Consider the following 72,089-nt stretch of genomic DNA (forward strand, 5'->3'; position numbering starts at 1 on the left):
AAGCCCAAAGGCATAATCTGCAACAGCGCAATTTAAGTTTTGCGAGTTTTTATTTGTTTAAATTCGAAAGTTGGAAGAAACTTAGACATGTTTTGTCATTTGCCGTTGCTGTCTTTTTCGTTGTATCAGTTGAATTATAATTGTCAGCATTCTGGAGATCATCTTCGCGTGAACCAACAACCCAACCTATGAAGTTGGGGCTGTTATCAACATGGTGATCGTTAAAGTTATTAGGTTGTTGAATGAGTCAGGGGGGAGTAACAATTGACTTTCAAATAACCCTTTCTATCATATTCATCTTTCGTCATTCATCAGGAATTAATGCGAAGAAAGTTGTTGTTGACATTTTGTTGCTTTATATATATTAGCGTAACATATGCTAACAATAGAATGCGTTTGAAATTTGCATTTTAATTAAGAACAGTTGGATGATAAAATAAATTTATTAAACGTTGCGGTTTTGTAAATTTGTTGAACGTGTACGAGACACAATATTTGACGTAGAAAGTTGTTTAAGATACAATCTCCTGCAATTTTTTCAATTAAAAGCATTGAAATGAACAATTTTAAATTCTAAAAAAGTTTTTATGCTATTTTCAAAAATATAAATTGTTTTGCACGGTATGATTTTAAAGGCAGACAATGGAGATGTTTGTAACAACAAAAGCAACAACGGCGGCGTGTATATAAGATATATTAAGACAATAGTAAACAACATAAACATTGTTCAGAATGTTCGAACGGCCAAATAATTGCTACATGCTTTTTGGGAGGATCAGAGAAATTTGCAATGCAATTTCGTAAAACTTACATTGAGGTACTCGACCTAATTTCAAAGGATGAAAGACAACAATCAACCTAGGTGAATGGAATTGGGTCACTGTACTTGCAGTTTGAGATCGCTAATTGTGTTTGCTCTTTCGAGCGATGGTTGTTGTTGTGTGATGGGTTGATTTACATAAACGTGTTTGTTTCAAGACTATAGGATGAAATATTTTTTCTGTCCGCCACAACAAGTATTCAGATCTGTATGAACGTTTAAAAGAATAAATCATTTCATAAATGTTTTCGGGCCAGTTTTTAGACAATTTTTGTATAGGCTAAATGCAAAATTACTCCTACATAAAACTACAACAAATGAACCAACCGAATGATAATGTAAAAATACTGTTCAAATCTACTGTACGTTAATTTTGTTTTGAAATAAAACAATTTGGAAATGAATGGTTGATTAGCGTATTTAACTGTGGCACCGACTTCAGTAGCTGGTGCGTCTAAAAAAATTAGCTTCTGTTTAATGGTCGCTATGAATGCTGCTGTTAGCATTGAATTCGGGCTAAAATATTTTCAAGTGAAATTTTAGAAAAAAAAATTATGATTTAGTTGCTGAAAAACGTTAAATTTTGAATTTTATAAATTTTTACAAAGTTTTCAGATGAAAGAAGCAAAATAATACCAATTTCCAATAAAAAATTCAATTAACTATATGGTGCTTAAACAATAAGAGGATGAAATCATGGTAGTAATTAAATTAAATTTCACAAAATTCAGCAAATGACAATTAACTATTGAATGATTTCAGATAATAATTAGTGCCTTGAAAATTTTGTCAAATCAATGAAATTCAAGAAAATATTTATTTATAGATAACGATGATTGTAAACAAAATGAAAATAATAAAATTGCACTCATGATTAGTTATTTAAAACGTGCCATATTTGAAGGCATATGAAGAATTTGAAGGTTAATGAAGAAACTGGATCGTTGACTAATGTTTAACAGGATTGATCAAAATTGTCTGACACCTTGCGAATCATTCCTCAATTTTAAATGAGTTTTCAATAGCTAACCATATTTGCAAGCAGTTGCAATCTAAGGGGTAAGAAATCTCGACCGAAACCTCGATAAAATACCGCCACAATTCTTTTCATAATAGTTGGGCGGGTTAGCCACACACAAGCTGGTGAAATTTATTTGTTTATTTGACTAGTTCCCAACTTACCTCAAATCTTTTATTCTAATTAAACGATGTCACAAAAGCCATGAATAAGAGTGCACTTAGACAAGAATGTACAAACCAAATGATAAAATTTAAATCAAAAATAATTTCAACAACTAACCTACAAGCAAATAGCCATTGAAATATATCATTTAATTATTTATTCGAACACGCGCCGACAAGTACACGTCAATCATAGACAGTATTGAACACGCCTCCATAACAGATGCTGCTGTCAATGGATGGCTGGATGGATGTGTGTGTGTGTGTGTGTTGTGTGTGTGTGTGGTGGGTACGATACGAGAAGATGGATCGTCACTAACACCGCTTCATCATTCTCCTCATCACTATCAACATATATCATCATATATATCATTATCATCAAATGACCATTGCTTTAATCTTAGTTATCTTTCCTTTGTATCATCACCATCATCCCCGTGTGTCCATCGTACTTTTAATCATGGTCATCATTTCAACCCACGCACTCAACGTTGTCTCAATCGTTTGGTCTACCTTTTATGGGTTGTTGAACATTTCTCTCTTCTTCATCATTTGTCTGCTGGTCAGCAGAAATGTGAATGCGTTTGTGTGTTTGTAGTTGCGTACAGACGATTACATTTTAAATTTCATTTGTCTGACACAGCAAACGCTTAAAAGCACTAAAGCATTCATCATCATTACCTCAAACTTGAACCAAAATTTCTACAAATATTAAAAACACCCTAGACACTAACTTCCTTGTTATCAATTAAATTTAAATTATTTTTTTTATAATATTTATTTATCTTGCTCATTTATTAAATAAAATTATTTTTTTCAAGTTTTAATATTTTTCATAAAAACGTAGTACATTTTTTAATGACTATTTTAAAATTTATTTTCATCGTGAAATTTGAAACGATAAATTTTGACATACACAAAAAACTATTTTAATAGGTAAGAAGAAATCGGAAATTTCAGCTTCAAAATACAGTAGAGTGATAAGAATCTCAACTTAGCAACAACACTCTAGCACTTCTACCCGAAAAAACGTATGTAACATGAGGCACAATTCAACGGTGGCGGACAAAATATAACAATTAAATACGAAAATTACAATATAATACAGAACAAATTGCACGAAGTCACCGCAGAGAACGACAAAAACAACACAACAAATCGTCTATCACAATATCATCACATCACAACATCATTACATCACAACATCATCACATCACAACATCACATCAGACAAGATACACCGCATTAGATGACATAAACACTCCAGTTCATAAACACACCTCGGAGATTACTATCTGTTGAAATGTCAACCTCCTGTACACAAATAAATAACTCATTACTAAAGATCTTTGCAAACAACGCGCTAACTAGCTTTTACCTTCATACATCTTTTTGGATGTTTTTGCAAAATCCTGTATTTCATATTTTTAGTTTTATAATGTATATACAAATATAATCGTTAAGATTTCTGCCATGTTTGTCATGCTAGATTCAACTTGGTTGATGTGACTTTTCAATGATTTTGATATTTTTTTTATAATATTATAATTTCACGCTTGAACGTGAGAATTTTTTATATAATATGCTGTCCAAAATAAATTTCTGAATTGTTCTTTGTCTTGCCCGATTCCATAGTTTATTGAAAATTTTTTTGCTTTCCTGAACCAGTAAGCAAGAAAGCTGGCAAGTTTGGTGATGGTAGTGGCCGATTTAGACAATGTTGACGAGGGGATTGAAATTTAAACTTTTTGGTCAAATTGGTACAAATTTAATATAAATACTGCTCACAATAGCCCATTAATTTGTTTCGCATTTTATCTTTACTTCTGGACTATGCACTTACATCAATATTGTTTTAATTTATAAAATATTGTAAAATTGTATAGCATTTAATATTTCAAATGAAAATTTTTTAATATTTATTTTTAAAAGAAGTGATTGAGTTACGATTGCAACAATGATATTTTGGAAAACTATTTTAAAGTCAGCACTTTTACTGAAAATTTTTAGCATGCAATTGAAATTTTTATTGATTTTTCGTCAATTTATTTATTTTATAAACGCATTGTTCAACCGAATAATGTTAGCAATTTGGTTTAACAGCAATTTTTCAAAATTTTGTTTTTTGAAACCATTCTAGAATATAAAAAATCAATAAATTAATTTATGCAGTCAGTAGGAAACATATTGTGAGTTAGATGTTACATTGTTTTTGACATTTTTATTGGCATGCTTTGTTAAGATGAAGCCAATGACGCATTTAATGATACAAGGATGTTAGTTGAAACATACATTGAAACGTATTTGTTTGATATTACATAAAATGATACAAAAAAGCTTAATGATAAAGTTATTGAGACATGGATTTCAGATGATACATGAAATAATACATAGATGTTTGATGATACATTCAATTACACATTAGTTTTTGCATAAATTTTTTTTTTACAAATTTATTCATTGATTATTAAGTCCCATAGTATAATGATTTGAACCGCATTACATAATTTAATATCCTATCAATCACATCAATATACTGTTCCAAAACTTATGAATCTTATTATCATTTGTGTATCAGCCATTCAGTATCATCTTATTACTTAAAAAAAATGTTTAAACTTTTTCAAAACTCGTATCGATGTGATATAAAATGAGGTTTCCCAAATTGCTAACGTTTTCTTTCAATATGTTCTCGGTGGGAGGTACTGGAGCGAGGCATTTTTAGGACAGGCTCGTACAATCATCTCACTCGTTCCTTCCCCGTCTGACCATCCGGCAGGTCTCACTGAAACTTTCCTCAAATTATTTTACAACACGCGCCATTCCTCTAATTGTTTTACAACGAATTTCTGGAGATGCCATATTGAGCCGATGATTAAGAAAGTTTAACGGAAGATGTGACTCATAAATGTATTAAGCCTTTGAGTTTTAAGGTGGCTCTCGTTACTCATCATCACCTGTCACCCCAAGCAAATTGTTTTATAGCCATGTGATAATTAAATTAAATGTGATGACGTTGTAACTTTTAATGATGTCAGTATCACGTGATAAAAATGAATTCATCTCCATTTTTGTTTTTGAAAATTTCGTTTTCATAACCACATTCCAGACAAAAAATAAATTTTTTGAAAATTTTTTTAGCTACGGTTATCAAAAGAAAAATTGTTATTAAAAACATTATCACAAAATAACATCCACGCAGCCATCATCCAACAACTGGTCCTATGATCAAATCTCACAAAGTTTGACAGAGTTGACGAGTTCACCATCACAACCGACCGAAGACTTGCTGATCGATAGTCTGGAGAAAATTACGAAGGAGAAAAAGACATGAACTTTATGTTTATCAGATTGAACTGAAGTCATCTCGTCCGCAGCAGGGTGAAGGTGTTGCTATAATGAGCAACTGATCAGTTCCTCCATTATTACTTTATTAATATAACAAAGGGCTTGCACAACCAATTAACATAATCAGATCTTAACAAAGTGAACTTATGAAATGGTTTTATTCACAAATGCTTTCTATGAAACAATTATTTTATTTTTTTTTAAATAATATAAATTTGTAATTTTTATGAAAAAATGTTCAAAACAATATCCAAAAAATTAACTATTGGTTGACGTTGAGATTTAATTTAAACAAAGACCGCCCATTTATTGATCGATAACACAATGATCGCTTCTGATTGGCTGACGAGTGTTCTAACAAAAGTGGACTGTCACTTCTATTGTTTGTGGAGGTGATGATGATGATGATGATGATGATGATGATGTCATCGATAACGATGCGAAATATGGTAATTAAAGTGATCGTAAACTTGGTATATATAAACTGAGGACGTGATTTCAGAAAATAAATCTTCCGAGCATATGAAAACATAAGTCAGCAACATTGAATCAATCTTATATATAATCGTATAACTGGTTTGATAACTGGTATAAAATAATAATCTATTTGAGCTAATAAAAGTTTGTAAACTATAAATAATATATAAGGAAAAATAAATTCATAGATTGAAATCATTTACACGTTGATACTCCGGTGGTATTTATGAATTACTGTTGAGCAGTTTTGCTAATTTACCAAGCAGTATGAAGCAAGCAAATCTGGCTGATGAATCAGAGAATAAAAATAATTTTGATTTTTTACAGAAACAATATTATAGAGTTAACAACAACAGTTACAATGCCAACGAAATAAACAACAATTACAACAACTACGATAACATTAACAACAATTTTAACCATAATAGGATTAACAACAACAGAGTCAATAATACCAAGCACAACAGTATATCAAACAACAGTGAAAACTTCGATAGCAATAACTTCAAAAACAAAACCAATAATAACACAATGTTTAACAACACCTTTAACAACAACAACTATACGCGAAACAATCTTCCTCCAGTATCAATAGCAACAAAGGGAACGACATCACCTCAGACCATGTACCCATCATCATCTCCCTCTCAGATGCAAATGATGGAACCTCAACAATCCAACTCCTATGAATTTTTGGGCAACAACTACAACGCCAATCCTTACAAAGCCACACTTCGACAGACTGATCCGAATCTGCGTTACCATCCTTACAGAAAACAGAAGCAAAACGACCGCAGTCTTCAACCATTCACATGTTTTGAGCAAAAGTTCCTCAACAACAATAACAATAACAACAGCTACAACATCATGATCAACAACAATAACAACAACATGACCAACAACCTCATGATTGACAACAACAACAACCTCTCTCCAATAAGTGACACACAGCAACAACAAAATTTGTACACAACTCCGATAAGGTCGATGCAGCAGAATGGAACATTTCAACCAACTCCATTGCAATACGACAACGACAAAACAACAACACCACCGTTCCAACAGATGCTCCAAACACATCAACACTTATCATTACAACAACAGCAACAAAACATGAATAACATCAACAACTACCCTCCTTCACTCGACATGTACAACAACGCACACAACCCGGCAGCTAATTTTACACAAGCAACTGCAATGAACAACTTTGACTTCAACTGCTTGCACTCCACGCCAAAATATGATCAACACAAAACCGTCAACAACTACTACGCTTACAACAACTTTGTTTTTTGTCTACCGCAACAGTTCCAGCAACCGTTCACGAACAACCAGCAACAACTGCAACATCAGATGAGTTGCGATCATCTGAATGCATCCTGCAACAAACTCGCAAGCAGAGGTAGGTTCATTTTGTACAACATTTTCTATAATTCAATAATTAATATTTTATTTACCAAATTATGCTTATTACTGCAACATAATTTGAATAACAACGACATTCGCCTAGGCTGGATGTGAAATGCTGGCGAATGTTAGGGCGATATAAAAGTGACTGGCTCTCATTGGAACATTGTAAACGCATCAACATCTGTTCCTTCATTCTTTCATTTTATTCTTTTTCTTCTTTTCATTCATAAAATCTTCAGCAATTTTTTTTCTCTCGCTATCTAGTCACTGACGTTTCCAAAAATTTATATTGCAAATCGATTCATTAGGAACTTTTAACAAATTAATCTTCAAGTAACCATGAATTATTTGCGCTAAAGAACCAAAACTCACAAGAGCGCATTTTAAAGGGACTACACTGCGTAGGCCGGGTACTGCGAACGAGCAGTTTAATGTTAAATGATGTCAGAGAACTAATTTAGTCTAATTAACAGCTATCAATTGCTTCTTCCTAAGCCTAATTGATAGACTATTTCAGGCTATGTCGCACGTATAAAATTCATGTGTCTGTGTATATGTGCGTCTGGGTGTATGTGTGTCTGTGTGTTTGTCTGTTTACGTGTGTTTGTTGAACTGGGCTGAATATTCTGTACAACAAATGTTTTTTTGTGGTTTATTAAAACCGCAGAATCTAAAATCATTTAAAATATGTTGTTTAAGAAATTCGACCGGGTACCAGATTTGAAAATGATGCATATAAACGCTCGTCATGTTTGCAAATCAAGAAATTGACAACAAACTTCACACCAACACACACACACACACACACATACAGATTTATAATATATTATAATATGTACACAAATATATATATATATATGGGCGCGTTGAACATAATGTCCATTAATACTTGCTAAACTGCGACTGAAGATGACACATTTACAACATAATTGTAACTCGCCAAACTATGAGACAGCCCACAAATTGATTGCAGTAATAGTATTAGATTTTTTTTTTCATATAAATTTTATAATATTTGTTTTTTACAATGACATAATTTTTAACAATAATACTAATATGAACATTTGTGAATTTTCAGATTTGCTTGCCATCAATCAAAGTGAACTGGACAACAAATATTCATCAACCAACGGCAACTACAACTTCCACAACAACTTCAACACAGACGGCAACAACAATCAGCTTCTGGCCATTACATACAACAAAACAACAAACAACAACGCAGACAACAGCAACACAAACAGCAGCCATAAAACGAGTCCTGTCAAAAGTACATCCACCCTCCCCAACAATGTCTCTGAACTCATCTACCCAGAACTCGAAGATTTTGCTCGTCACTTCAAACAAAGTCGCATTCGTTTGGGCTACACGCAAGCAGACGTCGGTCAGACGCTTGGCGATCTCTACGGCAGCCTCTTCTCCCAGACAACCATCTGCCGGTTCGAAGCCTTGCAACTGAGCGTTAGAAACATGACCAAGTTAAAACCTCTCATGGAAAAGTGGCTCGAAGATGTAGACAAAAATAATTTGGACGCCAAATCACCGAGTAGTGGCAGCAGCAGCAACAACAACAACATGCCACCTTTCGACATGTATCCCGGATGCAGCAACAACAACAACAGCAGTGTTAGCCACGGTTATAACAGCGGAGGTAGCAGCCTTCTGAACAATTCACTGGAAAGTAACAATTTCAGCAACGGAAGCAACTTAATGGCTTCTTCGTCCTTCTTGCAAAGTTCATCGGCATCGCATCAAGAGTCATCTTCAACAAACGACAACAGTGGCAACAACAGCAGCGGCTTGGTGTCGTCGCCGCCAAATGAACTGTCGTCGTCAGCGTCAGCTTTCCAGTTTTGTACGAAACAAAGAAAAAAACGGACGAGCATTGACAGCTTGACGCGAAAGATTCTCGAGAACGAGTTTCGGATGAAAAACAAACCGACAGCCCGTGAAATCGCAAAAATAGCAAACAACCTGCAAAAAGAACGTGAAACCATTCGAATTTGGTTCTGCAACAGACGACAGAAAGAAAAACGAATTGTACTCGGTCTCCCGGAAACTACGTCACAAAACACAGTGGCCTACGTCATCCAAAAGAACAACGCCTTGCAAAACGCCACGCTGAAAGAGACGAACGATTATAACTGGCAACAAATCGTTAACATCTGAAACTCGAGAACTTATATTTTCTGTCCTATCTTTGATTGAAGTTTTCTTTATTCCTATAAAATTTTGTTCATAATTATTCAAAATACTTTTACATACAAATTGTTGAAAATTACTTTGTTGGTAACAATTTCAGTTGAATTTAATATTTGTAATTATGATATAGAAAACATGAACTGGGTGTCAAATCAAATTTGTTAAGGATTTTTTATTAAAAATTAATTTTCTTTGTTTACAATCCGTATCTTTCAAAACTAATTTGATCGAATATTAGAAATTTTGTATCATAATCAGTTTTATTTTTTTCATAACTTTCTTTTGTTTTTTGAGATGAATCAAGAATTTTTTAATGTTTCTCATTATTCAACTATGGACAAAAATATCATTGTTCAGTTGGAAAAGAGTTCATCGTAAGTGCAGACTTATGTAAAATATGCTGTGCCTTTTATTAAAAAATAAAATATTGTTACTGCGGAGAATAAAATAAATATTATATTATATTTTGGATGCATTCAGTTTTGTTTCACTGCTCATCCTCCTGAAGAAATTAAATTCTTTTGAAAAATACGCTGGCATGTTCCGTTTTTATAATAATTTCATTAAAATTTGTTAAAATAAATGTTCAAATAGATTATATTTTAGAATGAACAAAATTTTGAAAATAAAACACCTTCAAAAAATAAAAACACTTGAAATCAAAAAAAGGAAAACCATGTAAACGCATTAAAGGCATGTTGCTTTTTATTTTCCCAGCAGATGCAACCCATCATCTGTTTATGTTTTCCTAGCATCTAAAAAAAAGCTTGCGCAAATCTATTCAGCAGTCAAAAAACCATCTCGAAAGAAAAAAAATACTTGAGTACTTCAATCAACCAATAAAACAATAAACACAAATTTTTTTATTGCATGATAAAAGATTTTCATTTTTTTTTTTTGCGAAAGTTAGAAAAAAATCCTGGATGTATCAATCGATCTGGAAAGATGTTCGTATTATTGCTGAATGTACCAGGCTCTTCTCCCTGGTATGGTTGATTATATTAGTCAACATACAACCGGTTAGCAAGGCATTGATTAACATGTTCTTTCTATCTATCCTTTTTTTAATAGTAAATATATAATTCAATGGATGAATGAGTGAACGTAGTATCTCACCAACATTCGCATGTAATACAAATACAAACAAACGTTCATGAAGGCGCATGCATATAAAGACACGTATCTATATAAACACACATCTACGCAAAAGTACAGACAGATCAAAATATACACACACAAACATAGAGGCGATATTATATCTGGACCACAATGATCAAACATTATTCATTCATTGACCGGTATTCAATCAACTGCCCAGTTCACTTCTACATTAATATCTGCTCTCATTGTACGTTCTCATGTATGTTTGTGTGCGTTTGTATGTTAGTGTGAGTTAGTGAGGATCTGTTTGTTTGTGTATACTTAGGTGTTGGTGTGTGATTGAGCAGTGTACCGCCACCCAGATTGCAATATATATATATATATATATATATATATATATATATATTGCAATCTACTTAAACTCTTATAAATATATAAGATCCGCTTTGAACTTCGCAAGTGATGGGGAAGTAGTCAGAGAAGTAGGTAGAGAGTTCCTGAGATAAGGCCAGAAAAAGCAAATGCAGATTTAGCAAAAGAGTGTTTAACACGAGTTAAAAAGAAATGAGAACAAGAAGACGATCGTAAATCGGAACATTTATTGGAGTTGCCTGCGTTGGTTGTAAGTGAGATGCATGTGGTGATTGCAATTGGTCCAAAAGAACAACTATCAAGACGTCTCACACAACATACACAAAAGGAATCATCAAATCTCACTGTGGTGGGGCTATCGAGGCTATCTCTGGAAATTAATTTTGATATCTTGATCTTGATACTATCTGTGAGTTGAGAAGGTTTATGAAGATAATTTACCATTGAATAATATTTCATTCAAAATAAAGCGATAGAGTGACACAAAAAGATAGAGAGAGAAAGAGAGAGAGAGAGGGAGAGAAAGAGAAAAAGAGAAAGTAAATTATTTATTTTTAATCGGCGGTGACGTAAGATGAGAGGTATATAGCACTTGCTAACAAATAAATGTTTACCCCTAGGGCATAAATAACAAACCTCAGTGGGGGTGCCATGGTGGTTCGTTGCTAACAAGTCTGTGTTTGATTGTTTGCTTTTTGTTGTTCGTTGTTTGTGTTGTTGTCTTACTTTCTGTTTTATGTTTACATTGCGTGTTGTTAATGTTTTTTTAATTTCAATTTTTTAATTCTAACACGTTGCCTTTTGTCGTTGAAGAGTTCATAATAATAATAGTAATAATGCCTTTATTGAGTAATAAAAGAAAAAAGGCATATTCAATCAATCAATCGGTCGGTCGGTCGGTCGGTCAGCCAAACATTTGTGAAGCGCTATTTTCGCAATGTTCAACAGCGCTTCTCAGTGAATTTTGTAAACAAATGGATCTTGAGACTCGCTCTGAACTTCGTAAGTAATGGAAAAATAGTCAGAGAAAGGAGGTAGAAAGTTCCAGAGAAAAGGACCAGAAAAAGCAAACGCAGATTTAGCAAAAGAGTGTTTAACACAAGTTAAGAAGAAGTGGTAACAAGAAAACGATCGTAAACCGTGGCGTTCAGATTCAATAAATTTACTTGCGAAGTACTTGGGAAATAGTTTAGGATGAGACTTGTACATTAATGTGAAAATTTTAAAAATTAATTTATATTTTAAAGACAGCCAGAGAAAGAGAAGAAGATATGATATCAATGTCGGAGATACGATGTCCTATCTGAATTATTTTTATTAATCTCTTGTCTTAATTGTGCTCCATTATGCAGTGAAACAGTTATATGAAATTTTTTTAGTTGCATTACTTTTCCAGAATATTTGTGTATTAAAATTTTTTCGAGTCAATGTTAACAAAGCAATCATTGGTTGTATAAAAATCAGGCAGTGCATTATTCATCAACGCAGATATCATATCATATCAAATATCACGCTAATACAGCTATAACACATAAACATTGCACATAAACATTGCACACAAACATTACACACCAGCACAAGATACAAGCCTCAAACACAGAGTTGATACAATCTTCTTTTGTACAATTCTGCCTTTCTCGAGTCTAACTAAACGTGATTGATTGAATCATTAGCACCAATTAACCGATGCCTCCCCGGCGATCAAAGTGACAGCTTATTTGCATTTCATCGTGCGGGGTTCGCGACAGCCTTCATGCGAAATCTCGCTTAGCGTCGCGTTCAGTGGCGCATTTAAGGTGGGTGGCATGGCTCTCGTTGTGAGCAGTATTTTCATTGAAAGTCAGTAAAATTCAGTTTTTAGTAAAAAATTTACAAATTGACTTAAATCGACCGAACAGTTATCTCTATTTACTACACAATAAATTTCAATTTTTTCTTGCAGTGAATTAATCAGGCTGGTTGTTTTTTAACAGAATCATTTAATATCGTCGTTTTTGACATAAAGTGTCTTGAATCGACGGAATAGTTATCATGTATCACTGAACACGCACTATAGTTTGAGTTTTGGAATATTGTGCTGATATATTGATTTTAACTATTAGCTTTTTAATAAATTCATTCAGGGAGGCCGTTGCTTCCAGTATTTTTTATTAAAAGTTGCTAAAACTCAGTTTTTAGTCGAAAATCTACTAAAAACTGACATGGTTGGCAAAAAAAGATCAACAGCCTAATTTTAGCCATACTAATAAAATTTTGGCAAGATTCTTGCACCCCATCTATCCTATCTCACGGACAATTTTGGGCTGATTTTCGTAAATACTAATTTAGACTAGCTAGCATCCAGGAAATCAGTAGCTCAATTTACTAACATTGGAAAGGCTAATTTATGTGAAGTTTGAAAAATAGTTTTTTTTAAATCCAAAGTTAGAGTAATAGAGAAAACATTTAAAAATTGGTTAAAAAAATATCAAAATACAGTGGAAGCCGATTAAGCAGCTGGTAACCGAAGTTGACTTTTTTGGAAATAAAATGTTCTTCTAAAGTAAAAATATAATTTAATAAGGTCTTTTGCATGGTAAGTAAAGTAGCAGACAGGTAGGTCAAATATTTGTTTTGTAAAGCACCATATTAATCTATCTCAGTTATCAAAAAATGTATCTAAGTAAAAAAGTAAAATAAACCGTTGCAACGCAGCACAAACAATGCGGAATGCTCCAAAGAGCAATGAACACTTAACAAAATAAGTTTCAATCTTAATACACATCTAATAGTCATACTAAACGACTCCTGACACACGAAGCATGTGATAGGCGGGGATCTTTTTGTCGTATTCGAACCCGGTGACTGCACAAACTTCGAAATAGCGCAAAGCCACCTTAAACACTAAGTCACCACACCGCAATTTCAATAACGATGACAATTATTATTCAAATCCACAACTTGTTTCCATTCATTTAAGCTCGTCATCTCTCCGAAAATAAGTTTTAATGCCGCATCAGATTTTTTATTGCAAAATGCAGACATGCACGCACGGCATTCAATCATTGAACATTTGACGTTGCAACTTTCTCTTCTTATGACAAAGTGACCTTAGGGTCGGCTATACTTCAATTCCTGTTATAAATATACATGATTGACAAACAAAATTAAAAAATTGCTACAAAAAGCATTGTGCAAAGTTACGACAATTTAAATATTTAATTTAATGTTGTTGAAAATGTTTTTTCTTTGTATTTGTTAAAAATTTTGTAGTTCTTGGCCAGGCAGCGATAATAGCTTTCGAGGCTTTTATTTTTTGTATCGTTGATTTCTGTGCGACTTGGGTTTTTTTCGCGAAATATTTTGCAAAAGTTGTCGGTGTGGCTGTACAATATAAAGTGCGAATGTTATATTGTTGATTAATTAATGATTATATCCTTAAATGTTGTCTGGTTAATTTATTTTATTTTATAGTTCTTTGTTTTATTTTATTTAATATAAATAATTAATTTAATAATTATTGTTTTTCGTTTTTTTTTCTGTCTGTTCTGTACCTACCGGCTAGTGGGGGCTAGTCTCTACTCTGATCTATTACATTACGCATAAATCGTGAAAAAGTTGTTGTGAAGTAAAGTTAAATTAATCTTCTTAACAGTCCAATCAATTACTACATCCTATCTACCAGCATGTTTGAATAATAATGAATAAGAATTCAGTTGGTCATATGAAGTGTCAACCACCCTCAGTCACTGCTACTGCTGCTGCTGTTGAAGTTGTCCTCAATTCATCAAACACATCAGAAGAGGATGTGCAAGAGGTACCCACTCCTCTTGTTGAGGATCATTTGAAGAGGAGGGTAAACGACGCTACCGAACTCAAAAATGAAAATGCTCCTGAGAAATTAAAAGAAAAACACTTAGTGGAAGTGAGAAAAGAAAGACATTATCATGATGACGGAGAAGGAAACTTATTGTTTCAAAAAAGTTCATCTTTAAAAGTGGAAACTTCAATCTGTGTTGGCAATTACTCTCAAAATCAAAACGACTTAAAAATAATTGAGAATGATAAGAGGATACATTCTGACAGTAATTCTTTGCTTGACATTGAATTGAAAACTATAACAACTTCATCCAGTAATAAGAAAAGAAAATTGAATGAGGATAAACATAAAGTATGCCTTGTTGAAAGTTGTTCATACTTTGGTAAACCCAATCCTTTGATTAGCTTGGATAAAGTTGATTCCACAAATGACAATTCTGAGAAAGTTATTGCATCTATTGGTAAGAACATGAGATTAATAATCATTAATGATGGATGTTGGTTTGCTGATTAATGTAGTGTTAGAAGTGTAGTGGTAACAATAATTATTTTAGAATGTGATTTGTTTTATTTTTTGGTTTTTTTTACTTGCTTATAACATTTACAAAATTTTGAACCATTTTTCTAAAAAAAATAAAACTTAAAGTCACAATTCTGTTTCATAGATGATGACAATGCAGTGATGTCTCCTTTATCTTACATCGTAAGCACAGTGAGTTCAATTCAACTATATTTTTTATTTTATTATCTCAAAGACTCATTTAACTTTTATAATGAATATCTTAAATAAAAATTTTTTTAATTTATTATTTTTTTTGTTTAGAATGATAAAATAAACGATGAAATAAATGACAAAAATGGAAAAGGCAGTGGGATGGAAGAGGATGAGGATGCTTTTTCTAAACCATCTGCTTCAAAAAGAATAAAATTAGATGGAGATGATGACTTACTCTCAATACAGAGGATAAATGACTTCAATAAAATTGATGAAAAACAGGTTGATGACGTTAATATTAATAATTTAACTGTCACTGATGATAATGCAAGCAGCTCAAAGCATAATGTGAAAGGAGACATTCAGCATCCGATTCTCAACAGTGCATCTTTGTGTGAACTCATCACCGATGGTGAAGTTGGAGTGATAAGTGTCACCGGCAACAAGAAATGCAACAAAAAATATGGTGGGTTCTACTGAATTCATTTCATTCTTATACAAATAATCAATTTAAAAGAATTTGGTTTACTGTTATATTTGTGATGCATATACTTTTCTGCAGTACGTTGCTATTTAAATTAGATTCATGTCCATGGTTTAGGAACTTGAATGAATTTTTAAAGTTGAAGCATAAGTTTTTTGGGGGTAATGGTGTGTGTTGAGGCTACTAACAGAGCTTGTAGTGAAATGCTGTTATTAAGATATTAATGTATACGGCATTCAATTTTCTTTTCTTATTACCAGATGAAGTTGTTATAGTTTTCAATTCAACGTCAAGCAAAGAATTACTGTCAGAATGTATCCTCTTATCATTCTCAATGATTTTTGAGTCGTTTTGATTTTGAGAGTAATTGCCAACACAGATTGAAGTTTCCACTTTTGAAGATGAACTTTTTTGAAACAATAAGTCTCCTCCTCCGTCATCATTTTAATGTCTTTCTTTTCTCACTTCCACTAAGTGTTTTTCTTTTAATTTCTCAGGAGCATTTTCACCTTTGAGTTCGGTAGAGTCGTTTACTCGGCTGTTCCAAGATACCAAGATATTAATGTATAAATATTATTTGCTGGTAGGGGATGAACTGATTTAGCATTTCTTAAAGTTGTGTTAGTTTTTGTTAGCCAGCAGGATATATTAATTAATTAATTAAATTTTATTAATTAGTTAATTAAATTTTAATCCGTTAATTAATATTTTTTCATACTATCTATTTCACCATTACTACTGAAGACAATTGAAATAAATTATATGAATACTGTTTAAATCACTCGATAACATAGAATCCAACAGTGATATTGTTCAAATATCATCTTCCGATGATGAGGACGATGAAGAAGAAGATGATGATGAGGATGATGATGGTGAAGATGAAGAAGAAGATGATGATGATGAGGGGGATGATGATGAAGAAATAGTAGCAAATGATGAGGAAGATGTCTTATGCTCATACTCACCAGTGTGTACATTTTTTTTAATGTTTTCAGAATATTTCAATACTTGTTCAGTCAAATGATGTTATGGACTTTTTCAAGATTTTGCTATATATATTATTTAATATATTTTACGATGTATAAATGTTTTTACATCAAAACGAATAGATATATGAATTTTAGACTTTAAAGAATGAGGTTTGTTCTATGTTTAGCAAAGGCAAAGATGCAAAAGTTGTAAGAAACACCAAAAAAAATATCATTGGTCTATTCAGAAAGCCTAAAATGAATAAAATTGAATGATCTTTGTTGAATTTAATGATGTCGTTCAAAATGAGTTCTGGAGGAATATTTTGCGGTGATGTTATTTCAACAACATGATAAATGATATTAACATAAAAAAATTGAAATAAATAAACGATAATAATCAAATCAAGCATAACCTATATTGAATGCACCATAAATATTCATTGTGGGAATTCTATGTAAGAGATTATATTTTACATCGACTCTAAAGATGCACAAATATTTATGCAATTTGGCCAAGGGTTGGTATAGATATTCCATTGTTTGTCATGGTATGATTTTACATCATAGACAAAGAGAATTAGTATTTTGTAATTATCATAGTAATCCAGAATGTCCTTATTCCATGTGAATTGCCAGTGTAAGTAAATATTTGGATGTGTGTTACTCACGATTTTAATTTTTCTTTCGTCATTTGTTACAGTTATCTCAAGGTACGAGTACCACGACCACTGTCAGTGGAAACAACGCTGCCAACAAAATAGGCACTACACTATCATCAACGTCAGTATCTTCCACTACAAAGAAAACATCATTGTTACCTGCCCTTGCACTGCCCATCACATCGACAACCTCAACGTTGATGACCACAAAGCACGTGCACGTCAGTGGCTCCTGTCATGAATGCTATATGATCGAGATGAAGATCGTGGACCTGAAGATTAATGCCATCAAAACGGGCACAACGCAATGCATCTTCAGTGAAAGTTGTCTGCTCTTGAAAAACTCACTGAGAAATCTTCTTGGTGATGCAGGTTAGATTTAGTATCCATTGCATTCTAAACTACAAAACTGTTTGGCTGATATTAACAAATTTCTTCTATTAGAGCTGTGCCAATTTTTTATGAACAGATTTAACTTCCATTATAACAATTAACATTAAAAATAATTAATCTTGAGTCATCTATTTAAAATTTTTTATAATTAGTTATACATCAGCTAATATTATATAGTAATTATTTTCTGTTGTTATTATTTTATTGGAATTATTTTCTGTAGAAATATGTTTCATTGTAATTATTTTCTGTTGAAAAATATTTTGGTTTTATGCATTTTTACTTGAAAGTCATCATTTCAAAAGTTTTTGTGAAAATAGCTTGAGGTTGATTGGCGAAGTTATTCATATCCTATAGAAGCTGTTAAATTTATTGTTTATTGAGCAACCAAATAATCGCATGCAGCTCCCACAGTGACACCAATCCACGCCTCATGTTTGGAGTCGAGCAACTGGACGCCTCTGTACGGTGGCAGCCTCATTCACATGACTCTCAATTTGACTGGCTGTCATGGAAACATGGTGGAATTCTTTGGAATTTCAAGACAGCTATTTGATAGATGTATGCGTATGTTTTTTTAAATTTTTTTACCCATGCTTTCACCCTCCATTTTATTTTATTTCTTCAAGTTTTTCTGTATTTTAATATTCTTTCTCAGACTAACTTCTGGTTTGACTGCTATCAAATTTTATTTGTATATAGGTATTGTAATTTATTTAATCGTGGTTTAATCATTATCAACATGTCTTTCATCTATTTCAACAATGTTATCAACATTTGTAAGAAATCTTTACAATTTGAAATCCTTTTATCTGCAATATTTATGTTGCACATACATATTCTAATTAAAGTTCACACTTGAGAAAATATAAAAGATTTGTTTCAATTAAGTATGTTGAAAATATTCAGACATAGCTGGCAAGTTTCCCGCGACAACCCTGCAGTTGTACTTTGAGGAGCATTCCATGAGGCCAACCTTGCAACAGGATTTTGAAAAATTTTTTCGGTCCTCGTACTACGTGTACAACAACTTTGGTAACAATGCTTACGATGTGCTCTACCCTCCTGCTGAGTACAACAACATGAACAACTCTGTCAGTCATGTCAATACCATGTATCAGCAGCAACAAATGAGCCAGTATAATAGTCTTATCAACGATGCATTCGTTTCAAGGCAAGATGTCAGTCAGCAGTCAAAAGAGACATTAAAGCATGACGATCCTTATGATAAGAATGTGACTAAGCCTCAAAAAGCTCAGAGATTGAAAGCGAAATCATTGAGTTTGTTCCACTTTGAAATTCACAGATCAGACAAGACGGCTGGAAACAAGTTCACATTTTACAGACCACCCAAATGGCCATACTTGAAGAAAGTCAAAAACTTTACTCCAATCAGTTCTAGTTCTAATGACAAAGAGAAAATCAAACAAGTTTGCTGTGATGATTTGAATGCAAGAATGTCATTTAGTGAGAGACAAATTCATGACAATGGTAGTGTTAAGAATAGCAAAGAGATTTGGAACAGTCATTATCAGCATAGCCAAAACAGCAACCAAAATAGTAACAATGAAAATTCTTATTTCAGTCAGCAACAATTACAACAGTATCAGCATGATAACCACTTTTCATTGAACAACTACTCTTCAAGTTTCAACAACTACCCAACTAACCTGTTGAACCAAGCTAATTACAATTTTCAACAAATGCATCTCAACAACAGCAACAATAACAATCTCATGTACCCGCATCTAAATCTTGCAGCCCAGAACTTCTTCCAACAACAACAGCTGTTTGGTCAATGGCAAAACAATGTTGATTTCAAGTTGCAACAACAACACCATCAGCAGCAACAACAACATTTCTACCACAGCAAGTCACCGACCTATGTACAGAGTGGATTCACGGGAAATATTGTCAAGTGAGTTCTATTTCTATGCTTGAATTCTTTCAAATGCATACCCAGAAATTTGCCAACATTTCCAATGAACATCTCCAAATGCATGGCCGCATCGCAGGCTGTTCACGTACCGACCGGCCAATTCGAAAGGAGGCATCAACATAACGAACGAGGACCTGTACTGCCTCAATGATGGAGAGTACCTGAATGACGTCATCATTGATTTCTACCTCAAGTTTGTTCCAGCTCTCCTGTTCAATGACTCATTTCATTTCATAACTACTAAAATACTTTTAAAATAGTTCGTTCAATTTGCGTTAAAGAAAAATCAATTTATTGAAAAAATCACCCATTTTGCATAGAGGCATTCATATTTTCAGTTGTAAAACTTTGTAAATTTATGCTGACTGCATCTGCTTCATTCACTCTCTTAATTTCACTTATAGAATAAATAAATGAAAGTCAGCATCTACTAATAACATGAGCTGATTCATTAATCAGTTAATTAACTGTTTAATTTTTTTTTAATGATTTACTCAATAGAGTCGGCAACACAACCACGCACGTAAACAATAACAACAAATAAAACGAAGCAACAACATACATGAGACAACAACACACACGAAACAACAACACACACTAAACAACAACGCACATACAAAGCAAAAACACATATAAAACAACACATTCAGATACATAATGGAAGAGTTGTGCACAGCATCTGACAGGGATCGTACGCACATATTCAGTTCATTCTTCTATGGGCATCTTATGTCTGGAGCCAACAATGTCGAACCCAACAATAACAATCTCACGTTCGTTATTTTTTGGTTTCACATGCTGTTCGTTTCTGTTAATTTGTTCGTCTGTTCATTTGCTGTTCATTTGTTTTGTTCATTTAATTGTTTGTTACTGGTTAGGCCTAGTTTATTCCTGCTGATGTAACTGCAATCGTTGATCTGTATAACAGTTACTGGTACTATTTTTGTCACAACCTGCTTCTTACTGCTATTTATTGCTACTAGCGCGTTAGCATTACTTACATCTTTTTGATATTGTAATTTGAGAAATAGTTTATTTTTGGTGACTGCTAGGGTTACAATATTTTTTCGATCACTTTAATGAAAAAGTAAATTACAGGGTTCTCAATAAATGAAGGATTTTATTGATTTTAAGGAAGGAAGAATGACGTTTTATGACGATTAACGGTGATGATGATGATGTTTTATGATGATTGACGGTGCCGATGATGACGATATGATGATTGGTTTATTTATTTTTTACTCACTTGCAGACCCGAAGAACGCCGCCATAGCAAGGTTAAGAGGTGGACACGGAATGTGGACATCTTCTCAAAAGATTTCATCATCGTCCCAATCAACGAGAGGTAGGTGGTCATGGTCATTACCAACCACTATCATTGTCATCATCTTCATATCATTGCCATCATCACGTATCATTTATTATGATCATCGGGTATCTTTATCGTCGTTAGCGTGTATCATCGTCGTACCATTTTATCATCATGATGTATCATATCATATCATCATCTTCCCCATTATCAGCATTCTGCAGTTTTATCCATTCAACAAGTTGCCTCTTGTGCTATCAGTAATTTAATTTAAATAATAGATTAGATTATTTTATTTAATCAAAAAAATTTTCACAAAAATTATTAGTTACACAAAATTTTTACGATGATATAGAATTTGCAGGTTGTAATATTTGTTATTTAATGTTACGTTTTTTGGTGAAGTTATCATTGGTTCCTGGCGATCATATGTTTTCCAAACGTCGATGGGATAACAAAATGTAAATCCTCCGTGGATCCGGCACATCCATCATCATCTTTACACTCATCATCGACTCTTCATCCCACCTCCCAGAAATCTCACCAGCCTGTAACATCTCCTAATTATGACCACAAACAAGATGGACAACAACAACAGCCATCATCATCCTTATCATCATCCTCATCCCCACAACAGCAGCCGGCAGTCCATCCATCACCTCCAGCTTCCACTGATGATGGGATTCTAACTTCCCTGTTGTCGCAACCTGTCTCATCCTCTCCACCATCTCAACATATGACGTCATCTCAGCCACTGTCACAAGCACAGCCAATATCATCATCATCATCACAGCTGATATCATCATCATTACAGCTGATATCATCATCATCACAGCTGATATCATCATCATCACAGCTGATATCATCATCACTATCGCAGCCAGTATCATCATCACGACCGTTATTGTCGTCATCATTGGTATCGTTATCACAACAACCTCCCTCACCACCATCGTCATCCCTCCCGCTGTCACCCACTGCAACCAATGATAGAGAGATTGACGAAAGTTTTGAGTTGCAGATTGAAGATAATATTCCCCAGGACGACGAAGAAGACGATGATGGGGGTGATGATGACGATGATGGGGGTGATGATGATGTTGCAAATAAAGCAACAATAAAGAATGATGATGAACGTGAAAAGAGTATTAACAATGTCACAGTCGGCTGTAGTTTGGATGCAGACGAACACATCCACGCTGATGCTGCTGCTGATGATGAGAATGATGCTAATATTAATGTTAATGATGTTAACGAGGATGATGATGATAATGATGACAGCACGGATGTCAACACAACGATTGATTACATTGCTGATAACAATAATGATATGGACAGCAGCAAGGTGCAAGAAAGAGAGGTTGATGAAGTGAGTGGCAGACTCGATGGAGACTCTGTTGTTGTTGTCGGCTCCAGTGACTCTCTACTGATAGATGCATCATCGAACATTTGTGCTGAAAATATCGCCAACAAAAACAACAGTAACATCAAGACAGCAACAACATCAACAACACAACCAACGTCAGGAGCCATTACAACTGTCCATCAAAAAGTACCATTGAAGGATAATGAGCTTTCAATGGATGTTTTTGATGGTTGCAATAATGACATTAACTTCAATGACATTAAGAACATCAGTAATAACAACAAAAACATCAACAACATGGATTGTTCAACAGTTGAGAAGGATGATCAGAGCAGAGAATTGATAAACGACAACAATGGAAACACTTATTCTGATGTTGTGAGTGTTCAAGTTGTCAGAACTGCCCGGAAGAGCATGAAGGATGGCAGTGCCAACACTACCACACAACCACTTACTCCAGTTGTTGTCCCTGGTAATCATGAATCTACTGCAACATTAACATCTTCATTGATAGCGTTATCGTCATCATCAACAATGACAACAGTATTAAGACCAACATTATCAACATCGATTGCATCACCATCATCTGATTTGATAACTTCATCTGGTCTTCCTGCTCCTCCGACACACACACCACCATCGGTTGTGATTAGTACGGCAGCAGACCTGTTGCCAGCATCTGAATCACCAACACCTGTAAGCGAAGTCATCATGGATAATGGTAGTACTGTTAGTAAGGACATTGATGACCTCATCAGTACAGCTGAAAACGTTGAAGTGGAGGCTTCAAATAATTATGCAACAAACACAACTAACAGTGATGACGTCGTGTCTGCATTATTCACATCATCAGAGACACCGAGACCATCATTACCGTCATCGTCAATCACCTCAACAACACTGTTACAATTAGCGGCTCCAACTACGGCGTCATCTCCAACAACTGCACTGACTACAACAACAACAGTGTACCCATCTACTCAACCACAAACATCGGCAACGTCAACTAGTCCTTATCCACCTGAACTCATCATCAATCCTGCTACGACGACCATTGAAGCTACAGCTGCAACTACACCAACTACATCGCCAGAGACGACGAATGCAGCTGCAAGTGCTACGGCAAGCAGTTGTAATGATAACATCTACAAGAAGAACAGCAACGTTGACAACAAAACTTCTCCAGAAAACATTGCATTGTCAGATGAATGCAACCCCAGGAAGTTTGTTTTCATGTTTTTTTTTGTTCTTTTTAATTTTGACGCTCTTCACATTTTACAATCTGAATTTGATAAATTTAATATGGGTTTGAGATTTAAACATTCAAATTTGTAACTCTTTCGCAGTCCATGCATCCTGATATTTGATTCGCTGAAGGGCGACAACAGATACGACGTGGTCAACATACTCAGGCAGTTAGTTCCTTTCTTAGTTTCTATTTTTTGTTAATTTATTTTATTGATTTTTCCTCGTTGTGCTATGCAATAGATGATAGGATGGAAGTATTCATGATTTAGTGAAACATTCAAGTTTCATTGCAGCTATTTGCAAAGCATGCAGCTCATTCTTGATTTTATGGATAGGATAACCGAAACATTTAATCTATGGCTTCCAACTTTTCTGTCGTGGATCCGGCACATCCATCATCATCTTTACACTCATCATCGACTCTTCATCCCACCTCCCAGAAATCTCACCAGCCTGTAACATCTCCTAATTATGACCACAAACAAGATGGACAACAACATCAACAACAACAGCCATCATCATCCTTATCATCATCCTCATCCCCACAACAGCAGCCGGCAGTCCATCCATCACCTCCAGCTTGTTCTGATTGTTCTGATCTGCTGTTGAATAGAGCTAGCTATGTACAGTTTACAGCTCTTTTCCCATCCATTTCCTCCCGTTAATAATTAGAATCATCTTGACAAAACATTCTCACTTCACAGGTACTTGCAAGTGGAGTGGAACCTCAAAAAGAGAGATGTTGAAGGAGAGAGAGTATTTGATAGGATCTCAATGAAGGGTTTGTCAAACAGCATTTTTTTAATGTTTGTCATTTGGATATGTTTTCTAACATTTTTGGCTGTGATGTTTTTTGCTATATTTTCATTTGAAAGTTTGTTGTTGTTCATGTTGTTGTTAGTACTTGTTGTTGTTACTGCATGGTGATGTTGTCGTTGAAGTTATCATTATTGATAACGTCGTTGTTGAGGCTATAAACGAATACTGCAGGTTCCATGGTTAACTGTCCCCAGCAGCCAAACTCCTCCGATTGTGGAATTTACGTCCTTCAATATGTTGAATCATTCTTTCTGGTTAGTGGCCTTTGCTTCATTGTATTAATACTCTTAAATATCATTTATTTTTCAATATCTTAGTTCGACTTTTTTCTTTTCATTTATTCCATTGAAAATACTATTATATCAAGCTGTGCTAATGGATGATGTCCACCTGCATAGTAAGACTTTCCTCAGATCATTATTCAGCCTCGGTGTTGCACTCACACATTCTCCACATCTCTCTCAATATATATTGGCATGTTTCTTATAATGTACACTCACACATTTCACCATCTCTCCAACCCACACACAGAATCCCATATCGGACTTCACACTTCCTCTGGTTCTTCCAAACTGGTTCACCAGCAAGCAGGCCATGTCGAAGAGATTGAGTCTGAGCAAGTTGGTCATGAAGCTCCAACGAGATCTCAATCCGACACTCAAGTATAATCCTGCTATGAACGGCTGCATGAACATTAAGCCCATTCTGTCGGATGAAGACGATGACGACGATGATGAGGAAGATGATGAAGTCGTTGATGCCGTTGACGGCAGCAATGATGAAGACGATCCTGAGGTTTATGACGACGACGATGACGATGAGAACAGTGATTCTTTTGACAAAAATTCCTGCGAAATTAAAATAAATAGTAGCAGAGACGACGACGATGAGGATGATAGAAAGGAAAAAGAGAACTACGTTGTCAGCAGTCCTGAGAAACAAGATATTATCGATGATGACGCTAACGATGACGATGTTGCATCTACTGGTGCAAAAGTCATTTCCAGCATGAGTGATGTCGGCAGTGCTTGTGGTGACGAGGAAAATATGATGATGGATTGTGGCGATGATGATGATGATGATGAAGCTCCAGCGAACGATGATGATGATGACGGGGATGGCCGTCTTAGTGATGATGACTTGAAACTGGACATAACAAAATCGGATGATGTTGGTGCTGATGATGTTGAGCAAACCGATAATAAGGTACGGATTGACGGAGATGGTGAAGATGACGATGACGATGATGGTGACGATGACCATAAACGTTCAAATGTTCTTGAAAATAACGATGACGACTCAGCAAGTATGTCAAATGATGCCAACAAGGATGACGGTGGTGTTAAAGAAGATGCCGTACCTCAGATGACCGTTGTTTCAAATTCTAAGATTGTATATGATGAGGACGACGACGACGACGAAATGGATACTGGTGTTAATAATGATGAAGATGTTTTAATTCGCTAGGTGTGTGTGTGTGTGCGTGTGACGTGCTGTTATCACAAAACTGTCCTAATTAATTTTTGATTAAATTAAAATTAATTATTGACTTCTTAACTGTTTTCAAATTTTACGTCTTCTTCATCTTCTTTAGGAATAATTATGACGTCTTCGATTATTTATACCACCTCACATTTTGCATCTATCGTTTTTACATCCATTCATCTGTTTTGCATTGGTGGATTGACTGACTGATTGGTTAACTGATTGACTGATTGGTTGACTGATTGGTTTACTGATTGACTGACTGCTTCTTTTATTCATCTGTTGGTTTGTTTTCTCATAAAGGTAAGAGCGATGTTTTTATGGGATGATTTTCATGGCAGTTGCATGCTTGTTTGCTGAATTTTTTGTAGTAACCATCTGTTTATTCTTTTAAAGCTTAGAACTTCGTAATGTTAATATGAAATAATTTTGCTTGGTGTGGTTGCTAACCTGCTAATCTTGTCGATGTTAATGTACGCTGTTAGGCCTGTTAGTATTCTGGCATGCCGCAATTATATTGATTAGTAAACAAACGTAAGCCGATATGAGTTAATGATAGTAGATTAAGTAATTAATTTGCTGTTATTAGTTAGTAGTAATAATTATTAATTGGAATGATGCATAATCCTTATATTCGCATTCAACTCATCACACGTTTTGTTGGATACTCAAATAAGAAGCTATTACTTCATGTAAGGAAGGTATGATCTTTGTATCTTTACGTTTAAAATGCTTCGAAATTACAAATTCATTTCATCATTATAGTTGATTTTATTATTATTATTATTATTATTGCACTATTATTGTAAGTCAGATATTTTATTGCCATTGTATTTCGGTGAATTTAAATGTCTAAGAGTCATGTTACTGAGTTTTAATATGATAGCCATAAATTTGTTCCTGGAAGAAATGTGATGCAGACAACGGCCTCCACATATTCCAATTGGTGTGTTTTAACTTTATGCCATCTTGTGAAGATAAAAATTCATCAAACATACATCATCATCATTATTTGACGTGCTATCAACATAAACATCATGATTCTGGTTATCGTTTTTTCTATGACTTTATAGGTAGGTATATTGTGATTACATTGTTTTTTAATTTTATTTTAAGAATTGTAACTAAATTGGTTTTCCTGTAAATTAAAATATTACATAGTTTGATGATAAGGCAACGGTTTTTTTTTATTCTAAACTTCATATCTTGTATTTGAAACCGTATGTGATTAATAAACCTAAGTCACAGTCTGACTTTGAAATTTGTTTCAAATAACAGGATAATTTAACAAATGTCCTAGTGTGTAAGATTAATTTGGTGCCTTATAGTAAATATAGCACCCGAAATAAGAAATACGAAGTGGAATAAATGAGAGTTTTATGCTTACGAAACTAACTTGTTTTAAGTAATAAATCATTAGAATGAGATTTGTGTGTTCTGCATGTTCTTCCAGTTTGAGCAAAGTTTGTTACAAATGATTCTAAATGTATGCTAGTCGTTCTGGTTTAGTACACTATTTGAACCCTCATCCATTTGGAAGGGAACTGCACGTACGGATTAAAACTACGTAGAATGAAAAATTAACAGGAAGGCAAAGATCATCGAATCTTTTAAATTGTAAACTTATAAATTCAGCGCTCTTTGGTTAATGAAATCGACTTCTTGGATAAGGAAACAATTTTGTTTGTAACTAGAAGCTGCCAAATAGTTTCAGGATGTTTGAGGTGAAGCCATTATATCAAGCCCGGACACTATTCCACTAATTTTAAAAATTAAATTTCAAGATCTTAAAATTTTAATTATTTCAAAGAAAAATGTTTTTTGCCAAAATTTATGACGAAAAACAAAGTGATCAAAATGTTGAACTATGGTTATGTAATAAATTATATTATATATAAATTTAATAAATATATATAATAAATATTTAATAAACTTGACTAAAGTTCAATAATTTCCTAAATTTCACGCCGTCCTTTACAGTTTGTTCATAGCTTAGCATTATTGGGATTGTTGCTAATACTCCATTTTCGATTCCTGACGGACACAAACTCCAGCCAAGTAGCTTCAGCGACCATTCAAATCAAGTATTACTTACGGTAAATACAGAATGAGCACAGTTTTTAAAACAGAATAGGCGAATTTTTGAACTGGATTATTTATGAGGGTTAATCAATCATTAAGTCAGCCAATCAACTTATGTGAAATGTAGTAAGATTTGATTCGTATATATTTATATTATATATTTGTTAACTAATGTCATAGAAAGACCGCGAAATATCGAGAAATTTGAATGTTTTGTTTGTTGGAAGTGAAAAGTCCACTCTTCGTTGCTTCAACAACAAAATAAATGCAATATGACGGAGTTCGTTCTCAAATTAATCCAAATATATAGCTAAGAATTGTTACAGAATATATAATATTTAAAAATAGAAAATCTAGGCAAATATATTTTACTAGATCATTGTTATCCAACACGTGATATTCTCACTTAACGTTATCGCATTTCGAATTGTATCTAAATTTCTGCGAATTGCTAATATTAGAAAGATAGCAATTAAAACCAAAATTTGGTGACAGTAATGGAACAGCTTTATAAAAAAATTTCGAGTTACGGCTTGACGCGACGTTTGAATGAAATTTAACTAGCAAACTATTGAAACCCCCGCACGATGAAATGCAAATAAGCTGTCACTTTGATCGCAAGGGAGGCATCGGTTAATTGGCGCTAATGATTCAATCAATCACGTTTAGTTAGACTCGAGAAAGGCAGACTTGAACAAAAGAAGATTGTTTGTATCAACTCTGTGTTTGAGGCTTGTATCTTGTGCTGGTGTGTAATGTTTGTGTGAGATGTGAATGGCCTGGTGATGCATAGTTTTTTTCAAATGACATTTTATCATCTCATCAGTTTGCGTTTGATAAAGGTATAAACGAAATGCTGTCTATAAAACATTGAACAGACTCCAACAACCTTGAAAAGATTTCACAGATGTCGGCTTGGTGCCAATATATTTAAAAATGGTAATTTATCAGAAAAATAAAGAAACAAGTATGTGAAATTCAAATTAAGTCTATCAACTAAAAACTATTCCACCTATTTCTAAACTTGTCAAAAAAAAACCCTACTTATTTGGAAACAAAAGTTGTTGAAGTGTTTTTTTGCTAAGATGCTGTAATATTTAAAACGTTTATCAAACAAAATATGAATTGCAAATAATAACACATTTTTTGAGAAATCTTTGCCTCCAATATTTAGGAAAAACGCACAAATGATTTGACCGTGAAACTGCGGCATTTGTCTGCAGTAGAGCCAGATTTCTTTGAGGAAGGACAAGCAGATTAATATTGAAAGACTACAAATTGTTTGAAATTGACGTGGTCAAAGTTTTTTAATGAGTCAAAACTCAATATTCTAATAACATAACAGAAAAAACTTAATGAGCGCAGGTGTACAACCCACAAGCCCAAATCCCCAAAAATTAGTTAATTAAATGAAAGCATAAATTGTTCAAGTAATAATTAAAATAAATATTTACAAAATGTAAAAAATATTTTTAACTTTTTGTCTTTGATTTAATTCGCAGCTCTTGCTTACATTAAAAAAATTTTCTACTTTTTAATATACGAAAACAATTTGAAATGGACAGGCAAAAAATGGTGAATGGTCGATCATAATTTTACGCAACCACCAAACGAGATAACGCAAACAACTCTCATAGGCTATCGATGGAACGGATCATTGTGAGCTATCGATCAAATATTCTTAGGCAAAACTCTTACGCAACGATGACTCACGCATAACTGTGGCTTCAAATTCATCGATCCGAACAAGCAAAACTTCAAATTTAAATTAAATAATTAAATTATTAATTTCAAATTATTACTATCCAATTCTTGATTCTTGATTTTTGAATTCTTGGCCTTTTCTGATTCCATTACGTCTTTTAACTCAATTTTGTTTGTAATTTACGTAGAATGAAAACCCGTACATTTCTACTGTTTTTTTTCTGGCTAATAAGTTTTATCTAAATATCTAACCATCTGTCCTCTCCATTTTTCACTTGCCCTTGTATATAAAAATTAATGTTTTCAATTTAATTCTCTTGGTCAGAAACAGGCAACATTACTAACACAATTAAAAAGTAAGCAACACGACAAAGCAACATGTGAACGCGCAAACGTTTGTTTACAAAGATTGAAATGAAAACAAATTAACAAAACGTGAAACAGCAACAAATACACTGAAGCATTAAACATAGCTAGTAACAAAACAACTCAAACAACAGACACGAACAACAAACAACCAGCACGAACAACAAACACGAACAACAGCAAACAAATACAGACTTGTTAGCAACCACCACCATCACACCCCCACTGAGGTTTGTTATTTATGCCCTGGGGGTAAACTTTTTATTTGTTAGCAAGTGCTATATACTTCTCATCATATGTTACCGCCGATATAAATAAACATATATATATATATATATATATATAAATAAATAAACATATATATGTATATATATATATATATATAAACATATATATATATATATATATATACATATGTGTGTGTGTGTGCGTGTTTGTGTGAAACAATGAAATGTGTGGTGTGTGTTCTTTGTTTTTTTTTATTAGTAGTCATTTTTATAAAGATAATTATCGACTAATAATTAACAAAATATTTATGTATGTCTGTGTAATATGCCTATCTAGTAAAAGTATTTATATAATTGATTTTCAATATAAGCCTCTTCATTTTTATGTTAAATCGGACTTTTATCGTAACAAAAACTTTAATTGGGTAAATGAATTGTTTGAATTTATGGTCTAACAAAATCCCAATCTTTTCATTTCTATCAAAATTGTTGAATGAATGATTTTGTTAAACTCTTACGTTTCGCTTACACAGAAAATATGACAACGTAATATTCAGCAGGTTGGAAACTTCGTTAGGCATAAAAATTACGATTAATATAATGCTTAAAACAAGAATAATATTTAGCCTAATGCTTGCAATGCAAGCATAAACCTTCATACAAAACAACACACACGTGTAAAAAATCATGCAATATGCACATGATTATAATTTGCTGTTTATGCAAAATTATTATTATTGCATAATTCTTCTTCTCTAATTTATCAGATTTCAATGGAGACCGAATGGAATGTATTTTTAAATGAAACCCGCATGTTATATATCAAGAGATCACATTTAGCTAAATACGTACATTTTAATTGAAATATGTATAAACACAAAAAAATACATAAAAACAAACAAATATACTCAGACAAGCACACAAAATGCACACAAACACACGCACACAAACTCACACAAACATGAGAACACACAGTGAAAGTAGATATAGACGTAGAAGTGAACTGGACAGTTAATTGAATATGGGTCAATGAATGATGTTTGATCATAGGAACATCACCACTTTGTTTGTGTGTATTTAAGTTTCTGTATGTCTGTATCTTCACGTATGTGTGTTCATTTGGTAGTTTGTATGTGTTCGTGTTTGTGTGTGCATCTGTTTGCATGTAGGTATATCTTTGGGTTTTTTGCGCATCCTCTTGTATGTTTGCATTTGTTTGTATGTCTGTCTGTATGTGTATCTGTATGCTAACAAGTTAGTAAGAAGTTTTGAAAAAATTCATACTATTAACGTTTGCAAAACAGAAAAACAAGAGTTAAATCAGACAACATCACAAACAACAATAATATCAACTACAACAACATCAACAAAAACAATGAAGTCAACAACATTAACAACAACATTAACACCAACAACATCTACAACATAAACATCAACAATAACGAGGTTGTATCGAGAATGGGGGCATGCTAAATGGCTAAACCTATCAATCATTCCTATCCTCTGCTCGTCAAATATCACACACACACACACACACACACACACACACACACAAACCACACACACACACATACACACAAACACACACACATACATCATATACATACTAACCATACACACACATACACACACACACACACACAACAACAACAACAACAACAAACACACATACACACACACACACATATATACATCAAATACATACTAACCATACACACACACACATACACACACACACAGTTAGTTAATCACATTCACCATTTATTCATTCATTCGTTTATCAATCTTTTATACGTTCACTCTCTCAAACCCCCATTAAATCATTAATTCAATCATTTTTTTGGTTTATTTGAAATTTTTTTTTTCATTTAAACGAATGATATTTTAATTATTTTATTCTTAATTTATTTTTAATTTCGTTTTTTTTAACAGCCAATCAAGACACACACACACACACACAATCACAGCAAATATTGATTATTGTCTCCACCATACGTTTGTTAAATATGTACCATTTTTAAATAGAAACATTTATCAATTCAAAATCTTTTATTGAATTAAAGCATGCATCCAACATAAAATTAACTTTACTGAGAAAACTAATTAATTATTAAATTTAATACCTGAAATAAATAACCACACAAAACAATTACATCAACGAAAATTTAATAATAATATATAATAATAAGAATAAAAAAAATAATAATAAAAATAATATGTAGTGATATATCAGCGATATTTAACAGTTTATAATACAAATAAGATTGAAACGACGAATTAAGATAGATGTTGTTGAAGTACAAAAACATAAAAATAATGTCAATTAAAGATTAATATTGCAACGGTAGGTTAGTGATGCTGTTTTCTTTGTTGATGTTTTTGCTTGCGCTGCTACATAAATTGTTGTCATTATGAATTTCATTTAAACTGTTTACATTGTTGTTGTTGATGTTATTGACGACGCTGTTAACATTGTTGCTGTTGTTGTTGATGTTTTTGTTTGTGATGACGTTGCTGTTGATGATGTTGTTGTTGATCACGTTGACATCCATGCTCGAAGCTTTGTGTGGTTGGGTATGCTGGATGAGGCCAGGGTATCCGCTGTACAGGTACATGTCATTCATTCCGTTCATATCGTACGCGTTCATATATTTCGATCCGTTATTTTCAGTGTCTTCATCTTCGTCATCTTCTTCATCATTTCTGTTATTTATCATGAAGTTGTTGTTGAAGCTGTTGTTGTGGTGGTTGCGGTAGAGATCGTAGCTACTAGAAGCGGATGTATTGTTTCTGTTCATATCCTGCCAGTAATAATCGTTCGCCTGTTTCAGCGTGGCGTTTTGCAAGGCGTTGTTCTTTTGGATGACGTAGGCCACTGTGTTTTGTGACGTAGTTTCCGGGAGACCGAGTACAATTCGTTTTTCTTTCTGTCGTCTGTTGCAGAACCAAATTCGAATGGTTTCACGTTCTTTTTGCAGGTTGTTTGCTATTTTTGCGATTTCACGGGCTGTCGGTTTGTTTTTCATCCGAAACTCGTTCTCGAGAATCTTTCGCGTCAAGCTGTCAATGCTCGTCCGTTTTTTTCTTTGTTTCGTACAAAACTGGAAAGCTGACGCTGACGACGACAGTTCATTTGGCGGCGACAACACCAAGCCGCTGCTGTTGTTGCCACTGTTGTCGTTTGTTGAAGATGACTCTTGATGCGATGCCGATGAACTTTGCAAGAAGGACGAAGAAGCCATTAAGTTGCTTCCGTTGCTGAAATTGTTACTTTCCAGTGAATTGTTCAGAAGGTTGCTACCTCCGCTGTTATAACCGTGGCTAACACTGCTGTTGTTGTTGTTGCTGCATCCGGGATACATGTCGAAAGGTGGCATGTTATTGTTGTTGCTGCTGCTGCCACTACTCGGTGATTTGGCGTCCAAATTATTTTTGTCTACATCTTCGAGCCACTTTTCCATGAGAGGTTTTAACTTGGTCATGTTTCTAACGCTCAGTTGCAAGGCTTCGAACCGGCAAATGGTTGTCTGGGAGAAGAGGCTGCCGTAGAGATCGCCAAGCGTCTGACCGACGTCTGCTTGCGTGTAGCCCAAACGAATGCGACTTTGTTTGAAGTGACGAGCAAAATCTTCGAGTTCTGGGTAGATGAGTTCAGAGACACTGTTGGGGAGGGTGGATGTACTTTTGACAGGACTCGTTTTATGGCTGCTGTTTGTGTTGCTGTTGTCTGCGTTGTTGTTTGTTGTTTTGTTGTATGTAATGGCCAGAAGCTGATTGTTGTTGCCGTCTGTGTTGAAGTTGTTGTGGAAGTTGTAGTTGCCGTTGGTTGATTTGTTGTCCAGTTCACTTTGATTGATGGCAAGCAAATCTGAAATTTCACAAATGTTCATATTAGTATTATTGTTAAAAATTATGTCATTGTAAAAAACAAATATTATAAAATTTATATGAAAAAAAAAAATCTAATACTATTACTGCAATCAATTTGTGGGCTGTCTCATAGTTTGGCGAGTTACAATTATGTTGTAAATGTGTCATCTTCAGTCGCAGTTTAGCAAGTATTAATGGACATTATGTTCAACGCGCCCATATATATATATATATTTGTGTACATATTATAATATATTATAAATCTGTATGTGTGTGTGTGTGTGTGTGTGTTGGTGTGAAGTTTGTTGTCAATTTCTTGATTTGCAAACATGACGAGCGTTTATATGCATCATTTTCAAATCTGGTACCCGGTCGAATTTCTTAAACAACATATTTTAAATGATTTTAGATTCTGCGGTTTTAATAAACCACAAAAAAACATTTGTTGTACAGAATATTCAGCCCAGTTCAACAAACACACGTAAACAGACAAACACACAGACACACATACACCCAGACGCACATATACACAGACACATGAATTTTATACGTGCGACATAGCCTGAAATAGTCTATCAATTAGGCTTAGGAAGAAGCAATTGATAGCTGTTAATTAGACTAAATTAGTTCTCTGACATCATTTAACATTAAACTGCTCGTTCGCAGTACCCGGCCTACGCAGTGTAGTCCCTTTAAAATGCGCTCTTGTGAGTTTTGGTTCTTTAGCGCAAATAATTCATGGTTACTTGAAGATTAATTTGTTAAAAGTTCCTAATGAATCGATTTGCAATATAAATTTTTGGAAACGTCAGTGACTAGATAGCGAGAGAAAAAAAATTGCTGAAGATTTTATGAATGAAAAGAAGAAAAAGAATAAAATGAAAGAATGAAGGAACAGATGTTGATGCGTTTACAATGTTCCAATGAGAGCCAGTCACTTTTATATCGCCCTAACATTCGCCAGCATTTCACATCCAGCCTAGGCGAATGTCGTTGTTATTCAAATTATGTTGCAGTAATAAGCATAATTTGGTAAATAAAATATTAATTATTGAATTATAGAAAATGTTGTACAAAATGAACCTACCTCTGCTTGCGAGTTTGTTGCAGGATGCATTCAGATGATCGCAACTCATCTGATGTTGCAGTTGTTGCTGGTTGTTCGTGAACGGTTGCTGGAACTGTTGCGGTAGACAAAAAACAAAGTTGTTGTAAGCGTAGTAGTTGTTGACGGTTTTGTGTTGATCATATTTGGGCGTGGAGTGCAAGCAGTTGAAGTCAAAGTTGTTCATTGCAGTTGCTTGTGTAAAATTAGCTGCCGGGTTGTGTGCGTTGTTGTACATGTCGAGTGAAGGAGGGTAGTTGTTGATGTTATTCATGTTTTGTTGCTGTTGTTGTAATGATAAGTGTTGATGTGTTTGGAGCATCTGTTGGAACGGTGGTGTTGTTGTTTTGTCGTTGTCGTATTGCAATGGAGTTGGTTGAAATGTTCCATTCTGCTGCATCGACCTTATCGGAGTTGTGTACAAATTTTGTTGTTGCTGTGTGTCACTTATTGGAGAGAGGTTGTTGTTGTTGTCAATCATGAGGTTGTTGGTCATGTTGTTGTTATTGTTGTTGATCATGCTGTTGTTGTTGAGGAACATTTGTTCAAAACTTGTGAAAGGTTGAAGACTGCCGTCGTTTTGTTTCTGCTTGATGTAAGGATGGTAACGCAGATTCGCATCAGTCTGTCGAAGCGTGGCTTTGTAAGGATTGGCGTTGTAGTTGCTGCCTAATAGTTGATAGGCGTTGGATTGTTGACGCAACATTTGTTGCCACGTTTCGTCATCAGTTGTTAGCTGCTGAGGTTTCAACATTTGCATCTGAGGAGGAGATGATGGTGGGTACATGGTCTGAGGTGATGCCGTTCCGATTGTTGACATTGGAGGAAGATTGTTTAGCATGCAGTTGTTATTGTTGTTTGTTTTGGTGTTGCTTTCAACGTTGTCAATTAATTTTAGTATATAGTTGTTTGCGCTATCCATGTTTTTGCTGGTCTTGCTGTGGTTGTTGTTGTTGACGTTGTCGTTTGCGTAGTTGTTGTAAGCGTTGTAGCTTTCGCTAACGTTGCACTTGCCATAATCGTCTGCATACTTATTGTTGTTGAAGTTGTTTATGTTTTTTGCTATACTGTTGTAATTAGTATTTTTGCTGTTGTTGTTAGTCCTGTTGTGTTTGATATTGTTGTTGGTGCTTGCGTAGCTGTTGTTAGTGTTGTTGATTTCGTTGGCAATGAAGTTGTCATTGTTGATATTGCTGCTACAATTTTGTTTCTCTGAGCAACCCAAAAAATGTTTATTTGTTGATTCAGTTGTGGTGTTCTCTTGCTTCATACTGTTTGATGAATCAAAAAAACTGCCCAACAATAATTTTTAAAAAAATCCGAATTATCAATTTATGAATATTTCCAATATTTCCAAGTAGTCTGTGAAAAAATCTCTTTTATTAACGTTTATAAACTTTCTTAAAGTTTAGTTTACCAAAAATTATTGTTTTATTTAGAGAAAAAATTTACATCTTTTAGCTTCGCCAGTTATCAAACCAGTTATACGATTATATGTAAGATTGATTCAATGTTGCTGACTTATGTTTTCATATGCTCGGAAGATTTATTTTCTGAAATCACGTCCTCAGTTTATATATACCAAGTTTACGATCACTTTAATTACCATATTTCGCATCGTTATCGATGACATCATCATCATCATCATCATCATCATCATCACCTCCACAAACAATAGAAGTGACAGTCCACTTTTGTTAGAACACTCGTCAGCCAATCAGAAGCGATCATTGTGTTATCGATCAATAAATGGGCGGTCTTTGTTTAAATTAAATCTCAACGTCAACCAATAGTTAATTTTTTGGATATTGTTTTGAACATTTTTTCATAAAAATTACAAATTTATATTATTTAAAAAAAAATAAAATAATTGTTTCATAGAAAGCATTTGTGAATAAAACCATTTCATAAGTTCACTTTGTTAAGATCTGATTATGTTAATTGGTTGTGCAAGCCCTTTGTTATATTAATAAAGTAATAATGGAGGAACTGATCAGTTGCTCATTATAGCAACACCTTCACCCTGCTGCGGACGAGATGACTTCAGTTCAATCTGATAAACATAAAGTTCATGTCTTTTTCTCCTTCGTAATTTTCTCCAGACTATCGATCAGCAAGTCTTCGGTCGGTTGTGATGGTGAACTCGTCAACTCTGTCAAACTTTGTGAGATTTGATCATAGGACCAGTTGTTGGATGATGGCTGCGTGGATGTTATTTTGTGATAATGTTTTTAATAACAATTTTTCTTTTGATAACCGTAGCTAAAAAAATTTTCAAAAAATTTATTTTTTGTCTGGAATGTGGTTATGAAAACGAAATAATCAAAAACAAAAATGGAGATGAATTCATTTTTATCACGTGATACTGACATCATTAAAAGTTACAACGTCATCACATTTAATTTAATTATCACATGGCTATAAAACAATTTGCTTGGGGTGACAGGTGATGATGAGTAACGAGAGCCACCTTAAAACTCAAAGGCTTAATACATTTATGAGTCACATCTTCCGTTAAACTTTCTTAATCATCGGCTCAATATGGCATCTCCAGAAATTCGTTGTAAAACAATTAGAGGAATGGCGCGTGTTGTAAAATAATTTGAGGAAAGTTTCAGTGAGACCTGCCGGATGGTCAGACGGGGAAGGAACGAGTGAGATGATTGTACGAGCCTGTCCTAAAAATGCCTCGCTCCAGTACCTCCCACCGAGAACATATTGAAAGAAAACGTTAGCTTGTTAACCAAGAAAATATCAGTTTATTTATTTATTTTAAAACTATTTTTTAAACATTCACAGATAATAATTTTAACGGTCATTTAATTCTCTTCGGATTGGATTAAAATAAATTTAAGATAATCTTGATGAGGTTTATGTTAGGATGTTGTGGAATACTTGATGTGACATGGAAAATTTCATATTTTTGGATGAATTTTAGCCAGAAAATTTTATTATTGTTATTATTGCATTTTAATAATTATAATTTTTTATCAATTTTTTAAAATTTCAAAATGTTGTATTGATACTACCAATCGCTGACAATTTTCAACAATGTAATTGCACAAGTATTATATCTCACACTCATCAGAGAACAATTCAGCCTTTCGTCTGGAACCATAAACTTTAATTATAATTGGTGGTGCGGTAGGGTTAAATCAAACTGATGCAAAAACAATCCTTGCCTATTCATCTATTATACAATGATACATTGCCTGAAATAAATAATACAGCAGAAGAAAATAATACCCCTTTTATATCAAGTATAATAGTAAAATACGGTACAGTTCTTAATTCTACTTAATTTTTTCAATCGTTTTTCATATAGTAGTTTATGTCCAAATCATTATTTTCTAGCCAGTCACATATATTTCATGGTATAAAAAATTATTTTCAAATTATTTCATTATTTACAGACAATTTTTTCTTAAAGGTAAGTTATAGACATATTGAAATATCGTTTGATTTAAAGTTGTCTAGTAAAAAAATAAATTAGACTCAAACTTCTTTAAACTGAAAACGTGAAACAACTTCAAAGTATTATTAAATGTATCATCAAAAATCTTAGTATCCTTAAATGTATCATTAAACATCTATGTATCATTGTTTGTATCATCAAACATCAATGTACAGTGTATGTATCATCAAACATCAATGTATCACTGATCATCAATGTATCGTGTATGTTACGCTTTCTCCTAAGAAAGCCGTGCCAAAATATGTTAGAACCAAGCAATAAAAATGTCACGAGCAATAAAATATTTAACCAACAATATGTTTCCAATTGTTAGGGCTACATTGATTTATTGACTTTTCTGATTGCAAATTATTTTCAAATTAAAAAAATATTCAGTGAAAACCTCAAAATTTTTTGTTGTTGGAACTATCATTTTCTCTTTTAAATAAACCATACACCAGAAATATATAATAGCAATTATATTGAATGATTTGTGATAATTCACACATTTTTTGGCGGAACTATACATTTTTAAATCTTTACAATAAAATGATTTGAAAGCGCCATGCAAAATTCAAAATGACAGAATCCTCATTGGTTTCATTCGCCATTGAAATCTTAAAACAATGCTGGCATGAATAGAATGATGAATGACGATGATAAAATCTTCAACCCACCACCGACCATCCAATCTATCATTACATCTACTTCATAATTTCAAATTCAAATAGGTAGTGTCTCTATTCCTTTTCATGTAGCTGTTACTATGTTAACCCATTTTCCGCTGGCGTCCTTTATAAAGTTATGGCTTGATCTAAGGTTGTCAGTTCAGCCACAATACCACAAATCTTGGCCCCCGTGAAAATTTAAATATTTTCTAAATTTTGGCATCTTCCCATCAAAGTTGTCGAAATCCGCCAAAATTTTCGCTACCTGCATAATACTAGCAACAAATTATAAGCAGCAGGACAAGTTTTGCTATCAATATCTAAAATGTTTTACATTATATCTACTATAGATATCACATATATCCATTATTTATATCTACAATCTCTACTACATCTACCTATTATATTTTATATCTGTAATTATATATATTAACGTGTGCAACAATTGCCTATTGCTCACTAATTCACTGACTTGAACTTTTGAAGAACAAAGTTAACTTGAAAGAATTGGATGGCTGTGTAATTAATGAGAGGTTTTGCATCATATCTGCTCTGCCATCGTGCTTGCTATCTTGTTTGTGGGTTGTGTAACAGATGGGGGAAGGTGTCTTTGAAGTGGTCGGATTCATTTGAATATCGTGGACCATAACTTAATACATAACTTTAATTTTTTTGTTTTTTATTTAATTTTTATTATTATATATTATTATTTATAATTATCTGTAATTATTCGTTATTGTTGTTCTTTTTTTTTTGTTTAACGTACAAAGGTGTTAACATACGAACGTGTAGGTATACAAAAGTAGTACAAGCAAACAAACTGATGAAAATGAAAACATGCAAACATCCAGCGAACATACAATAGTAGAAATATATAAAAGAAAGAACAAACATACGAACGTGCGAACATACGATCGTGCAAACATATCAGTTAATCAACATATATGCAAACATGCGAACGCACATACACACAGAGGTAGCCGCATAGAGGTAGTTAGCGCGTTGTTTGCAAAGATCTTTAGTAATGAGTTATTTATTTGTGTACATATGGTTGACATTTCAACAGATAGTAATCTGCGAGGTGGGTTTATAAACTGTTCACGAGTGCCAATGTCGTCTAGTGCGTTGTGTGGCATGGTTCATAGTTTTGTTGGTTTTGTTGTGTGGTTGGTTGTTAGTTCAATGTTCTGATTGCTAATCTTGCTACGTTGAATATGCGCATTTAGTTGTGTTGTATTTATTGTTGCAGAATTTGTTCAGGTCAGGTTTATTTCTAGGTTAATTTTTGGTAGAGTGTGTATTGTTGTGGAGTGTGATTGATGATTGTAGGGCTGATGTTTTTGTGTTGGGTCGGCCACCACTTTATTTTAGTTGTTCTGATGACACGTTGTTAAACAGTAATGATATTTCTGTGATAAACTTAAAAATATTTTGATTGTTTGATCATTTTTGTTGATAAGCATCGTTTGTCTTGTTACTTTTGTAAAAATTTCCCAGTAAGATAGTTTGTAGCAAAATAAACAATATTAAACAATATAGGACTTGTGTCTTAACAAAATTTTTATTCTCATATGAATAATTTTTAAAAATATAACTGAATAAAAACAAACGAACCGCTGTTTTTTGTTGTTGTTTGAGAAGATGCAACAATACTCCAGGATCAACTCACCAAATGTTGCTTTTCATTTTCAATAAATAATTCCCAAATATCATTGCACACAAATACAAAATATGGCGCTAGAATGTAATTTACGTTTCTGTAACTGATCAAACATTTTGTTTCAAAAAAATTAATCTTAAAAATTATTTTAAAATCGTTATCGTAATTTTACGTTAAAAGATTTAAGGATTTTGTAAAAAATGCAATTCAATAAGCATCATAACCGTCAAAATTATCAGCAATTAAACTAAACAGAACTTTTGCACCAGACTCATGTACTATTATTGATGTTTTGTTTGGTGGTTGTTGGTCGTGTTGTTGTGTTAAAGGACCGCTTACAATGATGACGGTGATGGTGATGATGATGGTGACGATGATGGTGCTAATGATGGTGGTGCTGATGATGGTGATGATAAGGAATATGATGATGGCGATGATTATGATGATGATGACGACGATAGGGATGACGACGATGCTCATGATGATTATGATTATAATGATGCGATGTTTTAATGTTTTCATGTAATGAAGCAATGTTTCAAGGTTTTGTTGTGATAATATGATTATGTGATGATGCGATAATATAATGATGTGCTGATGTAGTGATATAATAATGTAGTAATATGATAATGTAATGATGTGATGATGTAGTGATGATGTCGTTTTACTAGGGACCGTATCGAAAAGCCACGAACAATCACGACTGCTAGTTGTTCGTTCATTGATTATGCAAAATTGAATTTGAATTCATGAATAAATAGATGCAGCGCTTATTGAATATTCAAAATTTTCTCTGCTCTGAAGAAACATGTGTGTTGTAGACAACCACATCAACAACAATAACATCAACAACTGTACTGTATGCAAGCACATCAACAACAATCACATCAACAACTGCACTGTACACAACCACATCAACAACTACAATAACTTCAACAACTTCAGCACCAACATTAACAATAACATCAACAATTATAACAGTAACAACACTGCTAACAAAAGATCTCAACTCAGTTTTAGTAATTAAATAAAAAAACATTAAAAGGTTTAAAAAACTGCTTCTCAACTATCAATGCCAAATATATGTCATAAGTTTTTAGAATACTCCTGGGCATATTAAATGCACAGCGGCGAACGTACACACTGCACACAGGTACACGTTATCTTGATTTGACTTGTACACGCCTGCGTAGAGACAAACAATGATGCAATTGATACAATTGATACTCAGGCACAAGAACAATACATAGACAGAGACACACGTGAACAAAAAATAAAAGACACGCACATATACAAACACACATAAAAACACACGAACGCAAAGACGCACGTAGACACACAAAGGCACATGGACACACAGACCAGCAGACAAACGAAGAAAAGGAGAGAGATGTGCAACGACCCATAAGAAGCAGACCAAACGATTGAGACAATGTGGAGTGCGTGGGATGAAATGATGACCATGATTAAAAGTACGATGGACACACGGAGATGGTGGTGATGATGATCGTTTTTAGAAAATAAAGGATAGTTTTGATTGTGCTGATAGAGAAGATGGGGATGATGACGACAACGACGATGATGATTGATGGAGGAAGTACACGAGGTAGCTACAACGTAAATTGTCGCTATTTTGGTGATCGCTTATTTTGGAGCAACAAACTACGGATACTAAACTCTAGACACAATTGCACACATAGATACAAACTTTCACACACACACACACAGACACACACACAGGCACACAAAGGCAAAATGATGAAAATGCCGTCTGACCTCACTCGATTGATCAAAACTTTAATGTGTGTTTCATCCGAGGACAGCTCTTATAACTGTCTACATAATAACCACCATCATCAACAGCGTCATCATTTAACCACCACTATCATCATTATCATAATTATCATCATCGTCGTCATCGTTATCTTCATCATCGTCAGGTCATCTTCAGCATTGTAACCTTGTAATCGTTCTATTAAAGATAAATATTTGTGTTTTACATGTTTTTTAATGTCTTTGAATTGGGCATGTTGAAATAGTGAGTACACCATTAAAAACCTTTAACTTAATTTTATGTTTACATTTCTTGCATTTTAAATCATTTTAATTCATTTTTACTTTTAGTTCTGTAATTTATTTTACTTTTAATTTTAATTACTTTTGGTGAAACTCTTCCTACTCTTACTTCCATCATAATTTTACTTTTCATCTTGACATAAATACCAAAGTCGACAAAACAGTTCAGTTCAAGTAATTGTTAGCAGTTTATTTCAAAAAATAATTTGCTTTAATTGAATCAAAAAATGTCAAATGCTACCATCACGGGCATATATAGTTTTAAACAGACACATGTGGTTAATGCTTTTCCGTTTCATTTTTCCTTCCAGCTGTCAACATTTTGCACACAAGATAGGTTTGTTCAACATAAGCTTGCAAAGCTCGTGCAGCTAACGGATCCAACGCAACTGGGGCAAGCAGATTAAATTGACTTTCTCTTGGTGTCCAGTGCATGAAAACATCAGAGAGGCTGTCAAATGTTAAATGCTGGACGTCGTTTAAGTTGATTATCAATTGAAATATTTTCTTTTCTCAACACATTATTTTGGTTTAAAATTTTGTCGGCAATGAGTATGAACCGTTTTGCTGGAGGACCATGGTCGTTTGCGTTGGTAGATGGAGGGGAAACAATTTTGATGCCATTCTCCTCAGGACGGCTATGAAGGGACATCTGAAAGCATGCAAGTTGCAGAAACTAGACAAAATTCTTAAATTTTGGCAGCGGAAAATTATTTAAGAGTAAAACTAAGTCATTTTTACCTCAGCATTACTTAACTGTAACCTTTACTTTTCAAAATTAATTTCTTTATACTTCTACTTTTACTCATGTAAATTAAATCCTTTTATTCTTAATTTTATTTTTATTTAAATAAATCATCACTGGTTGATGTGCTTGCTCCTGCCCGTTCATTACTAAATTAGTAAGTTTTTTATTTACGTAATAAATTCATTTTTTTAAATTTTGTTAGAAGGAGTATTATTCCGATTTCATGTAATCAGTGCCCCGTTTCATATGAGTGCAAAATAATAAATTAATTTGTGTGTTGTTTTTCTGTTCATTTACTCATTTTTTCAAAAGTCTCACTTTTTGCTTCCATACGTCGATCAGTTTTTTTATCCCATTCATCCATCCTTGCATGCATCTATTCGTCTATTCATTCATACTACTCATCCATCAATCTCTCTATCCATTTATATATTTAATAACTAATTAATTACTCCATCCATCCATCCATCCATCCATCCATCCATCCATCCATCCATCCATCCATCCATCCATCCATCCATCCATCCATCCATCCATCCATCCATCCATCCATCCATCCATCCATTGATAGCAGCATCTGTTATGGGGGCGTGTTATACTGTCCATGATTGACATGTACTTGTTAGGCGCGAGTTTGAATAACTAATGAATTAAATAATATTTTTCAGCTGCTTGTTTGTTGTTCGTTTCGTAGTCAAACTTTCTGTGATGTTTTTACACGTTTCAGACACAATTTATTTTGGGAAATGTCATACTTTTACAAAACTATAACATTTTTTTCAAATTTTCTGCCTTATTATTTCTACCTAACATTTAAATTTCAATTGATCAGACGAATTCTTAGCCTTATCTGATCGCTAAGCTGACATTATTCATTACTCTGAATATAACTTACCGCTAAGTTTAGCTCAGTTTCATCGTATATGAGACGACAATTCATCATTATTTTGTATGGATTTGTAACACTCACGATTCAAATTTCATGATTGATGCACTGAGAGCTGTAGATGGCAACTGATTGACGTGGGACAGGACTTAAAATGTGTGCAGGCTCTGGAGCAACAAAAAGTGGAGTTGGATTCTAAAACAGTTGGCAGCTCATTTTTGTGATTTTGACATTTTTAATCATTCTAGTCAGTATTTTAACGACAAAAATATGAAAATATCATAAAAATACAAAATAATTGGATTTTTTATCTATAGAAGGTGGTTTTTGAAAACGGCTTTTGATTAATCATTGATGCGTTGTAAGCAATAACTAACAACAAAAGTTACTTGCTCAAACTTTTTTCAAAATCTTCTTCATTTATTATAAACCAATTGTTGTTTTTGATGATTTATTACTTTGTCTTGTTTGTTAAAAACCTGTTAAATAGCACTATATCGAATAAATAAAAAGAAGAAGAAATTATTTGAATATACATATAGAGTTATACATTTTTCTAATTCGACACATTTTATTCCAAGTAACAAATTATCTATTATGTTATTAATATAGTGTTGAAACAAAAACGCAACTCATTAACTCAAAGTGCATTTAAATCCTTTGAAATAAAAAAATAACTCAAAGTCTTGGGAACCATGACGTTGTAAAACTCCAAAGTGTGAAATATTAAGTGATGGTGTTTTTCCCCTTCAGCACCTCCATACTTTTTTGATTTGATTAACCAGATTCATTTTTGGATCTGAATAAAAAATGAGAAAAATTATTCATTGAAACGAGATAAAATACTACGTTTGAATTTGTTAAATATTCCAAGCAATTTTCTTTTAAACATAATTATCAACAATTTAAAATCTTAATAACAACAGTTTATAATGTCATAATTAATATAATCCATTTTTTTATTTTTAACATAAATTTAGTTGAAGTTTGAAAATATTCTCCCAAATTTATTTGCCAATCTTTTGACTTGACATGCAAGATTATTTTTATAAATTTTATTGAAAATTATTATTTTTGGTTATTTATTTGGTGCATTCCAAAAAGATATCCCAATTGGGAACTTCACCATCTGCCAGCCTGGAGACGAGACTCCACATCGTTTCATCTCAGCGCTGTATTGCTTACTACAAAGTAATATTTAAAGAAAATTAGATCATCTATCTATATAAAAGAACAAAAACGCGTGATTAGATTGTTCTGGTTTGCGAAGTGTGCAAATCAAAAGTCTGGCGATAGGATAAAGAGTTACAAATTCATAAATATTTCCATAGATGTCAGGCAATTTTGAATAATTTTGTTGGACTTTAAAAACAAATCTTAAATTTAATAACAACTTTCAGTTTAAAACAAACCCTAAATTTTATAACAACTTTCAGTTTAAAACAAATCCTAAATTTTATAACAACTTTACACATGCCATCCAATTTTCATAATTTTTTCATAAAAATAACTAAAATAGCAAAATTATTGAAATCGGTGTTTTATTTGTTTATGAAAAAATAGGATTTCACCTTTCAAAGAACAAATAATAATGTGAATTATTGCAAAAAGTTTAGTTTTTGAATTTAGTTCATTTGCTTGTTGACTCTTCTGGAACTGGAAGTTTGTTCTGAGCCACTACAAATTGTGATTCATCTAATTGTTTGCTGACAAATGAATTTATGTACAATCGAAACATCTACCAATAACGACAATTATTCTAAAGAGCAAATGCGAATGAACATCAATTACATGCGATGTGACCCAGTTTCATTCTCCGAGTCTGATTGTTGTCCCACGTCCGTTGAAAATAGGTTGCGTGTTGCAATTGTATGTTGCTCATGTACAAAATGCATTTGTGCATACAAAATCCTCTAAACACGCAAGAAACATGCAATTATTCAGCCACCCAAACGTTGCGAACTTGTTTATGTTGTTTACGATCTTCATCGCTTCTGAAATGCTTGTTGGCGTCGTTTGTTACAACGTCATGTAAGCATACGTGTGCTCTTCTTCTTGTCTCTGGTTCGTATTGCCAAATGTCAAAGTTTTTTAACTAAGCAAGTTTACATTGCCATTAAAATTATTTTAATATTCAACAGCGAAATTGTTATAAAATTCAGTCAAATTCACTACGTGAGGTTGCCATGAATAAATGCTCGCACAACTTCGGAATTGTTTAACTAACGAATATAAGTATGAATAAAAATTCATTGAAAAATTGTTGACTTTTTGGTAACTTGCAAGAAACGTGTTTTGTTGAAAGACTTCATCACGTCAAACATTTATAAAATAAAAACATTTTCAAGAAGTTACCCAGACCAGATAATCGAGATCATATTACAACCGAACAATGCCAACATAAAACGTTTTCATGCGTTTATTTATAGGTATTGTTTTCTATGTGTTAGTATTCAAAAATATTTTGTAGTTGAGATAATTTAATCTAGCATTAAACATTCTTGTGTTTGTGGTTTAGTTGTTTCATTCAAAGAACACTACCCAGTAGAAACAAAGTGGTTCGATAAACTGGCTGGTCCCATTAACCGAATTTGATCTTTTTCGTTTATAATGTGTATTATTTTTTAGGGAAGATGAATTGTATTTTTTGGTAACGCTTTAAGAACAGCGTAGTCGAACACACATTTTAAAAATTGGAAATATAATTCATTTTACTTATTCAAAAACTACAAAATGGTAATAATAAATAATTTTATATATATATACAGACACAAATATAAGCAAGTTAACGCTTATAACTTGTTTGAATATTTATGCAACCAACGGCTTAGTAACAAAAATGATTTTTTAGATACTAAATTTTTTTTAAATATGTTCAATAATGAGATTTCTTAAGAACATGTTTTAATTGTCTTTTTGACATTTTGTTCCAGATAAAATCAGTATTTAAAACGTCAACTTCAAGCACACATTATTATCAGATCTAAATAATTTTTAAAATTGTTCATAAGAAGTAATAATTGATTTGAATAATTGAATTAATGTATGTTGTTAGACGAGCGGTTTCTTCTCGCAGCTGCCACATTTGCGGTCCCATTAAGCAAACTCGTGTTAAGGAACAGTTTGATCCTAATGGACGACAGTTTCCATTAGCTGATGGATCTGCAGTATATGCAATTAAAAAATTTAGTCGGTTTGTGAAATCAAAGTCCGACGAATTGATTCAAAAAATGTTCATTTCTAACACATTCAACAATATCATGTTAACATTAAGGTGTTCCAACCTGAATATTAATCTATTCGCCACATTCAAATTGCTTGTTAACTTTCTTTTCACCAACAAATGGAGTGAATAGAAACAGAGAAATAAACGAAAGTTTTCCTTTTCATATTCTTCCAACGTAGTCTCAGTAATGAGGATGAATGTGATAGGAAGGGTGATTTGCAAGTCTCCTGTATTTATGACCTATCCAACATCGTCCAAACATTAAAGATCACCATGTTGGTAATACCCACCACTTCATACGTGCAGCTGTATGTTCGGATGAAGATGACATCTAGAACGCTGAAAATCATAATTCAACTGCAATGATGAAGATGATAGTAACAGTATTGATTGTATTTTAAAACTGTTGAAAACAAATAAAATCATAAAATCACCCTCCATATTTTAGAATACAGCTTATGCGAGTTTAAAAGTGTTTGAAATTTGTTAAAAGAAATAAATACATATTGAAAAAGCATCCATCAATTAAAAGATATTATGAATATATTTTATGAAACTTTTGATAAATATAACCAGCGCAGAACCACGATGATAGATCTGCGCTGGTTGTACTCCTAACGTGGTGCTGCAAGTCTAATGAGAATGAACAATGCTTCGTTCTTAAGAAATAAATTATTTATTTTGCTTTCTTTTGGGTATAAATTTATCATAAATCATATTTTTTCTATTTCAATTTTTTAAATCGTATTTTTACACAATTTCTTTTGCTGAATATGAAGAGAAATATTATTAGTTATTTATTATATCGAAATAAAGATGAAAAGTCAGAGGTTATAAACCTCATAATAATAATCAAACCTGAATCACGAAATTTTCAATCAAAAAAATTGAAAAAGAAAATTAAATGACAAAATGTAATTTTAATACAAATTGGCTGCACATTGCACATTAGACATACTTTCCTCAATGAATACAACGTGGTCATCATTACAAATGGTCGCTCAATCATTGAAATGATCGGTGAAGATTCATGATGTACGCACGAATATGTACACGTAATAGATTGTCGTCACGGTATTAATAAATAATTAATAACAACAATATCAACAAAAACAACAACAATAAAAGACAACAGAGTTTAATAAGATTATTATTGAAGCATGCTATTGAAACATATGCAATCTTAGGTTGTCAATCAAAGGATACCTCAGAAAAAAACTAAAACTAACAACTAAATGTTTTGAAAAATTTAGTGGTTTTATAATTAGTAACACATTAAAAAATAAAAATTTATTATTACAAGGCTTATTATAGACAAGGCTTTTTTCCACGTTTTGTTTATTAACTACAATTTCCAAGTTATTGTAGTTAAACGAAAAGTAAAGAGATTGTCTGTCACTTTAAATCAATTGACAGTCATTAACTTCTGCCACAAACAAACTCGATTTATTGTTATTTTTAATGTTATTTAGTTTATTGTTTGTATATGTATGCATGTATATGTGCACGCAAAATTACATATATATTGTATATGGTTGTATTATAATTCGTATTCTTCTGGGAAGAGAACTGTTTTATCTGCAAAAATCTGAAATTCGCTATCCGTAGTTTTGAAGAAATTCAAAAATATGGACCGACATGTTTTCAAGAAACGTTTGAAACATCATTTGTCTTAAAAATAAACAGATTGTAATAGGAATATCTAAATGAAACAAGTTACTGACATAACTCAACATAATTTATTTGAGATATAATTTTATTAAAATCTACAAATTTCAAGTTATGAAAAAATGAAAAATGAAACATAAACTTTTTAAGTTAGATGCAGAATATTGAATAACTTGCACAAATTTTACATTATTAATCATCAAATTTTTTATAAGAAGTTTTTTATAAGAAGTTAATAATTTTTAAGACGAAGCAAAGAATTTTTTTAATGTCTCAAAGGTCGAAAAAGTTATAAGTTTTTATTTGTTTCCAAAATTGGCCAAATTATTTTTTCCGCAGGAATGTTTTACGAACGTAAAGCAAATAAAGGGCCTAACAGTCAGTTAAATTGAAAAGCGTTGCTCAGGATAGACCTTCTTCTCTTCCAGCAACTGTTTTGCTCGAAACATCAGGTATTAGACAAAGCTTTCTTTATTTGGTTGAATTTTATTCTATTTTTTAATCACGATTTCAATTTAAAAATTTAAGGAAAATTACTTAATCAAGGATGCAACTGCGAGATTTATGTTAAGTTCAATAGCATTGAGAGAAATACAATCTTGGCTAAATAATTTACATTTTCATTCTTCACAGCTCGTCTATTATAAATCGTTACAAAAATGACGAAAATGATATAAAATTAATCAAGCTTTTATTCATGTTACCGTAAGTTAAGCAAATTATTAAAATGCTATTAGAAAGATCTGCTTAGAAAATTAATAAAATAAATGCTATTTTATCCAGGTCCGCAAAAATCATGAACTCTTGCCGGTAGCATATAATGGTTCATGTCTGAAGGGTCGTGTAAAAATAATATTTATTTACAAAACCAGAAGGACATCTTCTCTTAGTGTTTTTGGTCCACTATATGTTCTTAAAAAGTATGATACTGTGGCCCGTCTGTTGCAGGGGTCAGACCATAAGTATGATAATGTGGCCCGCCTGTTGCAGGGGTCAGTCCGTAAGTATGATAATGTGGCCCGTCTTTTGCAGTGGTCAGCACATAAGTAAGATACTGTGGCCCGTCTTTTGCAGTGGTCAGCACATAAGTAAGATACTGTGGCCCGTCTGTTGCAGTGGTCAGCACAAATATAATAATGTGGCTCGTCTGTTGCAGTGGTCACCTCATAAGTATGATACTGTGGCTCCTCTGTTGCAGTGGTCATTTCTTTAGTATGATACTGTGGTCAGTTCATAATTATGATATTGAATCCCGTCTGTTTCAGTGGTCAGCCCATAAGTATGATACTGTGGCTCGTCTGTTGCAGTGGTCAGCCCATAAGTATGATAATGTTGCTCGTTTAATGCTGTTTTCAGTTCATAATTATAATATTGAATCCCGTCTGTTTCAGTGGTCAGCCCATAAGTATAATACTGGGGCTCGTCTGTTGCAGTGGTCAGTTCATAATTATAGTATTGAATCCCGTCGGTTCCAGTGGTCAGACCATGAGTAGTAAACTGTGGCCCGTCTGTTGCTGTGGTTAGCACATAAGTATGATACTGTGACTTGTCTGTTGCAGTGGTCAGTTCATAATTTTGGTAATGTGGCAAGCTTGTCGCCCAAAGTTCGACAGTGGCTCCTCTGTTAAAGAGGTTGACCCATAAGTATCATACTGTGCCCCTCTAACTATATTCCCGGTAATCTCCGTCAACTTCACCACATTCGAACTTTCAGCGGAGTCAATATAGATTTCAATCGGCATTATTGGTATCCTACACAGAACTATTAGCTAGAAAAAAAATATTTAAAATGTTTTTATTCAATGTGTATCCTACACAGAACTATTAGCTAGAAAAAAAAATATTTAAAATGTTTTTATTCAATGTGTCTAAAAAGTGTTCACGAGAGCAAGTTTCCTGAGCAAGTAATTGAAGTGTTTAAAATTTGCAGGCAGCGTTCTCGTTTAAATACTATGAGATTTGTCTAAATAATTAACTTTGTCTGTATTATACTAACTTTGTCTATATTCTTGAATATTATATTATAATCTGTATAACTTACAAACTTTGCATGACGTATTAATTTTACAAGCCATTTACAACTTTTAATATTTTTTTTATTATTCTTTGTTCACGTTGTTTATCTGCATTTTGATAATTGCATTTTCCACATCTTTGTAATGATGCGGAATAATTAACGTATATTATGATTATACACAACCCTGAATAATTAACATAAATTATGAAAATGCATAGTAGCGTACTTTCTCATCCAGATAACAATTCCACCTCTATAATTGAAGCCTGTATAATTATAACCTTTTTTGCCATTTTTGTAAAAATAAAAATCCAGTTTTTTAAACAGTTATGTTATGTTATGTTTTAAAATATCATATAAACAAATTTTCAGCCGTCAACGCTTGTCAATTAAAAACAGGTACCAAGGTGGTAAAAAGAAAATTAATCAAGTTCGTCCATGTTACAATAATTTAAGAAATTTACCAAACTATTCTTATAAAGATCTCTCCAAAACAAATTTCTAATTAATTTATTAATTTGTTTAAGAGAAAATGGCTTGAGCAAAGACCGCCGTAACAAAAAACTTGAAAAGAAAAAGTCAAAAAAGTCTCCAAAAAATTAAACCAAACAATGTAAAAAACAATTTGAAATTCATGTAAACATAGAAACTCTTACTAAAAATTAAGAACAATCATTTAAATTCATCAGATTAAAAAAGAGTTTTGAATTTTCATATAAAAATGAAATAATAATAAATACTAAATGTTGCATAATTAACACAGTCAATATTAACCGAATTAAGTAATTGTTATAACCGCCAAAATGATCGAATTTCGCTATATCATTTTATTATTGTTACCTTTGCAATATTTGTAATCTTTGGATAGAGGATCGTAAAAAGACATCGTTAAAATCTAGGATTTATATATACGTCCTACTTAGTCAGGTTTACAGTCAGTTTTCCAGCAGAGAAATCAAAGTCAAAAATGTGATATAATTAGTTACTTTGATTTGTTTATTGTTTCTATTGCTGTTGGTATTCAAATAAACGTTCAACATAGTTTGCGTTTAAAGCAATGGAATTTTGTTGAAAAGAAAATTTACTTACTAAAAATTTTCTCTTTCAAAAGCATTAGCTTTCTGTGCAATTTATTACAGCTGATACAACGCATCACACACATTGCATGTGTTAATCGTGGATCACTTCGCAATCAAATCTGGCCACTGTAATAGCGGTACAACACACCTTACTTTTATACTATTGCTGCATTAGCATCATCCACATGCAGAAAAGATTAGCATCAGTGTCTTGTTGAAAATTTTTCTCTTAATTTGGCCTTGACAAGAAATGATTGTATAAAATCAAAAATAAATTATTTATGGATCATTGAAACAATCAAGCTTTGCTATTTTTTTTACATTATTTTCAACATTATTATTTATTGGATATATTATATTGACTTATATTGGTTTCTTTTCAAGTTTATTGTTGGCGAGGGGTTAGAAATCTCAACAGCCACATAAAGCCATGACGTTAAATTCTGGTTTTGTAGGACTATGGCCGGCTTGGTGATTTGAATATTCCAGAGTCCAGATATTCATATTGATATTCGGGATTAAGGTAAAGGTTAAATGTAACAAAGTTCCAACAAGTTGTTGCTAAATTCCAATAAAAAATAAAAGTTTCAATATGGAAATCATAAGGTTAATACATGGATATAATTATTATATTTCATTATTTATATCCATGGGTTAATATAAAAGAAGCAATAAACGTTTACGATTTTTTTCTAAAACAGACAAATTATTTAAACAAAAACATTCAGGTGATGAACTTTATGAAAGTTTCAACAAAATTAAATATGTTTGAAATTAAAATATACTAATAAAAATAGTTTCAAAATGGTTCGAAAATATGACAAAAATTTAGATTTTAGAACACTTGAATTATAGTAGGAAAGAGAAAAAAACTGCTTCTATATTGTGAAAGATGACAAACGTAGCAGAAATGGTAATAAAACAAGTAGAAACAACGAACAAGATGGGAAACAAAACCAACCTACGTCGTCATACACGCAATTAGCTGAAATTATTTATGGCTGGCACGAGGAGAATATAAAGTGACTACGAAAAAATTAATAACCCAACAGCATTTTTTAAAAATCTTCACCGGATATTTGTTACGTCAATAAAACAATATTGATAGAAAGAAGCAATTGTAAAACTATTAAATAGACGACGTTGATTTATGTAGAGGCATTTAAAAATTTCAATAGACATTCTAATACATGAATAATTTAACCAACGAAAAATTTTAATTCGCCACAAAAGCGCTTAACTTTAATTTAAAAAACAGTCTTAAAAACTAAGTTTTCCATTTGTAGAAAGCAAAATCATAATAAAGGAGTGGTAAACCTATATAGTCGTAAGAAACGAAGTACATGGTAACTAAGTTTTTACGAAACGTGGGAAAAAACAGGTACACCTATTCAGAAACTTTTTGAAAAAAAGGCTCTGGAAACAAAAATGATTAATAAAATTATTTTTTTTTAATTTTTAAGATAAAATTTACTGCCTCGGTAGAAAATGTGAAAAAGTTTCCAGACCTATATTTAACAAATTTGCTAAAAAGCAGCTTTCACTCTCACCGCAATTTTTTCACAGAGTATTGAAACAAATGAATAGTTTTTGATAAACGAGCAACGACTATTGAAAATATACATAAAAACAAACTAGTAAAAAACTCAAAATATATTAAGTCGGACAACCATGTGAAATGAAATCAATTATTTTTTTTTAACAAATTATAAGTGCTTTTTAAATTATAATTTAAAAATACTATAATAAAAGTAAAGAATATAAAAAATAATGAAGTATTTCTTAGACATGTTTTAATGATCTACACACAATAAAAAAACATACTGCCACATAATAAATTGCAAACACAAACAAAATATAGAATGAAAAAACAAAATGAAAGGCCTGTTATTAAATGCAATTGCAGAAAAAATGATTAAACATTTTTACCAAAAAAGCATGATATGATAAAATTAATAACAGTCAAAAGCCATTTTCTCAGCTCACGTTACCATAACAAAAGAGGTCATCATCACCTATACTATAAAAAAAAACCATACACAGACGCAACCAAATTCACACATGCAAGCACGCAAATTTAATTACATTCACACATAGGATAATTATTTAAATATTTGTCATGATGACTACTTTTGTCTTCGTTGGCTGTACAGTTTGTGTAGGTAGAGATTGTGATGCAGACAATGGCAGTCACACACTATCAACCTCTAAAGGTCGAGTCCACTCAGAGCGTTGACGGCACGATGGTGTAATGGTTAAGGTGTCTGGCATTGTTGATGTAGTGTCTGGGTTCGAATGTAATGGGATCCCCGCCAATTACATACAAAGTGTGTGGAGCGCTGATTCACGTGTATTTATACACAGTGTGTTTGTTGTAATAACCTCTAAGGAATATCTTAGAGAGAATAATAATAATAGTAATAACAAACAAAATTTATAGCATGGTTGATAAGCTCTGATCAGGAAGGAGAGACGGAAAGCCTCATCATAGTCGCTCAGCATCAGGCAATCAACACCAGATGTCACCAAAAAAAACATGTTGAAGGAAGCAGTAGATGATAAATGCAGAATATGCCATCAAGCGGACAAAAATATAAATCACAAGGTGCACAATATTGGTTTCAGGTGATTAAACCAACAGACACAATAAAGTGGCTAGTTATGTTAACTTTGTTAACTTAGTATGTGGAAAATATTACATGCATCTCCCAAATTAGGTGCTAAACGTGGGTCCCAGCCCCATCTTATCGGATGTACCTATAATTACAAACTGAAAAATTATGGCCAATCACCCTAACTTAATTTTTCATGACAAAAAAGAATAATAAATATTGCCGTGCCAAATGATGCAAACGTTTAAAACAGACAGATAAAAGGTAAATAAAAAGATTTAGAAATCGAGATAAGCAGAATGTGAAGCAGCAAAACAAAAGGGGAGCACTGGTACAGTCAGGAATGAAATTGACAAACATCCACAAAAATTCCCCGGACACCCATCAATTTTTGAGGTTCAAAAAATCGCACTGATGGAAAGGTCTTCGGCTGAATCTCTGTAAACTCTTGTTGAGATCTGGATTCCACATTTTCCGCAAAACGATGCAAGAGGAAATTTTGCAATGACAGATAATAGTGATATTAATAATTGACGGCAGTATAACAATTTCTTCGATTACATAAAGAGTAATTTAAATTTTTCAGATTGCATGCTGGCAGACCAAACTAGTTAAATAATATGCTGTAGTTAATAACTACTGCACATGAATATAACTGAAAAATAGTTTACTACTTTTAAAATAAACTTTTCCTCCCATTGCAGTTACGTCTTTGTTACCTCGTTAATCGCTTCTTGTTTGTTTCTTCATCTGTTCACGCGTTCTGAGCAAATGGGAAGTAAAAATAAAGTCATGCGTTAGAGGTTAAATTGTATATAGTAGAAATATAAAGAAATACATATTGTATATTGTAAATATACATAAAAGGTTTCCATATTGTATATTGTATTTTATAATATTTTTATTCAAACACTCATTTATAAATATATTAATTTTATCAAATCTGTAATTTATCTGTTTAGCGTATTAAAAAATTATTTTACTATTAATAAAGCCAACAAACGATTGATGTATTGCGTCCTCACCTAGGTAGTCTGTTCAATGCTGACGAAGGATGGTTTCATAGTAGTCTTGATTGGCGGTTATTGTTCATAAAATACGCGCCATGGATTCATGCTCACGTGCATGTTCATATAAAGTTTGTCGGCGTTCCAGCCCAAGTTGCCGCGAATTTGTTTTCAACAAGCGAACATGCGAGCGTGGGATGTGTTCACGATCTGAATGATTGCATGCAGACACTGATGAATGATCCTAATAAAAAGGATCAGTCTTTTGGATTTATTTGCCATTTCTCTTGTATCTGTATGTCGATAAACATAAATAAATATATTTATTTATATATTTATTTGTCTGTATTTATATTTATTTAGACGTTTTAAATTTCTTTTCTGAAGTTTTTTTTTACATTGTTGATCATTACTCTATTAATAATGCAACAGTAGTGCAGATTGGTTGTAGATGTGTGAATGGTTAAAAATAAGTCCTGATTGCCGTTCAGCCAATGGCATGATGTGGTTGGTGTCATCTCCTGCTCTCCTGTGCAAAACAGATATTTTAATGGGAATTGTTGGAAATGGCAAAAACGCGCCAGATCTTAAGATGAAATTTTATTTCTGTCCTCACACTCTCAAAACTATAAAATGAAACATGTTTCCATTTTAAAACATCTTTATGATGCTTATTATTTCGAAATGGCTGGATAATATTCTGCAATAAAACATAATATCTACATGTTTCTGCCTGGAATTTCATACCTAAAAAATGATACTATATAAAAATTTTGACTTAATTGTCAGAGATGCTTCGCATTTGAATGAAAATAATATTAAAAAAATTGTTAATTAATTGCCTTTAAACGAATATAATGATGATAATAATGATGATTATTTTGTTTTTGTTGTTGTTATGGCTTGACAGCATTCAGTCTAAATGTTAGACTAATCACGAAATAGACTTTTAAAGAAGCGGTGTAATTAATTTGTTCCACGTCGCAACAATTTTATGATAAAAGTAAGATTGATAATGCTTGATTTAATTTCTTATTTGTTAAATCAATCCGTGTCAAGAATACCTTGTTCTAGGATTTCATGATCCAGTTAATGGCTTTGAGCAATACAAAATCTTCATCATGTTTATATTAAGGGAAACGCTTGATTATATCAATATATATGAAGTATCACTACATTTTCAGCTTAGATTAGTTTCTGGTTTAGATTTTTAAAATTGTGTACCTTATTTTTGTCATTGTTTTTTGAACTTATTTGTATAGAAAACACACTTTTAACTACTCTAACACTTTCAGCTCTCTTTTTTATCAATAGGATATATATTAACAACAACAATAATAATAATATACGCATCGACACAGTAGGATCGCTAACTATCTACATTGGTCAATCCTGAAAGAACTTGGTCAAAATGTGCCTGACCGCTGGTACGATCACCAGCCTGATAAGGTTGTCGAGTTTGACTAAACAACACCGACCGTAGTATTGGGGCTAACCGACCAGATACCATACTCCACGATAGAAGTAACAAAAAGCACCAGATACTTTCAAAAAAGAAAAGGACTCCAACTAAATGTTGATGGTCTCTGTAGAATGTGTCACAAACGCATTAGACATATGATCTCTGGATGTCCTGTACTGGCATCCACTGGATACACAAAGAGACACAACTGAGTTGCAAGCTATATCCAAGGGGTGATATGTAGATATGTTGGATAAGATATATGTGTAGAATATTATTATCATGTGTAGAATATAGTTATCATGAACCGAAAAATGTAACAAACTATATCTCGAAGAATGTAACAAACTATATCAATGATAACATTTTATGGGACACACCAGTTATAACAGATAGAAAGATAGAAGCAAACAAGACAGATATATTGATAGATATATCTGCTCCAGACAATTCAAATGTCATGATGTAGGAAACGGAAAAGATCTGTAAGTGCAAAAATCTTCAAATCGAGATACAAAGAATATAGCAGTGGTGGTTTTAGGAGAAGTTTTTGAGAATCTAGAAAAGTTTTGTTAGAATTTCCAGGAAAACCGGCTCTGGTTGAAATTCAAATAATAGCATTATTAGGAACGCGAGCATTATAAGAAAAATTCTTGGATGAATATCTATGGGATCTTGTTGAACCCTGGATTCGTCAATGACAACAAGCTGTGAAAATTGAAAAAATAATAATTTAAACTCTTTCATTATTGCAGAAGACATAAAATCAAATCAAAATAGATAAAATAAAATAAAATAGAATAAAATAAATTGTTAATATTGTAATAAATTGTTAATATTGTTATGCACAATCCTCCCATGCTCCTTGCCAAAGGTAAGCGCATAGGAGTAAGAAATATATTTTAAAAATCCTATCACAATAAATTCCGTATGATGAGCGAATGATAGTGTTAATTAGTCTTCCATCAAACGAAATTGGCCATGGTATTTGAAAGAGAGATAAGTTAAAATTATTAAAAAAACCTATTGGCGAAATTTCAAATGAATTTACTATTACAGAACAGTCAGTATAATCATTGTTCAAATATGAATTTAGATTTATGTATTTTTGACGCTTGTACTGTCTTGATGTCAGGAGGTTTGTTTTGTGGCATATCGTCAGCTCTAAAACTTCTATTTTGTTGTTATTATAATAATAATAATATCAATATTAATATTTGTAATATATATATTTAAATAATCAGCATTATATTTTAAACCGATTTTGAACCAGCTTTTTGTTAACAATTTATATGTAATAACCCTATATGACTAATTGACTAATTGTTTTTAAGGTTTTCCTCTTAATTTATAATATATATTATTTGTTAATTAAAGTGAATTTTTTCTAAATTGCAAGTTATTATTTGTTTTAATTTATTTACAAAACTGGAACTTAAATGTAAAACTAAATAGAAACTGAAAAAAAGCAAAAGCTGTAACTCAAAGTAAAACTTAAATTGGCTTCTCAAAACTAAATACAAACTGAAAATGAAAAGAATGTAAAACTTTAACAACAATAGTGGAGAGGCTTGCTTTTCATATTGAACGTTCATTGTAAACTGTCAAGTGCCGATAAAAATGCTTTCGTTTTTTGCGGCATCGTTGTGCAGTTGTTTTTAAAGATAATGTTGATGTAGATGCCGTTTCGAAGTAACATGTTCACTATTTTATGTTGTGTGTGGCTCGAAAGTACGTTGTTATTGCTTCATCGTTCCTCTGCAGTGCTCTACCTTTATGTAGTGCTCGTCCGAATGTAGATGTTGTTTTGTGCGTGTGGACATGAGCGGGCAGGTTATAATGAAACATTAGGAGAAGTTGTATGACACGTCGTCTGAAATGCCGTCATTAAAGAGTTTCATTACCTCGCTGCTAACATTTTTAGAAACAGAATGGACTGCTTTGTTTAATTAAAAAATTGTATATATTATATTTTGCTTTCATAAATCAATAAAAAAATGATTTAATCGAGTGGTTTCAAATGTCAATTAACACTGACTGTTAGTTACTAGTTATTATTAGACATTGAGTGCGGTCTGAGATGTGAGTTTTAACAGTTTCTTTTATGATGGCCTTTACAAATAAATGATTCAGAGTTACTTTTATAAACTGTTCGCACTGGTTTAGATTAGAAACAGAACGTTAAAATTTACAACTCTTCAAAATGATGAGAACGAATCAGCAAAACTCATCAAATGATTATTCCTTTTATCAAAATATGACCCACAACATTATATTCCCAATTCAAGGCATTGGATTATCAACCAATGAAAAGAATTTGAAAACTTCTTGCTAGAATCTGCTGAAAATATTTTCTTTTGTGGATCTTGAGAAAAGAAACAATTTGACGACAAGTTAACATGTATCAAGTTTGGCTTTCATAGAACGTTTTACTTATCATATAAAAAGCCAATCTGTTAAATTTTTTATTTGCTATATCAGAAATTTATTTGGGATTAACTTGTAACTACCTGTTAGGAAATTGTTTGCGACGCAGACTCATAAACAATTGGAGCACATGTGCTACGGTTCTTATTAAAACCTACCGTAAAAATTTCTCTTATTTAAAAAACCGTCTTGGAGTTCCAATATATACTGTTATTTATGTTCATTCCAAATTTTCTAGATATTGGCTGGAAAAACTTTTCATTTGAACTTTACAAATTGCTATTATTTATTTTTAAAAGCTGTTTTAAGATATGCCACAGAAACTTTATAATAAATATTATCAAACAACTTTAACTTTTTGTTGAGCCTTTAATGAACAAAATTTTTTTCAAACGTTTCATATAATCTTTACGTGTGGAAAAAATATTTTGATTTAAAACATCGAAGTAAGCAGCTAAATTGTTAATTTTTTATATCAAAGTTTCATTGTTATTTTTTCGTGAAAAAATACTTTATAGTGAAACGCTTCACTACTTTTGTTTTCTCTCGGTTATCTGTTAACAGAGTTGATGTTATCGTTATCGCTTTTATTATCGTTTCGTTACCGTTTCGTTAATGTTTTGTTATTATTTGTGGCGTGTCACCACTACCTTGTCGTTTATCCCTGGTGAGTTTTGAATTTTGTTTTTTAAAACGGTTTCTCAAGACCGATGCAACAGAATCCAACCACCGACTCAATTAACCGGCCAACCATACACTTGACTTGCTGCTGATTGTTTGGTTAATTAATTGACCGAACAACTGATTGATAGCCATGTTATTACTATAGATAACCATCAACCCGTCGACAAAATGATTTAAATGAATGGTTGAATAGCTGGTTGTTTCATTTTAATTTTTGAATGTTCATACAGCGCAGTACAAAAACATTTGCTACTGAAGATTACAAAACAAGAAGTTTAACTGTTGCTAAATGAATATCAAAATTGATCAGTAAAAGTCGGTCAGACTTAAAAACAACCAAATTGGAGCAACTTGAAATTAGTTCATTTTATTGTTTCTCAAACTGGCCGGCCCTACATGCAATTAAGAGTTGTCGTTCATTAGAGAGAGAGACAAATGTAATTTTTAACATCACCCAGAAGACTAATGAAAGTTAAACTGAACATTTCAACAAATGAAATTAAACCGAGGAACGCCACTCAACAACCTGTCGACCAGCACAGAAACCCATCTTGCTACCAATTTCAACATAATAATGTTGTTCAAGTTTTTGAATTTGGCACATTGAAATGGTACAACAAATTTGATTGGAGAAAAAACATAAAATCGATAGTGTGGAAATAACTGAAAAGCGGTGAAGGTAAGAATTAAAAATTTGAAAAAAGCATGAAATAAGTTGATGGTGGCTCGTGAAGATGATGAGGACGATGATGAAGATGAGGATGTAATATTTATCCGCGATCAAAAGATGGCCGGAGAATAGAGACACAGAGGATCAAATGACGTGTGTAACTCGCTAATTGCATTTCGCTGCAGACATGTTTAGCAACAGGAAATGTTTTTGAGGAAATAAATTACTACGTGCCAATACTGACTGACTTCAAAAATTGCCTTCCTGTTGCGACTGTTCGTCATGTTTCTGGTTTAAAGTTATGTTTAAAAGCCAAAAATGCATTGAGATTGAAACAAATTCAATAACATAAACGCACATGCAGCAACGTCGTTGTAAATAATGAGAAGAACCATCATTTACATCATTGAGTGAATGACAAGCTGTAACCGGATTCAACTCCATGTGAACCCAACACGATGATATGTCTCAACTCGTCAGCTGATGAAGATATTAATTGCTCATTATTTATAAGCAGTTTATTAAACAAAAAAACAGTTCGAAATACATAAAGTGGATCACTTTTGTTATTTTAAAATTAACTTTGAAGAAAACTCTATTATGAAGAATATTTGTTTGATAATTGATATAGAAGTAAATTCAAACAAGAAAAAAATTTTAAACCAACTGATGCTATATTAAACAGGAAGAACGAACAACGAGAGGTGAAAGAAAAAAAGAAGATAAAAGAAAACATTTTATGTCATAGGCGACAATGCACACACGGTAGGTCTTTATTGCATGACAACAAAACATTAATGATGATAATGTCAATGTTTATTATGATGATGTCATCAACTTTATTGTGATTAATGAAGTAGCTTCAGTAATATTGACTGACTGCTTTCATTCCTGTCAATAATTTTCATAGCTAGCAAGTCCATGTTTAAACGTCACTGAAAACGTGTGTGTGATGATGATCTGTTTCCAAACTGTGTTGATCAGATTTTGACGACCATTACACACATTAGTCGGTTGTACGAGCAAGTGTTCACTTGTAACGTCCTACACGTTGTACTGCATAGTATATTTTTTAGAAGCAAAGATGCTACTAACGGTCGATGAATAATAAAATCAGAAAAAATGTATTATTATATTAATACAACTTTACAACGATGATGAAAACAACCACATGTTTACAATATTTAATTATTAACAATAATAAATATTATTGATTTTAATAGAATTAGTAATTATGTCTTTCATGATTTTTTTGTATTAATTTTCGTCTTGGAGCATTTCCGTTAGTATACTTACTTTGGTATCGCATTAGTGGCCTGTAAACTGCAGTATTCAGGAAATGTTTGAGTTGTTTAAAGTGTGTTTGTGCAATTTGTCGAAAGTAATGATTTATCCATCTCTTGGTTAGTTGTTCATGGTTGGATAGTTAGATTTGCACTGAATTTATTGTAAAGAATTGAAGGACATTTGAATGCTGCGGGCGTGGTCCATGCCATCTGCTGCTTATTCTTCTTAAATGCCTTCTTTCATCTGTACGTTTCTACGTAATGAGAGAAGTTCGTCATTAATTAAAAATTTATTTTTTTTTTGTATTTACAAGACCAGTCTAAGATCAAAAACTTAAAAAATCATTTCACTTAATTGATTATTATATTTTTAAGAGGTCATTATTTTTTCATCTTTAAAGAAAAATCAACAGAATGGTTTTCAAAAACTCTAGCGAAATAACAAATGCCTGTGTGTGAGTAGCGTCGAGAATGTTTGGTGGTCTGCCGTGCCTGTGATAGAGACTGCCTCACGATTCCTGCCAACATGTTGCACGTGCCATGTCTCATTCAACGAACAACATCCAACAACAATCAGTTGGAAAAGAGTTTCGTGCAAAATATTTTTACTAATGTTTTGTTGATTGTTATGAAATCTTAATAATATTTTACAACAAAATAATAAAAAATAACAAGAAATTTCACGTTAACGTTTTTTTTTCTGGAGACTCCTGCTTGTCTTGCTTCAAACCCGGCCCTGACAAAGCAGCATCGTTAAAATTGGATTCCATTAATTAATCAACTTTTGAAATGAAATAAAATAAATAAATAAATTACTTTGTTAAAATGAAATACAATAAAAAAATTACATTGGTAAAACAACAAAAAAATAACATCTGAACATTAAAAAATTCAAATTCAGAAAAAAACATTTTATTAAATCGTGCAAGTTCGGTCTCTTCTCCATTCAACTTGCAACAATGTTTACCCACTTTGTTGTGATTTATTACCAATAGGACACGGATGTTAAGCAAATTTTCGACCCAATAGAGAACGATGAAAATGACTAACAAACGACATTTGTTGGAATTTGTAAGAACCTTTCCAGTCAAAGATCAGCAAGGTTATCCTCCAGGCGACATAAATATTCTCTGAAATACACTTTTAAGCCACCCGCGAGGAAGCATATATAAGTGGCTCGTTAACATAAAAAATTTTCATTTTCGTTCAAACATTTTTTTGAATTTTTACTATCAAATTTTTTTACAGAAGGAAATAGTTTTTAATAATATTGAAGCATGAGGAAAATAAAAAAAATTTTTTAGAAGTAACCTTAAAAAATACAACAGCTGGTAAACAAACAAATCCAACATCAATAATCGAATTTCCTTATTTTTTAACAAATCAAACCTTGTGACATTCACGTGTGTTTTCAATTAGCTTCATGTATATAATTTTTTTATTTTTTGAAAGTATGTATGGCAGTTATATTAATGTTTTTTCTTATGAAATCTGTATACGGAGTTGATTTATTACCAATAATCTGTATATTTTGATTTCAAACATCTTTATAAGTATTAATAATATATAAATAATAGTTTTTGGTATTTATGTTTTTATCACTAATTTCGTAAAAATTTTGGTTGTTTGATATTTGGAGTAATCCAATTAATTACCAGTTGCATCTTTTTTTTATTTTCTTTCATGTTGATTTGTATAAATTTTTTATTTACTTTCACATGAATAAACCTGTAAAAAAACTAAACTCTGTCTGGAAGATTGAGGCAACGTAGTTGTTACACATTTTTCAACAGTCATTAGCTTATTCAATCACTCCTAATTTCGATAATTATTATGAAAATATAATATTTGATTAGATTTTTACAAATTTTTTTTCAAATTTAACTTATAAACATACATGTATCCTAGAATCTAACTTACCCACATAAATGAAAATGTAGGCGAAGTGTAATTACAAATGTCAAACAAGCCGCAACAACGAACTGATCCTCATGAATAAAATATTTGGCATCTTGATTAGTGCTTACAATTAGGAACAATTTTTTCGTTACGATTGTTTCTTTTACTCTGAATTAAAAATTGCAAACGACTTTAAGCTAAATATCGCTCTGTATTTATACGAAAAACTTGAATAATATTAATCTTTTTACTCCAATTGTTAAATATTAATCAGTAAAATTATTGAAAAAACACCAAAATTAAGAAATTTTATTTAATTCATTAATAATTGTTTTAATTTTCAATTTATTCGTTTTAATTATTCAATATTTATACAAACATTGGATAAATTACTCATTAAAAACTCGAAAGCCTCCGAATTCTTTTAATTTTCTCTTCTCCTGGCGGAATTAATTCAGACGACAGAGGAAAATCTTCAAAGCTACATGTCCGCAAATGAATCAGTGCACGTCAAAGGCAAAACTTTCATGTTTTGAAATTAAATTTCAACTTAAAATTATTTTCTTAAGGGCAAACACATAATTTAAATAGTAACATTATTTAAATTTTTGTATCTAATGAACTAATCGTGACCAAATAAAAACAAAACATCATAAAAACGTAGCTCAGGTAATTTAAATAATTATTTGAATAAAATAAATCCCATCAAATATTATGATATTCACTACAAGAGGTGACTGCACAGTATCGGTTGCAGGGTCGGAAGCATGGGAAATGGAAATGCATTTTCCACTATTAGTATTACTATGGGGGCTCTATTAGCTGGGTGTACAGGGGGTCTATTAGCTGGTAGTACGGGGCTTTATTAGCTGGTAGTTACTGGGGCTCTAATTGTCATTGTTGCTGGCTTTTATTGCTTCATAATTGCTTTGCTTATTCAATCGTAAAATGTCGACCTTTGTCAATTATTCATTCGTTTCATCAAAATTCCAACGGAAATAATTAAACGAATTATGGAATTGTTTTACGGAACGTTTAAAAATTGTTTTACCAAAAGGAGAATCATTTTGTAGCACTGCGACTTATCGCAAATGTTTGCTTGATGCAAATTTTATGAGCAAGATTAATGAGAAGGCAGTTTAGCAATCTAAAAAGCTTTTGTTAGTCTTCATCGTAGTGTCGTTTGTGGTTTAACTTTCTGAAATATTCATTCCTGAAAACGTTTTAGTGCTTTTGAATAAGATAAAAAATAGACAAAATTATATTTTGGTTTTGAATGTGTGTTGGGAGTAGAATTTTTGATTTTACAGAGTATTATGACGTAATTTATTATTTTTCTAAGCATATTGCTGTTAACTTCTTTAAAAATATTTCAATAACAAAACTTAAAAACAAAATAGTTAGCAACTATCATTTTGATGTACAACTACGTGCATTCATGATGAATCATTTTTCATTTTTCCTGTTTACCAGTACATTTATGTCTTGCACATGCATTCAATAGCTGCTCACACATCCGTTCATTCTGCATTTTTTCATTCATCTGATGCTTAATTACCTACCACAAGTTGCGGGTCTAAGAATGGGGGGATCGGAAACCCCCGTTGTGAACAGCCCCCCATAAAAGTTGTCTAAATGCGCCACTGCCTACCAAAACGACTTATTGCTCACTCTTGAATGACGAACACGCGTAACAACAAGAATTCCCGTGCGAAATAAAACAGTGATGAAATTATTCATTTAAAATTATTGCTAATTGAAAAATATTTTATTACAAATCATTTCTTCCAATGAAATTAATTTCAACTGATTTCTGGAGAAATGTATCTATTCGTCTCTCTTACAATATTAAAAAGATATCGAAGATAAGGTTGCATAATATGTTTTTTAAACCGTTTAGCCAAACACAGGATAATCAAAAAAGAATTTAAAATAAAAATATATCAGATGGAGTTAGGAAGAACAGTGTCAACTGAACTGAATATGAACACGTGAACATATAAATCGTTAAATGACAAATAAATCTAATTTTGATTCAGCAAGAAAAATGGATTGAACTGTACAGGTACACAAATCAAGTACAAATTAGAAATTAGATGGCCAGCTGAACTTGGAGTCACTTTAGTAACTATCGACTGCTGACTTGGAACTGCTCAAGAGAATTGCACTAACTACGGCCGAAGGCAATTTGCTCCATTCTTCCACCACTTTTTCTTACGGCAGTCTTTATGACAGAACATATAGTTAGCTTGAAGTTATGGCCCTTTGTACGAACATCGTGTGCCAACACTAACGCAGGAACAACATCGGCAGGGAGCTGACCATGTGTTATTCTATATAAAAAAATAAGGTTGGTTCTTAGACGTCTGTAGATCAGAAATGGCAACTCCAATTTTCACAACCGGTCCTCGTACGGAAGACCTTTGCAGGATGTTCCACACGCGTTGCCCTTCTCTGAACTCTATAGAGATGTTATGCGCTCAAATATAACGCATTCCTGATGAAAATAAAAATAAAACTTCATTTATCTGATTGGTCCAGGGAACAAAAATCTCGTCGAATCTAATTAATTTATTCATTAAAATAAAACGAACGAATGAACAAATGAACGAATGAATGAATGAATGAATGAACGAACGAACGAATGAACGAATGAATGATTAAAAATGTATTGTATTGTTTGCGAACTGTGACCATTGTACTGTGTGTGGATTTGATGAACGTTAAATCACTTTTTTTGCAAAAAATATTTTCTTTTTTTCAACGTGATAAATTTAATTTAAAAAGTTTCATGGCATCTATATAGTTTATTTAATTATTTTAAATTTTTGCAAATAGGCTTATTGGAGTGCAATATTTTTTCTCTAACAAATTGAATAATATTATTCTCAAGAATTCTGAAAAAATATTATTAAAAAAGGTGCTTGAAGCATATGGCTCTTATTTCAGCAGATTAAGTAGGATCTGTTTGTATTAAGCAATGCACTTATCACGCCTTACAGCGTTGATTTCTTCTTCTAGAGGACATCATTCATTATTTGTGTGTCGTCAACGAAAATGTGTTGTTGAGTTCGTTAGGTGTGATGTTCTTACGTTGCTTTCTTTTTTATGTTAATTTACTGATTAAATAATTTAGTTTACCTTAGTGTCACAAACAGACTAATTTTATAATAGAACTCCAAAAAACAAAATTAAATTATCTGTTTCGTTGAAAAAAAAACAGTTTTACATAACGAACATTGCATTGTATAGCTCGTCTACATATAATTCCATTTGTATTGACTGATTAATTGTAAGCTTAGTTTTATGAGTCTTTAAAAATGAATTTCCATCACACAATTTTTTTTCATAAAGAATGTAATAATCTTCAAAGTAGGTGATCAAATGCATTTTATTAAATGCATTTATTTTATTCACTTACCACATAATCAACTTAGGACAATGTTAATTCGAATGGTTAAAGTCCAAAAATGCTTGTGGGGCCCGAATCTGCTTTGAGTCTGCTTTCCTATTTGAAAGAACAAGTATGAATATGTTCCCCGTCTAAATTAATTTCGTCGTTGATTGTTTGCTGACCATACATCGAGTGCATTCGATTGAAAATTTTCAATTATTCAAATAATGTATTTAACTTATTTTTATTTATTCACATTTTCAACAAATCCGTTGCACTTGCAGGAATAAATAAAAAATAAATAAAAAGTTTGACGGGCGCTGTGCACTTGGCGAATCTTATTGTTAAATTATGTTATCATAGTTTTACATTTTAAATTTTATTGTGGTTAAAAACAGATTTTGAATACTGATTTTCCGTTCAACGAAAATAAACTGTTAAAAATGATTAATAGTTTCTTGTTATTAATCAAAATCAACAATGCTTAAAAGTTTTATAACTTATTTTTAGTTGTCAATTATTATTAACCACTTACATCTTTTAATTTGAGTTCAGATGCTATTTACGACAAGGTACAACACAACTTAACATAATACAGATAAGTTCGATGTTAACTTTACTTTAGGCCCCATTTTGTACTACGAAACTTTGAATCAATAATAACATTTGAGTTAGCAAAATATTTTTTAATTAATTAAATCAAGTAATTTAATTTTATAATTAAACTGCAAAGCGTTCAACATTGATGAGACTTGTCCTCAAATTGGAACTTTTTTTAATTATTTCGCCGCTCCAAAGATGTTGCAAAATTTGCAAACAAACGAAAGCATGTATAATTTATTGAATTTTAAAATCAGCAAGCTTGGTAGATTATTTCACAACATTGATTTCACATATATCATTAAAAATTCAATTTCACGTCAAAAAATTGATAATATTATTTTAACTTATCAGAGGAGATTATTAGTCTAATTTTAATTAACCAACGTTTTAATTTTAGAAGCACGCTTTGAGGATAAATATTTAAACACTGACAATAAATGGACAATGAAAAAGAAATAATCAGTGATGAAATGGAAAAGGAATGCAATGTAAAAGACTGCATCTGTTTTATAGCAGAGTATCTCTTTCTGATGGATTGCATGAGATGAAATTTGTACGGTGACCTAACATTTTTAAACGAACCTCGATACACTAGTGTCAAGTTACCAACAAATAAATACTAACTATTAGTTTTATAATAGTTATATAATATTTTTAAATTATGCAACCAAGATTTTGAATAACAACTCAGACTAAGAAAATACCTTTGCTTCCAGGCAACCAGATTTTAATGAGAATTAGATGAATTAATTAGAAAAATAGTTTAGTCTGATACAAATAGGATTTAATATTGTTTTTGTTATGTCTTTTAAAAGAGATTTCAAACGGGAATTCGATCCATGGTTTGTGCATAGTTATGAAAAAGTTTACAATCCACCGGAATATCGTCTCATTTAAAGCGTTTAACAGTCAATGCGTTTTCTTCTCATTGCTTTTATGCCCTTCAGCATTTTTTTTATTTTCAACATCTGCAATTAAATTGCAGCAAGTTTCACACAGTTTTATTTTTGCAACACTCAAATGACTAAAAAAATGTTTAAACATATAATAGCAAAATAAAATCGTAAAAAATGAAACTTTCTTTCATTCTTTCTTTCTTTCATTCTATCTATTTTCTTTCAAATTAGAGTCTACGTAATTTAATTAGTTCTTTTATTTGAGTTTCATCATTTACTTTGACATTTAACGTTTAATTGAGACCAATCACAAAGTTTTCAGTTCATGTTTTAACAATAATGAAATCACAATCTATATTTTATTACTCTCACAAGCCCATTAAAAAATGAAATTACAAAGTTGAAATCTTCAGCCGTGCAATTCAATCGTCACCTTAAACCACCATGTGACCGTTATTTATGTCATCATATGCCAGGCTCGCTCCTATCGTACTCAAATGATAACTTCCAGGCAGGACAATATTCGTGAAAAATATCTCAATCGAATCATCATTCATTTTCGACCACGCCATGCGGAAGGGCACTTCAGCATGCACGCTGAAGATATCATTCATTCCACTTTTGCAATTTCTATAGTTTGTTCACAAATATTATTTTGTTTTGTTTGCACGTTTGCATAAATCAAGATAGTTTTTGTTTCATAACCTAGACAGCGAATTTCATACTAAAAAATCTTACAATGCAGTTGTACAAATTTTGCAACTTGTGAAATAAAATTTCTGGCTTTACTCATCAGGAGAACACTTTACAACAAAAATTGTGCTTTCAACATAAAAAAACATAAAAACATTAAAAACATATCTTGGTAGGGAAAATTCTCCTACTATATTTAAACAAAATTAAACACACATCCTAAAAATTATATCCATTTTGGAGATTTGTTTCATAGATTAATATTTCATTAAAAATTTATATTATTGAGGTTAGAAATGTTTCCTGAGTCAACTACCATGCTTTAGTTTTATATCCTCTACAGAAATAATATCCCGTCGCTGGCAGCAGATTTATGGTTCGTAATATCATACCTAAACGGGACCGCTCTAAAGTCTAACTTACAACGCCGTGATGCTCTCTGCATTTATGGTAGCCATCAAAGAGGTTGTTATAACTTTCACATAAATTTTTTTTTTATTGGTTCCCACTACATAAATTTTAATGATTTGGAAATGAATAAATGTAACAATATTGATTTCTAATAACTTTTCTCCGTTAGACTGAATTTATATACATTAAACATTAAATCATTAAATGATCGAAATTCCGAAATTGTTGAATGTTAACATTTTCTGTCTTGGACTCCAAATGTTTACAAACAGCCAACCTTGGCAAATGCATTGTAACATGTGATTCAATAAAGCAGTAAAATGCTTTAATAATTTTTTATTAGTTTATTTTTTCAAGAATTTAAACAATAATGTGGGAGAAATCGATAATATTCTTACAAAAGATTGACAGCCTAAACAAACATCAAAAACCATTGTTTATAGTTGGGAGCCGGATAAACCACAACACCGAAAAGTAAATTCTTTACATCTTTAAGTAGGCACTAGCGAAAAATTGTTTCCAAGCTTCATGGAGTGTTAATGCTTAAGCCGTTTATATATTCATTTGCATTGGTGAGCTGACGGTGTAACCACTATCAATGTTAAATTAACTTAGCCATAAAACTATTCAACCTTCAATTAAATAAATTATGTAAGTGTCAGAAATAAAAGATGAACAGAAGGCAGTTATATACACAATCGAACAAACTTGCATATTTACCTCAATGCAAGCAGGAACATCTAACCGAGTGCATCAATATTGATGATATGACGCATTATATTTTGAATCAAAAGATATCAAACGTTACTTCATTACTTCTAACATGAACAAAAGATCTATCGTAAGACATACCGTCAAGGACATTTTATTGATTAGGACTCAATTATTACACGCATCAGTACCCTCCATCGAAATTCATCTGATTCTTTATATAGATTGCGACAAAGGCTGCTCTTAAGTATGTAATAAAGAAAATATGATAGGGTGATACAAGTATCCATATACGATAAACTCTTGTGTTCAATAAATTTTATCAAATAACTTTTTTTGAAGAGGAGTGTTTTTGATCATCATTTTGATTCTAGTGGAAGCGGTAGTAATGCGA

At 32.4% G+C, this 72,089-nt stretch overlaps 7 protein-coding genes across 7 annotated transcripts; 4 read left to right on the forward strand and 3 right to left on the reverse strand.

Moving 5' to 3' along the window:
- Positions 1-8,554: 8,554 nt before the first annotated feature.
- On the forward strand, positions 8,555-9,280 carry HELRODRAFT_135368 (hypothetical protein; the record flags this gene model as incomplete). Its single annotated transcript, XM_009024720.1, has 2 exons — positions 8,555-8,789; positions 9,084-9,280. Coding segments are annotated over 2 exons (432 nt in total), but the record flags the coding sequence as incomplete, so codon positions are not given.
- Positions 9,281-14,594: 5,314 nt separating this feature from the next.
- Positions 14,595-20,137, forward strand: HELRODRAFT_188989 (hypothetical protein; the record flags this gene model as incomplete). The annotated part of the gene is made up of 7 exons (XM_009024721.1): positions 14,595-15,158; positions 15,537-15,894; positions 16,707-16,882; positions 17,689-17,917; positions 18,344-18,499; positions 18,848-19,856; positions 19,954-20,137. The coding sequence occupies 7 exons, from the start codon at positions 14,595-14,597 to the stop codon at positions 20,135-20,137; spliced, it is 2,676 nt and encodes an 891-aa protein (XP_009022969.1).
- Positions 20,138-23,899: 3,762 nt separating this feature from the next.
- On the forward strand, positions 23,900-25,255 carry HELRODRAFT_152398 (hypothetical protein; the record flags this gene model as incomplete). Its single annotated transcript, XM_009024722.1, has 4 exons — positions 23,900-23,967; positions 24,505-24,581; positions 24,791-24,873; positions 25,151-25,255. Coding segments are annotated over 4 exons (333 nt in total), but the record flags the coding sequence as incomplete, so codon positions are not given.
- An 8,140-nt stretch (positions 25,256-33,395) lies between these two features.
- Positions 33,396-34,121, reverse strand: HELRODRAFT_135367 (hypothetical protein; the record flags this gene model as incomplete). The annotated part of the gene is made up of 2 exons (XM_009024723.1): positions 33,396-33,592; positions 33,887-34,121. Coding segments are annotated over 2 exons (432 nt in total), but the record flags the coding sequence as incomplete, so codon positions are not given.
- Positions 34,122-37,527: 3,406 nt separating this feature from the next.
- On the reverse strand, positions 37,528-40,227 carry HELRODRAFT_162551 (hypothetical protein; the record flags this gene model as incomplete). The annotated part of the gene is made up of 3 exons (XM_009024724.1): positions 37,528-37,659; positions 37,979-38,193; positions 40,053-40,227. 3 exons carry the CDS (start codon positions 40,225-40,227, stop codon positions 37,528-37,530), a joined length of 522 nt encoding a protein of 173 aa, XP_009022972.1.
- A 1,821-nt stretch (positions 40,228-42,048) lies between these two features.
- HELRODRAFT_162552 (hypothetical protein) lies at positions 42,049-42,668 on the forward strand (the record flags this gene model as incomplete). The annotated part of the gene is made up of 2 exons (XM_009024725.1): positions 42,049-42,259; positions 42,565-42,668. The coding sequence occupies 2 exons, from the start codon at positions 42,049-42,051 to the stop codon at positions 42,666-42,668; spliced, it is 315 nt and encodes a 104-aa protein (XP_009022973.1).
- An 8,089-nt stretch (positions 42,669-50,757) lies between these two features.
- Positions 50,758-51,586, reverse strand: HELRODRAFT_162553 (hypothetical protein; the record flags this gene model as incomplete). Its single annotated transcript, XM_009024726.1, has 3 exons — positions 50,758-50,991; positions 51,066-51,435; positions 51,498-51,586. The coding sequence occupies 3 exons, from the start codon at positions 51,584-51,586 to the stop codon at positions 50,758-50,760; spliced, it is 693 nt and encodes a 230-aa protein (XP_009022974.1).
- Between the last annotated feature and the right edge of the window lie 20,503 nt (positions 51,587-72,089).

This window comes from Helobdella robusta (genome assembly GCF_000326865.2).
Source record: "Helobdella robusta unplaced genomic scaffold HELROscaffold_4, whole genome shotgun sequence".
NCBI classification, from domain to species: Eukaryota; Metazoa; Annelida; class Clitellata; order Rhynchobdellida; family Glossiphoniidae; genus Helobdella; species Helobdella robusta.